Below are 72089 nucleotides of genomic sequence, written 5' to 3' on the forward strand. Positions count from 1 at the left end.
CTTTGATGTATCATGGATTGGAATAGGATGATGTACCTAATTTTTCACATATGTATATTCTTTTAAGCCTTCATACTCTGTGACATGTACAGTGGATGATTGAGCATTTGAAAATGTAATGTATGAACATTGGACTTATCATTATTATTCATGTGGATGTTGTACTAGATGGATTCATGTATGTTAGCTAGTTTAGATGTAACTCAATGTTAAGGGATTCTTAAAGAATGAAATCGGTTATGTATGTTACGTTTACTTTTATATGGACATTGCTATTGCTTCCGTTATTATGTACAAGTTATATGTGGTATTTACTTTCATGTTATATAAAAAAAAAATGTTACCAAACTTAGTGAAATTTTATGTTAATTCTTTGGATCCCTTGGCAGGGCATTACAACAATAGTTGGAGGATGTCTCTTTATCGTTTGAGGAGATAGTTGGTTCTTTGGGATATGTTCTACATTCATCCTTGCTAGATATGAACTTTTTCTTTTCAGCTATGTTAGAAGGGGAAATCATTAGTATCAACATAGGGATAGTAGAGTAGTTTTCAAAGACACCATTCATCTTTAGGATTCTTTCTACTGATTGGGGAAGCATCTCATATGTACCTATGACATTTTTTCTTCCTAAAGGGAGAAACATTATTCAGTAGTCATGGATCAGCCTCTACATTCATCTTGGAGTAACTATCACTAATCAGTATTCTACCTTTGGGGGGGGGGGGACTACTTTATCTCTTTTCTTCTTCTTCTTCTTCTTCTCTCTTATGGGGTTTTGTCCTTCTTATACTTCTCTATTGTATATACATGATGTATGTTGTAATGGGGGGGTCTTACTTACTCCATCCATCCATGCACCATGTTTTTTCATCTCTCTTTTTGGGGGAGGGTTTTTTCCATGAGGTTTTACTCTTTCTTCATTTTCAAAGAGATTGCATTGCATTTATACATGGGTACCTAACATGGCCTAGTATTTGGGATCCATCATGCATTTTCATTATAGCTCTTGTGAGCTTAGGTGCTTTCCCCAAAGTTACACGTAAGGGGGGTGTTAGTGTAAACAATTAATTATTATTACACTTTACTTAAGTTTACTTAGTTTAATGCATTATTTTATTATTTAGGTTAGACAACTAGGAGTATGCATACTCATATGAGTTGTCTTGTTGACAACACAAGAGTTACCATCTCATTTTAGCACATGATGTCTACAACACATGAGTTTGCATAATCAATTGAGTTGTCATGTAGACAACATAGTTGTTCAAACTCTTAATTAAGCACATGGTGTCTACAACATAATTTTATGTGACACACCCATGTTAAGCTTATCCTCTCATCATCGCACTAACTTCTGTGCTCAATGGAGGATAATGCACTCTTGGTGGACATGTGCTTAGTTGTGAGACTTATCACTGTGCTGACTCCTAGTCATTCTAGAGGCCTTTATATTCAGGCACTCCTAGTGTGTATGTAAATCAATTGAATTTCATATTGTTATTCTGATCATACTTTATTGGTCCATATTGTGCTAGTGCTTGAGCTTCTTGATCTTGGGTAATTTTTGCCTAAGGAAAATTCATACAATTTTTATAAAAAGGTTCTAGAAAAAATTTAGTAATGAACCCATGGTCATGAGAAAAAATCACTACAAAATTTTTGAAAAGTTTTCACATGAGTCACAAGATAATCCTTTCCATTATAAGTGTCAATATGGAGAATCCTAATGTTAGGAGGAATAATGTCTTGTATAATTTCAAAGGCCAAGGGACTAGAAATATCACATGTAGGAATGTTATACTTAATTTGTGTGAAAGATGCATGTTTTTTATAGGGAAAACACTATTTGAAAAAACATATATCATTGAATAAGGATTAGTATTACTTTGAAATTGTTCAATGGTTTAATTGGTAGAGGAAATAATAGGAAGATAATTATTAAATGTATTAGGAAAGTGTTAAGGAGGAAATGTAAATCAAGGAAAGTAAACCTAAGTTAATCACACAAGAACATTTACACAACTCAAAAAGGGAGTCAAAGAAATTGATCCTTTCAATCCCAATTCTAAATGAATAGATATAGAAAGATTAGTGCTAGCCAAGTGATAAATAATCATTAATGCAAGGCTAGGATCTAGTGAGTAGAATAAGGGAATTAGAAGACTCACCTTTGGATATGATTTTATGCTTGATGTGCAACTCAAATAGACAAATAATGCCATATTTGGACATGAAACTACCAAATCTACAAAACCTAGAATTTTTTTGATGATTTGGCAAGGTCAAATTCAACACATGATGTCAACTTTCTCCTAAAGTTCAAGAATAATATGTCCTTAATAAACTATGTTCAATCTCAAATATAGTTTCACAATTATAATAAATGATGAAAATGGTATCTGAATCTACTATTTGTTTGCCACTCCAAGATCCAAAACCTGTAGTAAAAATGGTTTTTATTTCCTACTAAGGGGTTTGCCTCAGTCAAGCCCCAATTGAGAAATAAGTGAATTGCAAAAATGTAAAACAAATTTACAAACTCACCTTACAATGGTAGGATCTCTTGAATTGGATGCAATAAGCTGTCTCCAATTGACTTGGATCAAGAATACAAATGAATGGATGTAGAAGATACAACAAAGGACCTTGAATATATTCAGGGAGATTTTGAAGATAAACTCCTTCAATTTCTTGAATGCTTGAATCCTTGATCTTCAATGAAGGAATTTTATTGAAGGATGCTTAAAGTTTTGAATGCTTGAAAAGTTGAAATCTTAGGATCCAAGAAGGGAACCCAAGATAAGGTTGAGATAGGGATGCACTATGTCCTTAATGGACTTATCAGGGACACACTATGTCTCTAATATGGAAGGGATACACTATGTCCCTGCCAAATTGGGCCCAAAACCTTAGGAACACCCTCAGAATCCCAAAAAAGGTATTAGATCTTATAAATTAGGAATAATTTGTGAGATATGACCAATATGGTGTGGAAACTAGATTTTGAGTAATTGGATGAGGAAAAGGGAGGACCTAGGTAGTTAGATGGTACATCAAGATCTATTCCCTAAAAATAGGAGAATTAAAGAGGATAAATTAGGTCTTACCTCAATTCTACCTAGGAGAAATGAGAAGGGGAAGAAAGGAAGAGAGATGCAAAGTGATGATGACATTACATTACATAAATGTTAAACCAACATTAAATTGAACTACTTCAAATTTAAGATAGTACATTTAGCCCCCATTTTAGCAAGAGTATGTACTTGATCCAAACTCTCGGTAAAGTAGAGCATAATACATAAGATAATCTTATCACAATCAAGGAGATAATGAATCCATCAATACCTCCAAGGGATTGAGTCTTTGTTAAATTAAAGATCATAAATATGAGATTTATAAAATTCTTATGCGTTACCCATATATAAGATTTAACATATTTGTCTGAATGTGTCACTCATGTATGAGACTCATTGAACTTGTACATATTACCCATATATGAGATTTACCATATGTTTGTGAAAAGGAGAGAGGTCAAACCCAATGTCAATGATTCTCACTTCCTAATTTGAAGGTTTATATGGAGGATCCTTTCTCTAGGGTTGTTCATAATGCATAATGGGATTCACAAGATGTACACAAAAAGAAGGGATGAAGTAGGAATGCATAGATTTGAGGATAATGTAGGAAGCATACAAAATGTCCCAAGCTAATGTACCCTAAGCCATACTTAGAATCCATATTCACTACACCATGATAGGAAAAAGAATGAGAAAAGTATATGCCCCCCGTTTAAAGTCATTTCTAACACTTTAATAGGAGAAATGACTTTTACAAAGTATAAATACATCTACTAATAGAAATTTCCAATGTGAAATTCCCATAAGAGAAGACAAATGAAGGGAAACAAGCAGATAACATATATAGAATACATAGGTATTTACTAACTTTGGGGTTTGTATGATCATATGATAACATGCAAATATTATATCAAGTATGAAATACCATCATTTTATAAAGTAAGTAGAACAAACATAATGAAAGAAATAAACAAAAGAATAGTGAGCAAGAGTCTTTTCAGGATATCATCACGGAGACAAAAAAAATTGATGCTACCATGTCATAAATCCAAGAAGAAAATACAAGGATATAGTTATGAATAATGACACATGTAAAACATAAGATATAACAAAATATAGAATAAGTGAGATACAAATAGATGAAATGATATGATATTTGAATTCCATTATCACCTTGTATCAACAAAGAAACAAGGGTCATCTAAAGAAATTTAAACAAGCATATAGAAAACATAATTTAGGGGAAGCACATCACAATAGGAAATCATACAAAAGATACCATGCTAGAGAACTCTCTCAAAAACATTTCTCTACTCCCCTATCTTAGTAATAGTATGCAAAGAAGGTGGAAAATTTGAAAGAGAAGAAACATCCAACATAATAGTAACAATAGTGAAGTCTAAAGAATGACCCCTTGAGAGTTGATATGCTCAAGATTAGATGTAAGTGTAAGCTCCATATAATGAATATTAGTTAAATAAACATCAAGATCAATAATATCATACTTTTCATCATCTAATGTATCATCTTCATAAATATTAATAGAAATAGAATCCATAATATAAATATCACATTTATCTATCTCATTAGTATGATTAACTTCCTCTACAAACATGAGCTGATGAGAAGCATGCATATAAGTTTAGCACAAGCCTAATGATTCCTTTGACATTTATGAGCATGTCATTTATTCTTAGTCTTACCAAATACTTTTTGAGAAGAATAAGGATCAACAACCATAGTTTTCTTACCATCCTTAGACAAGTTAACAAGAGGAAAAATAATAGGTTGAGAAATAGAAGGAAGATCCACACTAGAAATAGGAACCACACTAGAAGGATAGAGCACTCTAGAAGGAACATTATATGTAGGAGGTGGTTTATCATTATAAATATAAGAATTAGAAGAAATAGGTATATAAGTTGTAGGTAAAAGACTATAAGAAATATCCAAAGATATACTCAACTTAGAAATCTTTCAACATTTATGTTCTTGATAAGACTGAAAAAGATAATTAAGATGAGTAGGAGGTGTAGGAGGAATATAAGGGAAATAGAAATCAAGGATATCACAATGTATAATCCTAGAAGAATGATAAAGACTATGATTGATCATCTTAATAACACCATCATATATAAATTTAGTGTACTAATGAATAGGAAAAGAAATGGCCTAGTTGAAAGTCAACCAAGTGTCACTTAGAACTAATAAAAAGTAGGAATGACAAAAAGGTACTATTGACCACTTTACCACAGAGCTCAACAAGCAAGGAATTAGAACCTTGGGATGATACAAGAAACCATTACAAGTATGAACTCAAGTATAAGTTGAATCATAGAAGCCATGATCTATCTGTTTAGCATACACATGTTCTTTAATAATAACATTAACCATAGTAGTAGGATCAATAAGAAAAATATAAGAGGGACACTTAGAAATATGAATAGTAATATAAAAAGGACCATCAAGAGCCTTGAAAATATCAAAATCATTAAATAAAATAGTAAGGTCTCTAACACATTTAAGGTTAAGTTTAGGCTTAGGTTGATCATGAGATTTAGATGGAAATTTATTCTTAGGTGGAGGTAGAAGTACATGTTCCACAATGTTAATAGTACGATCATTCTCTCCCCATAAGGTATCATAATAAACATTTAGAGAAGGAGAAGAAGAAGAAGGTTGAACAATTAAATTTGTATTGTGTTTAGGTAAAGGTTTGGAATAGATTTAAATTTTTTTATTAGGAGGTGCCACATATTTGTTTCTATCATCGTGACTATCAACATATAAAGCATTAGAATCAATCAAGTCTTGAATCTAATGTCTAAGAGCATAATATGCCTTAGTATCATGCCAAGTTGATGATGATATTAAAAAAGGCTTTAGGACCATAGTATGTACTTAAAACAGTAAAAGGAAGAAGTGGTTTAATAGGAGGGAGTGTAATAATATTATCACTAACCAACCTTTTCATAAATTAATGTAAAGATTCAAAAGAGGAGTAAACTTATGATTCATCCAAAAAATAGAGGAAGAAGCAACAAAAGAGGCTATGAAGACACTACTACCTTTTCATCTATAATATTCATGGATTTTCTAATCACAACATAGTTGTTAGGTTTCTAGAATTTTTTGTGACTAGGTGTGATGTCACTCTAATAAATAGGTATAGGAGCCATTGGAGTGGTGTTCTCAAACTGAATCATTTATAAATGATAATGATGAAGCACTACAAAAATTTGTGAGAAGGAAGAAAATTTAGTAAGAATAATGTTATCTCTTATGTATTTCTATAAACTCACAATAAACATATGTTGAATATCAATATCAGGCAAAAGATAAGAAAATATGAGCATGCAAATTCTTAAATCTAGCAATAAAATTAGTCACTTTTTCCTTAGAATCTTGTTTTCAATGCATCAAATCAATCAAAGACACCAAAAGACCAATTTTATTCATAAATTATTGGATAAATGTATTGGAAAATCTGTGAAAGGAGTCAATAGAATAAGGTGGCAAAGAGAAATACCATTGCAAATATTTGTCACGAAAGGTGCAAGCAAGAAACTTAGCTAGAATCCTATGATCATGAGAATAATCACTACATATAACTTGGAAAGTTTTAAGATGAGTCATAGGTTCAACCTTACCATTATAAGTATCAAGGTGAGGCATATCATCTTTTGAGGTGCAATGGTATGGATAATGTAAAAAGACAAAGGATTACCCATATCACATGTAGGCACATTAAACTTGGACCGAGTAAGGGAATCCAATTGTTGTAGTAAGGAAGAAACAACTTGACCAAGGCTAATTATAGAAAAATAATTAGAGGTAATATGTATAAATGATACATTAAATACACTAGGAAGAGTGTATGAAGTAGTTGGAATATAAGGTGCCACAGTTGGGACACTAGGAACCATAGTAGGAGGATTAGGACAAGTATAAGGAACACTATTATATGAAGGATGTGGGGCAGGAAATAAAGTAGGTGGAGCACTCATAGGATGGGACATGATATGAATACTACCAATAGGAGGATTATAAATTTGAACAGAAGTAGTCACAATAGAAGCAACACAAGTAGGAATGCTAGAGATAGGTAAAAAAATAAACAAGGCAAATTCAATAGTTGTGATAGGTAGCACCATTCGCTTGAACCAAAGACTTAACATGAGAATGGACAAGGTGATTATGACCACACAAAAGATTAAAAACATATAATTACATATCACTTTCTTAAGAGAATCAAAAGTAGCAATATTATTAGTATTGTGATTCTCTTGGAGAAGCCAATCATACATTTTATCAATCTCAATAGAAAGCATATGAACTTGTTTAGGAGGAACCCATAAACCCTCATTCTCATCATGAGATCAGCAAGAAGAGTCATTCTCCATAGAAGGATTAGGCTAATGAGTGCATGCCTAAAATGTGAGCACACTTCTATGAGTCATTATATCCAAGATTTCTCAAGAATGAGGTCTCAAATGGTGGCTTATAGCTCTTTATTCATGGAGTGCAAGGGTTTGTGATGGAGGCACTCAATTTGACCTAGTATGTGCCCATGCAAGTACACCATAAAATAAGAGATTCAAGGATCAAAATATGCATGCAAAATGAAATGAAAGCTAATCTATATGATAACAATGCAAAACAATGTAAGATCTAATCTATCAATGCAAGATCTAATCTATGAAAGCAATATCTAATCTATGAAAGCAAGATCTACGCTAATATGAAAATATAAGGATGGAAGCCATGGATGCTTGAGAGAAGAAGAAAGAAGATAGAAGTTCTCCACAAAAAGCTTTAGTATTCAAACTCCTTCAAAATTCACTCTCAAAACCTACAACATAAAAATAACATAGAGTGTGTGTATGTAAAATGAGGAGAGGGCTCTCCCTTATAAATACGATTGGACGATCAAGATTAAGAAGAAAAAAGATTTAATCAAAGGTGGAGAAAGAATGATCTATGTGAAATAAAGATCCAACAATGAGAAAATTGGAAAATTAAATGGAATCACACATAGAAATATGTGCATTTAAGTGTAGAGGAATTTTAAATTTTTATTTATTGTATTTCCTCTTTAAGTGGGGATTTATTTAATTAAAAAGGAGCAAGTTATTTTAATTAAATAGGAAATATTTAATTAAATTAAAAAGAGGGGGTTTTCTCTTAATTAATTAAATGTGGATGAATTATTTAATTAAAAGAGAGGTTTTCTTTCAATTAAATGGGGACTTATTTTATTTAATTAAAAGGGAGATTTTATTTTAATTAAATAAGACTTAGGATAAAATGATCAACCTTATAAAATATTAAAATAATCAAATTTGATCAAGGAAATTGATTTAATAAAATATTGCAAACCATTGATTCAGGAAATTGATAAATTAAAAAATTAAAAAATGGGGTCCCATAGCTTGGGTGACCATTTTAGGGTGCATACATTTTCCCCTCTTTGACTAATGTGTGATTGATTTGGGAACACATGTAGTCAAAGAAAGAAATTGAAGTGTGAGATCAATTTGGGATCACGAAATAACCCAGATGTGTGGTCGATTTGGGAACACATCAAGACAAAGAATACAAATAAATTTTGACTTTAAAAAGTCGAGGATAAAATTGAATCAAGGATTGAAGTTTAATAAGTATTACCCCCTCGTGATAGAAATCAAAATGAGATAGAGGAGAAACAACAAATTGATAAAATTGATAAAATTGAACAAAAGAAAAGGTTCTTGATGTAAGATGAAAGATATATGAATCAAAAAACCAAGTTAGATCATCAAGCATGAAATATTATGCCCCAAAGTTGAATTAGAAGAAAAGAAGTAGGGTGTAAGCGAATGGAATATAGAAATTTTGAAGCGATGGAAAGAAATAGAAAGAAAAAAATAATTTTTTTTGTAAGAAATAGAATGCCCCAAAATCAATCAACTATTTAAGATAGAAATATCAATTCAGATCATGAAAAAAGATGAGGAAATGAAGATCAAAACATGACTAAAATTGATTAAAATTCCACAAGAAAGATGAAGGGAAAATCTTTTCAAACTCATAATACAACCTAAAAATGCAAAACTAACATGAAGCCTAACAATGCAAGCTACATGAAAATGCAAAGGTGTACTTGTAATAGAACAACTGTAAACATAGGATTTTTTGTTGATCATTCATTAGAGAATGTTGAAGAACTTATTTTCATCATTGGGCCATTATTAATGGACATCAAAAAATCACAAAATCATCACTAGTCACAAGTGCAACTATGAAGATATGAATGTTATATCAGATTGGAATGTGGAAAGATTCTAACATAAGCATCAAAGACATAAAGGTCAAGATGAATTTGATGTTAGCTTATCCAATTTAATGTAGCAAATAAAACATATGCCTCATGCCCCAAGTCCTCTAGCTATGCATCCTAGAGAGACTTAGGAACAATGACACTTAATGAAAACCAATAACAATCAACACACAAAGATAAGAACATGACATAGCTCAAACATTAAATGTTTGTGTTTTAAAATGTAAGTGTGTTAATTGATATCGAGTTCCAAGGGTAAGGATCAAATGCTTGTAAACAGGTAAGATTACATGAAAAAATTGGTTAAGACCAAACCAATAAGTGTTGAAAAATACTCAATGTCAGGGGTTGTATTGAAAAATACAATTGGGGTGGTGTTGAAAAATATTGTTTGCAAGATGTCCTAAAGACTTACGCATCCAAGAGATTGAAGCTAACACAGTTATGCCCCCTAGAAAAAGACCAATTCCAAACTAAGGCAATAAGGACAAGGCATGATGGAGAAAGGCTAGGTGTTGAGGATGGGCGCTAAGAAACAGGGGTGCAAAGGCCTCAAGTGACACCCGTTTCCAAGTTTTCACCCCTTGGATTTTTTATATTTTTATTTTTTTTAAGACTTTTAATTTTTTTTTTTTTTTTGCATCTTTGCTACCAAGGAGCTATTTCCAAGTTTTCACCAAGGCACTTTTTAAATTTTTTTTTGTATTTTTGGAATATATAATTTTTGTTGGAGATACATCAAAGAGCTTATTACTAAGATGACCATTCTTTTTTGAGGACATTTTCCAATTTTTAGAATTTTCACAATATATCATTTTTTGGATTTTTGAAATTTATCATTTAATTTAATTTTTTTTCAAGATCAATAAATATGTACAAAGATGACCCCAAATAGAATGAACATCACTTCCAAGTAAGAGAACATTGTTTAGTCCCAATGTCTAGCAAGGTAGAGGACATGATGGAGCAACAAGCTAGTGGATATGATGGATAAGCAAGGAGTGTATGAAGTAAGTGAAAGTGATCTTCAAGGAATGACTCCTCAAGAGTACCTAAGCTAGGGAAAAATTGTCATGTAAAGCACATTTAGACAAGAAATTAAAGGCCAACATAGGATAATTCATGAAAGCATAATGTAAAAGTGGGAAAGATGGAACCCAAAGGAGTAGACATGTCAAGAGGCTTCATATCATTTTATTTTACTCTTTTTTATTAGATCAAGACCAAAGGGGTAAATGAGAAAAGGATAGTGAAAGACTAGAATGAATGGAGGAAAACAGATATGAAGGCTAAACATGAAAAAATGAAAACAAGATCATCATAAGATAGCTCACAAGATAGCCAAATGTTTGCGTATAGGTCAACATTTTCAAGATCAAAGACAAAATATGCCATAAATGGATTAGGGAATGTCTACACACGATGTCTATTTACCAGGTTTTCATCATGGTACTTATCCAAGGCACTACAAGTAGTGGTTTTCACCATAGGATGAATTTATTTCTCTTTTCTTTTTTTACCAAGGCACTTGATTACCAAGTTTTAATCAAGTCACATTTTCAAATTGTTTTTCAATTTTTTTTCATTTTTGAATTTTAATTTTAATTTTTTGGAAGAAGTCAAGCTTTTTTCAATTTAAATAGTGCTCCTATAGGAAAGATGAGTTGATATAAGCCAACACCATACATAAGTATACTCAAAGATGCTAATAGGGTGATGGAAAGGAGATGGTAGATAATGTATATGGAGGACAAATTTTTATGCTTTGGAAAGATAGAAGGAATATGGATAGTAGGTATGTGTAGGATTGAAAATATTGCATAAGGGTAGGTGAGAAAGTAGGAAAGATCAACATCGACATACAACTTGAAGGGTTGCGAAATGATGGAGTAATCATGGAGGAAATAGTTTGAGGTTTAGATATATGAGGAAGTAAGAGAATTTTGGGAGGAGATGGAGTGGAAGTCATTGGAAGCTTCTTAGGAATATTTTTGGAAGAAGATGGAGTGGAAGCCTTTGGAATCTTGAATGCCAACTTTGAAGTATTTTCAATATTCAAGTCTTTCAAAAGAGACTTGGGAATCCATATAGCTTTAGATTTTTTTTTTCCCTCGCTTTGGATACTTTAGAACACATTTCTTCAATGATGTATTTAGGAACCCATATTTTCTTTGATTTAGCTCTTTTGGTAGTAGACCTTTGTGGTCTCTTGAAATTTTTTTCTTTCTTTTTATTCACATGTCGATTAGATGGGACATAGTGATATTCATTTTTCAATGGATTCTTATGTTTGTTTTTAAATTGATCATCCGAATTGCTTGCAAAAGACTTGGGATTTGTGGATGAATAAGGATTATATGACTCGTTCATATGGATTGGTGAATGAGAATTCATTAGGGATGAGTGTTTTTGTTAATCTTGAGGTATGATAGGAGAGCTAGGAGATGAGATAGGAGTGAAAGTAGGATATGGAGGAACATAAGGTCCCAATATAGATGGAAATTTTGAAGGCTTTATCTTTGATCGACAAGGATCAAGGATAGATATAGGAGAGGCAAGGAGATAGTGAATAGGGATATTAGCATCTTTAGAGTGAGCAATGTGACCAAGGCCATCAATAGACTCATGAGTATCTTTAATAGGAGAAACACCTTTAATAGGAGTATTTGAAGCTTGAGCATAGTTTTGAAGTGAATATGAAGAAGTAGAACAAGAAGGGATTCTTTGATCTTGACAAATTTCTTTGGATAAAATAGGCATAGAACTTTCTTTGAAATTTTTAGTAAGCTCAAGGGAAATAGTGGAAGTAGTGTCTTCATCATACTTATGAGGTGGATAAGACATAGGATATGGAGGGATGAAATCTTGAAGGAGATGAAGGGGTCCTTGATCTTGATCTTTCTTGACATTTTTATTTTTATTTTTTTGAGAGTCTTTTTGAAATTGATCCACTTCTAAGGGCAAGGACTATATGAGGTTTGCATGATAGGATCTTGTAGGGGTAATGAAGGACTAGTTGAAGTGGGCATAGTAGACATAGCATCACATGAAGGTTGAGGATGTTTAGTCTTAGAAGCATGAAAAGGGTTTTCAGCCAAGTGTAGATTAGCTTGGGTTTCTTTAAGAGGTAGCCCTTGAGGATAACTATAGGAATTGCATGAAAAGTATTAGGACCTTTGTTTGATGGAAGAATGATGGACAACTTTGAAGTTTTGGGAGATGCATAAGTATTGGAAGAAATGGAGGTATCAATGAAACCATGACTAGACATAGGTTCATCAACATGATCTTGCTCAAGAGAAGCATCTTTATTACATAAGTCTTTAGGAATTTCAACATCAATGATTTTGTCATCAATATGATCTTGAATTATACATTTAAATGCAATACAATCTTTAGTTTTATGACCTTGCATGTATGGTAGCCATAATAATGATCATCTCTCCATCAATAAGGTTTTACCTCAGGTTCATAAGGTGTAGAAAATTTGTATGGTAAAATAATGATCTTTTTTCAACTAAGGTCTCAAGCACCATGTCATATGAAAATATTAAAGGAGTAAAAGTTCTCTCAAAAGTATGTCTAGGACCATTTTTTCATTCTCATCTTGATCAAAGATAGGCCCATCATGAAATATTGGCATATTCTCAAAGGAGTTATTACTCACTTTCTCTCTCAAGAGGTCTTTGGATCTATTAGATGAAGACAATTTATGTCTTGGAGTAGATGATGTAGACCTTGAAAAAGAGAAACTAGTATGTAAGTATAGATATTTTTTAATGGTAGAGGAGAAGTCATAATCATCTAGACTTGATTGAGGTTTGGTAGCATAGGGTTTGAAGCACATAGTGGTTTTGAAAGCATATAAAAGGAAAGAATCCTTAAGGCTCAATTTGATGGGTGTGTCCCCTTTTGTTCAAAGTGGGGAAGGTTCTAAAAATTCAAGCACATCAAAAAAACCAACAACCTAATTAGGTTTCTATAAGGATGCACAAGTTCAACTAGGGGATGTCCTTGATATACGCAAGGTATGTGAGGCCCAAATTTGTAAATGAAAGAGAATACTACCAAATAGCCAGGAGGAAACGGTAACCCAATCTCCACCTTCTCTTCCCAAATGTATAAAGTTCTTTGGGGCTTAGCCAAGATTGACAATATTTCTACTTCCAAGAGACTTATTTTTAGATTCAAGTCACGCTATTTATACTCCGTCAGAACATGGGAGTTGAGGTTGTCCCCTAGAGTGATCACTTCTCTAGGCACGCCCCCTAAAAAAATAAAAATAAAGATCCCTTATTTAGGTTCCCCTCAATGTACTTAACAAGGATGCAAGAAGAAAACATCAATAAGAAAATCTTGAGGATTAAAAGACAAAAGGGGTTTCTTATTTTAAGTTCAAATCCAAATGCGAATGATTCATTTTAAGCCCTTTTTTCAATGTTGGGAAGACACACCAAAAAATTTGACAAAAGAAAAGAATAATTTACAATGAAAAAGAACACAATGATCACTTTTTATAATTCAAGTGAGAAGGTTTGGAATGTGTGCACCTTGATTTCACGCTTTCCAATTATTTCCAATTTTTGCTCTTTAGACCTCCAAATTACCTTCACAAACTTCAATCAAGTGCATGAAATCAAGAAGAAATAGGAAAAATTTCATATGAAAATATATTGAACTATTTGATTCCATGAAAAATGACAACTCATATCATGCATTGGAATTTGTAAAAATAAAGTGCAATTTAATCATGATTTTTAACCTAGTCAACAAGATTGAACCTATATGATATGAATTCATATCCAAAACCATAAATGAAAAAAAGTGACTCTTATCAAAAACTAAAGAGATTTCTAAAAATGTCAAAATTTTGAAAATATCTTTTCATTTATGCCCTAGAGAGTTATTTTGTCAAAATAGACCATTTTTTGCAAATCAAATTATTGAGCCTTAATATGATCTCTAAAATGAAAATCAAAAGAACCAACTCTATTTATAATTTAGAGAGCTTTCTAAAAATGCAATTTTTTTCAAAAAATGTGCTAATTTTCTCCCTAAAATTATCTTTCATTAAAAATAAAGAAAAAATTATAAAAAATTGAAAATAACTCAAAAAAATTTGAAAATTGGATTGAAGCTTGTCTAATGTGTTGCCACCTTCCAAAAGAAAATTAAAATAAAAATACATAGCCGTTTGGGAGATATGATTAAATCTTTCATATCTAGGGTTTTTTTGTCTCCAAACAAATTTGTACAAGGGGGTTAGATCTAAAATTATCCAAAACCAGCAAGTAAAGGTTGGTGGCCCCATGTTAGGTACCAAAAATGTATGCCTAAAATGTGAGCCCACTTCTACGAGTCATTATATCCAAGATTGCTTAAGAATGAGGTCTCGAGTGTCAGCTCATAGCTCTCTATTCATGGAGTGCAAGGGTTTGTGATGGAGGCCCTTAGTTTGACCTAGTTTGTGCCGATGAAAGTACACCATAAAATGAGAGATTCAAGGATCAAAATATGCATGCAAAATAAAATATAAGCTAATCTATATGATAATAATGCAAAAAAATGCAATATGTAATCTATGAAAGCAAGATCTAATCTATGAAAGCAAGATCTAAGCTAATATGAAAATTCAAGGATGGATCATGATGATGGAAGCCATGGATGCATGAGAGAAGAAGACAAGAAGATAGAAGTTCTCTACAAAAATCTTTAGCATTCAAACTCCTTCAACAATTGCTCTCCAAACTTGCAACATAAAAATAACATAGAGTGTGTGTATATAAAATGAGGAGAAGGCTCTCCCTTATAAAGAAGATTGGACGATCAAGATTAAGAGGCAAAAAGATTTAATCGAGGGTGGAGAAAAAATAATCCATGTGAAATAAATATCCACCAATGAGAAAATAGGAAAATTAAATGGAATCCCACTTAGAAATATGTGCATTTAAGTGTAGAGGAATTTTTAATTTTTAATTATTTTATTTCCTCTTTAAATGAGGATTTATTTAATTAAAAGGGAGCAAGTTCTTTTAATTAAATAGGAAATATTTAATTAAATTAAAAGAGGGGTTTTTCTCTTAATTAATTAAATGTGGATAAATTATTTAATTAAAAGAGAGGTTTTCTTTTGATTAAATGAGGAATTATTTTATTTAATTTAAAGGGAGATTTTCTTTTAATTAAATAAGACTTAGGATAAATGATCAACCTTAGAAAATATTGAAATAATCAAATTTGATCAAGGAAATTGATTTAAATTGATTTAATAAAATATTGCAAACCATTGATTCGAAAAATTGATAAATTGAAAAATTGAAAAATGGGGGCCCATAGTTTGGGTGACCATTTTAGGGTGCATACAATGAGAAACCATAAGATCACTAAAGTTCTAAAAGAGAGGAGAAGAGGAATCCAAATCAAAGTGAGCCATGAGTCTATGACTTCTCTTGATGGGAATACTAAAAGTAGGACTTAAGATAATATAGGTCAGGTACTAAACAAGGAAAGAAGACACAAAAGTAATCTAACTTCATGATTTGAACTAAATAAAATAGAAAAAAATATGATATAAGGAAAGTAAATATACAAAGCATGGAGATAAATCTAACACCACAAAAAGAAAGAGCTGACAAGTCAAGTTTACCAAAGATGTTAAGAGGGAAATGTGAATCAATGAAAGTAAACCTAAGTTCATCCCATAAGCACACTTACACAACTCAAAGAGGGAGTCCAAGAAATTGATCCTTTCAATCCTAATTCTTAATGACTAGATTTAGAAAGATTTGTGCTAGCTAAGTGATAAAGGAGCACTAATACAAAGCTAATATTTAGTGGATAGAATAATGGAAAGATGCAAAAGTCCTTGAAAACCCTACTTGAAATAAGATCTAGGACATGATATGTAGTTATAATGAAGAATTATGATGAAATGACAAAAAAATGAGAAGAATCACATTGGATTTGATTTTATGCTTATTGTGCTAGTCAAATACACAAACATCACTAGATCTAGGCCGAAAACTACCAAATCTGCAAACCCTAGAAATTATTCAGCAATCTTGCAAGGTCAAATTTTATGTCTAATGTCAATTTTATCGTAAAGAAGGGGAGAAATGCATCCCTAATAAACATTGTGTGATCTTAGATCTAATTTTGTGGTTCTAATAAATGACAAAATGGTATCTGAACTTGCAACCTATTTTCCAATACAAGATTTAAAACCTGCAATAAAAATAGTTTTTGTTTGTTGATGGGAGGTTTTCTCAGTCAAACCCTAGTTTAGGAATTAACCTTGAATTGAAATAATTAAATTGTAGAAATGTAAAGCAAATGTATGAATACACCTTACAATAGTACGATCTCTCAAATTGGCTATAATGAGCCCTCTTTACTAATTGAATTAGATTAAGAATATAGATGAATGGATGTAGATAATACATCAAAGAACCTTGAATGTATTGAGGGATATCTTGAAGATAAAAGACTTTAATTTCTTTATTTGTTGAGTCCTTGATCTTTAATGGAGGAATTTTCTTGGAGGATGCTTGAAGACTTGAATGATTGAAAACTTGAAAGGTCGAGTCCTTGATCTTATGAATGCATGATATGAAAAATGGAGCAAATGGATGGGTTTATAAAAGGGTTGGAATTGAATTTCTCTTGTAGGCCAACCTACCTTGAATTTTGCACTACGAGTAAACCTAGACTCAAAATTTGAGAAGGGGACCCCTGATAGGGCTAGAGTGTTGGAAGCATGAATGCCGATGATACTTCTATGGGATGATATGTTACATTCATGAATGTGTTTTTCATTGATATCAACATATCAATTTTCTATGGTATTTGATAGAAGAACAACAAAAAGATCAAGTTTGTATGGATAGATCATTGAGTACTTTCACTAGCAAGGTTAAAGGGGGATACTACTAAGTGTCTAGTATATGCAGCTAACCTTGAAAGCATAAGAAATTAAATTTGGAATAAATTATGCAAGTTTTGGAGATGATTATTCTGAGATAGAGTTTAGAGAAGCATGTTCTAGTAAACTTTTTATATCTCTTAATAGAATTATTATTTTGAGAAGCAAGGTTAGAGATGTGTAGAAGACATATTGGCAATGACATGGCTAAGATAGCTCATTATAATATTACATGTATGGAAAGTTATTCAAGTTACAAGGCGATTGATTATTATTATCGCTAAATGTAACGTGTTCTTAATGTAGTCCTATAATAATCAAATGAGAAGGTGTAATAACCAACTCAGGGAATTATTTTATGGATTCAATATAAAGGAAGGACATTTGTATTTGATTGGATATGATGGCACAAATGTTTGCAAGAAGCATGAAGATCAAAATGCGAAGATAAGTAGAGCTAAGAAAAGTTGGAGAGAACTTCATTGCCGAGGTTTTATTTGGTGATCCAAAGTTTGATATTTGGATCTAAGGTTTGTGACCTAGTCTACAAGTTTTGACAGTGATTGGTCTGGTTGATAGGATAGAGGAAAGAGGATAAAGCATAGTATAGGAAATTGTTCTGCAAGGAATAGTTGAGAGATCAGTTGGACAGTGAGTTTTGTAGTTTTTCTCCATAAGTTGTTTGGAAAATGGGTCCTTCTATCTTCTACAACTCCTAATAGGGTTGGCACAACTCCTAATAGAGTTGGAATCTCCTAACATGGACTCAAAGTCTCCTAACATGGAGTCTTATGAATGTGTTTATAGACTCCTAATAGGGTCCATCCTCTAACAAGGAATATATATATCAATACATCTTTGTGGGCGTCATCCCACTAGGGTTTTCCCTTTGATCAAGGGTTTCCCTAGTCAACAAATCTGGTGTAATTGTGTATGTGCATCTTTTTATGGTTGTTGTTTACTTTGATTGAATGGTTAAGATTAATTAAAGTTGATAAATTTTTTAATTGGATAATTGATTCACCCCCCCTCTCAGTTATCTTGGTGAAATATCATTTCTAACACAAAGAAGGGATGTAATATGTTCTTGATGGGCCTATAAGGGATGTACTATGTCCTTGATAGGGAAGGGAAACACTAAGTCCCTTCCAACCAAGGCCTAAAACCATAGGAACATCCATAGAGTCCCAAGATAGATCCCATATCCCTAAAATTAGATACAATTTGCAAGATATGACCATTGTAGTGCAAAAAATAGATTCTAAGTGATTGGATGAGGGAAAGGGAGAACCTAGATGGTTATATCCTACTTTGGACTTTATGCCATAGAAATAGGAGCATTAAAGAGGATCACTTAAGTATTACCCAAATTTCACCTAGGAGAAATGAGAAGAAAGGGGAAGAAAGGAAGAGAGATGCAAGGAAATAATTATATCACATTAAATATGTGCTAAATAATCATTAAATTGAAGTGATTGTAATTTAAGATAATACAGAAAGGTATGGGACACAAAAGGGATTCTAGAGAAAGTATGAATCTTAGTGGAAGTGGTTGGAGGAGGATTATAATATGTAAAATGAACAACATTTTAAGATGCATAGATGAAGATAATGAAACTCTTGGAACATGTGTAGGGAGAGAAAGGTTAGGAATGTTGAAAATATTTAGGATAAGATAGGTTACTAAGAGGGGAGGGGTGAATCAGTAACTTATAAAACTTTTAAACAATTCAGCATTTTAACCATTCATCATTCATTCATCTAATCTATTGCATAAATGAAAGATCAAACAGTCATTGCACATGTACACAAGATTTGGTGACCCATAAACCTTCCAAATAGAAAGTAAAATTGGGATGGGGATGATGCCCACAAAACTTCAATACTGCAACATAATATTGGCCTATTAAGGCTTACAATGATCACTTTTGGTGATCTGCCTTGTTAGGAGCAAGTAGGACTGCTAGATCCCCCTTGTTAGAGGATTTACAAACATACAGTGAAGTATGCACTCTATTAGGAGATTTACAAAAAGATTGTTAAGTCTACCCTATTAAAGGATTTATAAACTGATTCACCTATTAGGATGAAGTAGTGGATCTTCTTACAATTGTTTTTTGATAAGATCCTTTTTGCACTGATCACATGATGTGATAGATATAACTTTTCTGCTCCTATGTTGACCTTGTTGTATTCCTTTTACTCTGCTGCTGATTCGCTTTCACTTTTCTCAAAATATAGCAATACCTTCTTCACATGTAAACATCACTCTCTTCATATTTTCATACACCACATACTACAAATGATACCATACATTACATATATACCATTCCAATATTTACAATTACAAGGTCAGTGAAAACACAACTGAACAAAACATTACTGAGTTGTCCCAATAGTAAATAACTCGGGTTCATTGAACTGACACGGTGACCTTTTGATACTCGGCATCCACTACATTACTCAGCATCATCATGCACTCAGTAGGAGTAAAGGCTTAGTTCATACTAGCCACACAACATTTCTTGGAACTCGGTAACCATTGGTGACTCAGTAGATATAGTGTCACTCAGTAGAAACTAACTTCTTCATTTACCTTGCTTTACTCGATAAATACTGAGTCCTTCATTTACCTTTTTCACTTGGTAAACACTGAGTCCTTCATTTACCTTTTTCACTTAGTAAACATTGAGTCCTTCGTTTATCTTTTTCACTTGATAAACACTAAGTCCTTCGTTTACCTTTTTCACTTGGTAAACACTACTGAACTTCTCATTCACTCGGTATCTTCTAGAATGCTCGGTGAGAACTGTTTACCTGTTGAACTTATAAGGTAACCACTGAATGCTCAGTTTACACTATAGACTAAGTGATGAGCTAGATAAGCACTCAAAATTGAATAAGTGTTTGCACTAATGACAAATATATCATAATTCCAACAATCTCCCCCTTTGGCATTAGTGATAAAAACACTTATGAGCCAAAACTTATGTGCAACATTTGACATACTGATTTACATATATCTCCCCCATACAATATGCACAAAGTATTTATAAATATATCTATCTTTACACATGTCTTCCTTATTTACATATAACTCCCCCTTTTTGATAATAATGCCAAATTACACAATATGTATTTACACAGAGACACCAAAATGAGAGATAAACTCAGAGTGTAGCTTGAGAATAGGAGCCAAAGTCTTATCCCAATTTTCTTGCAAAATTTTGCAGGTGGAGAGAGCTATTTGAACTTCAGCTGAAAGTTCAATGATATGATCTACAATTGAAAAATTGTTGTCATGGATCAATGCTTTGGAGTAGACAATGTGTTTCTATATTGTGTCCATGATAGGAAGGATCATATTCTGAATGTCAATCAAGGTAGACCTGATCCTTACTTCCTCTCTCAACAATTTTTCCTACTTTTCTGACAAAAATTTGATTCTGAAATGATGGGATGAACTTGAATTGGGGTCAAGTTGCAACATTTGGGCACTAACCTTCATATCCTCATCAATTTTATTCAATTTTTCTTTGATCTCCTTGATGTACTCGGTAACATCACAAAGTTTGGCAAAAAGTGAAGTTACATTATTAAAGGAATTTTCAAGATTCACCAAAATTGTGGACAATTCTATCTTATTTTATTGCAATGTGCTGAGCAATGTGCTCAAGCACCTTATTATCAAATTTCCTTTCAGCCTTTTCAATCAATTTTTCTTTACCAGAGGTGTCCTTATTGAATTTATTTATAGCCTCTTCTAACTGAATCAAAATGTGTTGAGTAGAATCTACTTCAACACCTATAGCATTTGTAATTATATTCTTAGTGTTCTCAATTATTCTATATTCCTTATCCCTTTCAGACCTTAACTACTTTTGTGTAGCTTTCATCTCTATTAGTTGACTAGCAAAACTCATCTCTTCAATGGTAGCATTTTCATAGTCAATCTTTGGAATCACTATCTCTGTGTCTAAGTCAATATCTTCTGGAATTTTCTTTCTAGTGATCAAAAGTCTTAATGGATGCTTTAGTTTGACTTTTGTGATGACTGGTTTGATTTTAGGAATAGACACAATAGTGGAGATGGAAGTACTAGCAGTAAAAATTAGGATAGGACTTGAGGATTGAATGCCAATAGAAGTATTTACTAGATCAAAAATTGGAATACTTTCCAAAAATGATGATACACTCAGTATAACCGTATATGAACTAATTGGATTTGAAGTAGATGCAGATAATGCTGAAAAAATTGTAGAACAAGCTAGAACTAACAAAATTGTGGAACTTACTATTATACTAACTGATGATGATGGAGCTGAGGAGGCTGGCTCGATAGCTGAAGAAGAGGGCTGCAGCTTGGTAGATGAAGTGGTAGACACTTCCATTAATGATACCTAGAGCTGTGATGTGGCAGGTGCAGATGATAGATCTAATGTAGATGCTATCAAACCTGCTGAAGCTGACTCCAACCTTGATGATGTGATAGTTTTAGGTGGAGAGTGAGGAAGGGATGCAATAACTACTACTGTAATTTTTACTGGATCATCTTCCTCCTTATCTTCCTCTTCATCTTCTTCCTTCATTCCTTCTTCCTCCTTGTCTTCTTCCATTAGTGCATGCAACTCTCCTGGTGAGACTGTGATGGATGGAGTGCCATTAATATCATCACTGTCACTACTATCATCATCCTTGATTTCTATTGGGTCTTCATTGGGCTTACGCAAATGATAGATGTTTTTCCACATGTTTGTTGCATCATTTACAACATGCTCAATGTATTTGATTAAAATTAAACAAGTGTAAAATTTTATCATCATTTTACCTTCATGGTTTTTCCTTTCAGTCTTTATGTCTACTCCAGTGAGACTTGGTCTAAGATTCTTTATAGATTTCTCATAGATGTCTTTTATCATTTGGGTGGCTGACTCCCATCTTAGTTGCAATCTCTCCAGTAGTTCTTTGAAGATTTGAGAGGCAAACCGGTCTGAGGAGTATTTCCATTTACCCATCGTGGAGAGTACCAGTTCCTCAATCTGCATTTTCTCAGCACCTTTTCTTGTTTCAAATTTCAATGCCTTAAAATTTGTGATGCCTGCTCCTTCTTCCAATTTTTTGAGCCTTTCCTCAAATGTGGGTGGAGGCCTGACCAGTCTAGGTTCCTACTTGCCTTTTCTAGTTCTTCTGGTGAATACTGCAGTAGGCTTCTTTTTAGGTTTGGTAATGATTGCCTTACCTTTCTTCTTTGGAGGTTCTTCTTTAGATTCTTGTTCTTCTTTTTCTTCTTCTCCTCCTTCTTCATCATCTTCTTCATCCTTACCTTTTCCTTCTGTTAGCATGAGAGGACTGGTTGCAATTTTCAATTTAGCTATCTTCCTCTTGCCTTTGCTTATGGCCTGTGGTAGCTTGATTTCAAGCTCAATTTTGGCCTTTGCTTCATCATAAGTCCCAAAGGCAGGGATGTTAGGAATAGCTGGTTCATTCACCAGTGCCTCAATGATTTCTCTTGCTTCATCAATATTTAATTCATAAGGCAATGGTTTTACCCATGCAACTCGGGGTATGACTGCCTGTATGTACACTTTATCACAGTCAACCATGAAACATATATCATCTTTATAATCCTCAACAAGCTTAGGAGGAATTTTGAACCTATTATTCATCCTTTCCTTGAAGTCTTCAAAATAGTTATCCATGACTTTGTCAAAATTTTCACCCATTTCTACTATAAACTCATTAATCTGATATAGAATTGGAATGTCTTTTCTCCATACTACTATTCCTTTTGATGGAAAGAATTTTTGCACATAAAAGAACAAGCAAATTAATAATGAGCCAAATTTACAAGGGTTATTCTTTGAAGTCCTAATACTTTCCATATTCTTGTTTAACTATTTCAACAGTAAGTCTACCAAGTCATATTTCAAATTTTTCTTTACTATCTTAAATGCTAAATCCACAGCCTCACACTATACACTATTTAATATGTTGGAACTATATAGTTTATATGCAATTACATGAATGAAAAACCTGAGTTCCATGTTAGATATATTGTTAAGCTTTAGTCCTCTTATATCTCATTCTGCTAGGGGTTTTCTTCTACAACTCATCCTGACCTAGGGTTTTAGTGGCTTTGGCTTTGCTGAGCATAGGCAAACCCATGATCTTATGAATCATCTTCTTGGTTATCAATATGGGTTGCTCCAACCACAACTGACCAGTGTGTACACGGCTCAGAACATATCTCACCCATTTAACTTGGAAATTCCTTGGTAGGTGAGGAATGTGGGTCAAGCCTTTTTCTTCTAAGTGTTTATGCTCAGGTTTTAGGGCTCCATCAACACATAATTATCCTAGGGCATTGTCCATATCTAATGTACCAATTTCTTGAATAGTGCATTTGAAATGAATACGAATATCATTAATAAGAAGTACCTTAGGTGGAATTTGTGATTGAGCTCCGTGTGGGTCAAGTGATTCAGCAATTGCGAGCACTAGTTTGAATTTTGGGGCTTTCCATTCGACTCCTTTCACGAGCATTTCAGAACCCCTTTTTGCCATGATGCTTTTGGTGCTTGTGGATGCCCTTGCTGCTTGGTGGATGATAAATTCTTCAAACAAATTCTTCGCTGGAAATTTGCTTCAAATCGCTTGGAATCACTGGCGTGCAACTGGAAATCTTTTAGCTCTGAGTATTCTTAAGTCGTGGTGAAAAATGAAATTGAATTCTACCCTTTTGGTGGAAATATTGTCATTAATGCTCAATACAAAGGTAGCTAAGATGACATAGTGCTTGCCAGTCTGTCATTGACTTATTTGGTAAAACCTTGCAACTTGGTGGTCGAACAAAATCTTTGATACTCCTGACCTAGCTCGGTAAGGTCTTTAGCCAACCTTGCTCAATAGATGCAACATGATGAACGATAAATTTTATTTTATCCTTGTATCTAAAATACTAATTTTATCATTTTCACTCTTTCACTCTGGAACTGCTTAAGATATGGCTAGAAGATGCAGTTCTTGATTCTTCTTAAATCTAATTAGAAATGGTGAAGTCACCCATTTCTTGAGTGACATGACCATCATTTGAACAGTCTTGCTCGGTAGATTTAGGAATCCACTTTTGTCTCATCTGCTTTCGAATGTTATCAGCTTTAGCTTTCTTTTCATCTTCAATTCTTCCAATATTCATGCAATTCTTGGCTATATGACCAAGTTCAGTACATGTGTAACATCTTATGGTTGTATCCTTCTTTCTTAGGTGATGTCTTGCATAGTTGATCCCAATGTGTCCATATTCTCCACAATAGTGACACCTACACCAAGTATTGTAGTCCCAACCAAATATTGCTTTGATAATTTGTTCTACTGGATTGAATGTTTTTGATTTGCATTTAGATGCCTTGTGACCTTGTTTCTTGCATTTGTGACATTTGCCTTCAAATTTTGATTTTTCTTTGCATTCATTAGCTTTGTGACCATGCTGATTGCAGTTGAAGCATTTACCATTGAATTTTGCCTTTCCATTACTCCAACATTTGTTTGATGTATGACCTATCTTTCCACAGTGATTGCAAGTGGGTCTTTGATTCCTTTGTGCACCTTTTTTGGAGGTTTCACCTTCTTCCTGATATCCAAGACCAACTTTACCCTTTTGTTTATGAAGATTTTGCTCATTTTGTTGATTCAATTGATTCATGTCTACTTGAGATTTCATCATCCTTTCATTGACTTTCTTTTCAACATTTAGGTCATTTTCCAAACTTTCATTGATTTTTCTTTTAGATCTCAGATCACTTTGTAAGCTTGCATTGATTTTTCTTTCAGTGATTAAATCATTTCTCAAACTCTCATTCTCAGATCTTAGATTCATGATTTCTTCATTTGCATTAGATAGTTGACCTACAAGATCTTCATGTTGAAGGGATTGATTATTTCTTGCCTCTAAGTCTTCATTTTCCTTGTTTCTCTATTTGAAAACTTCACATAGCTTGATTGATTGGATTTATTGTTCTCTTTTAAGCTTTCTTACTTCTTCCTGCAGAGAACCATTCTTTGCTAGGAGTTCCTTGATTGCTTCATTAGCTTCATTTGAACTACTTGATGTTAAAAGGTCTTCAATCTTTTCTTCAACATACTGATGATCATTCATTTGTCTTGCAAGTTCCTTTCTTCTTTTTAGAGATTGAGAAAGATGCTCCTTTGCTTCTTTGAGTTAAGCCATGGCCATTTCTAGATTTAGCTTTTCATTTTCAATAGATTTGTCAAGTTTGAATATCTTCATAGTCCTTGATCTTTGCTCAAGCTGTCAAACTTTATCCTAAGAACCACAAAGCTCTGATACCAATTGTTGAAAATATTCAGGATAAGATAGGTTACTGAGAGGGGAGGGGTGAATCAATAACTTATAAAACTTTTAAACAATTCAGCATTTTAACCATTCATCATTCATTGATCTAATCTACTACATAAATGAAAGATCAAACATTCATTGCACATATACACAGAGATTTGGTGACCCAAAAACCTTCCAAATAGAAAGTAAACCTGGGGTGGGGATGATACCCACAAAACTTCAATACTGTAGCATAAAGTTGGCCTGTTAAGGCTTACAATGATCACTTTTGATGATCTACCCTATTAGGAGCAAGTAGGACTGCTAGATCCACCTTGTTAGAGGATTTACAAACATACAGTGAAGTATGCACTCTGTTAGGAGATTTACAAAAAGACTGTTAAGTCTACCTTGTTAAAATATTTATAAACTGATTCACCTGTTAGGATGAAGCAGTGGATCTACTTACAACTATTTTCTGATAAGATCCTTTTTGTATTGATCACCTGATGTGATAGATATAACTTTTTTGCTCCTATGTTGACCTTGTTGTATTCCTTTTACTCTGCTGCTGATTCACTTTCACTTTTCTCAAAATATAGCAATACCTTCTTCACATGCGAACATCACTCTCTTCATATTTTCATACACCACATACTGTAAATGATACCATACATTACATATATACCATTCCAATATTTATAATTGCAAGGTCGGCCAAAACACAAGTGAAAAAAACATTACTGAGTCGGCCCAATAGTAAATAACTCAGGTTCACTGAACTAACTCGGTGACCTTTTGATACTTGACATCCACTATAATACTCGGCATCATCATGCACTCGGTAGGAGTAGAGGCTTAGTTCATACTAGCCACACAACATTGCTTGGAACTTGGTAACCATTGGTGACACAGTAGATATAGTGTCACTTGGTAGAAACTAACTTCTTCATTTACCTTGCTTTACTCGATAAATATTGAGTCCTTCGTTTACCTTTTTCACTCGATAAATATTGAGTCCTTCATTTACCTTTTTCACTCGATAAAAACTAAGTCCTTAGTTTACCTTTTTCACTCGGTAAACACTAAGTCCTTCGTTTACCTTTATCACTCAGTAAACACTACTGAACTTCTCATTCACTCGGTATCCTCTGGAATGCTCGGTGAGAACTGTTTACCTGTTGAACTTATAAGGTAACCACTGAATGCTTAGTATACACTATAGACTAAGTGATGAGCTAGATAAGCATTCAAAATTGAATAAGTGTTTGCACTAATGACAAATATATCATAATTCCAACAAGGAATACTCGTAAAAGTTTTATTAGAATGCTAAATAGCGGTAATGACAAGAGGTGCCTTATAACTAAAGACACTAGGAATTTAATTGGAAATGGGTAGCAAAGGATTAGACTCTAGAAGGAAGAAAACATCCTATCTCTTAACAACCATGCATAAAAAAATAACTTTGGAATTGACAAGGTTTGAAATTGATAAGTAGGAGATAATTTCCACAACAAGTCAAATTGTGATATTGCTATTAGGATTTAATAGTGTAATTTTGAGTCAAACTCATTGACCCATGTTTCATGAGTAGTGATTCAACATGAATCCATATCTAATAAGAATAAATGTAACACTTAGCACTCATTGGATCTAGGTGATGCTCATAGGAGTGAAGCATTGTGACTTCTCGGGAGGTCACCCATCCAGTACTACTATAGCCTAAACGCACTTAACTACAGAGTATCCTCCATGGTTAAACCCAAAGCTTTCAACCCCATTTGAAAAACCTTCACCAAGTGTTGTTCCTTATCAACCAATCATTAGAAAGGCCCTTGAGCTCATTAATTGAGTCAAACATGGGTCAATGAGTTTGACTCAAAACTATACATTTAAATCCTGATAGCAATATCACAATTTGACTTGCTATGGAAATTATCTCCTCTTTATCAATTGATGAGCTTAAGGGGCTTTCTAATGAATGCATCATAAGGAACAAAACTTGGTGAAGGTTTTTCAAATGGGGTTGCAAGCTTTGGGTTTAACCATGGAGGAAAATTTTTAGTTAAGTGCACTTAAGATAAAGTAGTACTGGGATGGGTGACCTCCCAGGAAGTCCCAATGCTTCACCCCTGTGAGCATCACCTAGATCCAATGAGTGCTAAGTGTTCCATTTATTCTCATGAAAGATGGATTCATGTTGAATCACTACTCATGAAACATGGGTCAATGAGTTTGACTCAAAATCACACAGTTAAATCCTGATAGCAATATCACAAGGTTTGAAATACTATAAAAAATACTAATTTTATGGTCATAATTTTAAATAAGATTCCTTAATGATTCAATAGTAGATATAAACTTGAGATTGTGATTATCTAGAGCTAGCTAGTTTTCCATTTTTTCCAATTGATTAGTAAGCTTTTGGACTTGAGTAGAAGGAGGATGTACTCTCTCATCATTGTCATGGGATGAATGATGCAAATTATTCTCCACAATATGACGAAGATCATGGGAATCATGGTCATCTCATCAATATTCCTAGAAAAGGAAGATTTGGGATCAAAGGAATTCATAAGGCTATGAATTATTCTAACCAAAATAGTAAAGGTGAGACTCAAAGTAATAAATATCTTGCATAATGAAAAAGATCATAATGCATACACGCAATGAAAATGAAAAGAAATGCTACAACTAATTGCTAAATGAATGAATGCAATATCTAGAAGGATATTCTAACTACACAATTAAAAGGGTGCATACAATGATGTAATGTAAAATAAAACTAAGTAAACATATTCTAAGACAAAAAATCAAAATGGAGGGTAAGATGTTGGGTTCACGAAAAATGTAACATAGAAATTTGTGTTTTCAGTATGTGTGGTATGATTTGTTAAGTGTAAAATCTTATGCTATAGTAGGAAAGTGAATTGACCTCAAAGTAAAATCCTTCAAAGTGGATCAAACTAGGTTAACACAACCCAAGGGAGATACAAGGGGTGTCAATACAAAATCTTAGTCCCTGATCAAGATATATACTCAAAGGATAAATTTCTAACAATGTACTTTCACATAATTGTAGTGATGTGACTTAAGATATTATAAAATGAAATTATATTAATTAAGTAAGATGCAAATTAATCTAAGTGATCATGAAGTATACGTAAACTGATTAATTGAGATGCAAACAAAAGACATGAAATGATTAGATTAGAACCATTAAGATAGAGTTCATGAAATAAAAAATGAAGTACAAAAAAAAACCTTGGAATTCAAAGATGAGGATCCACTTAGATATGAATTTTTTTGTCTAAAATTTTGAAATTTTGAAACTGTTTAGGATCCAAAATGTGTAGATTGATATTTTTAGATTCTACAAATCTAGGTGCTAGATTATAGGGATTACTTCCTAGGTCCAGGTTGAGATGTGTCTAGGAATAATTGGTTCAAGGTTGAGGCAAACCTTGATTTTATCTACACATAAACCCTAAATACTATAAATTTATTTGCAACCTAAAACCCTAATCAGTAAATCTAAATCTTGTAGCTCCAAAACCTATAGATTTGCACCTGCAAACAAGAAAATGTGTTTTTATTTTGTGGTTTTCAATTTTTTTAGGGATGGGGGGTGGGGATTTCCTCAATAAAGCCCTCATTTAGTAATCAGCCTTAAATGATAAAGAATGTAAAAAGAAAGATAAATGTAAATGTTGACCTCTCTTGTTAAACCTGCATGGATGAATATGGATATGTTATTCACAAAGATGTAGTATTGTGTATATGTAGATAAGGATGATGTAAGTAATATCTATAAATACAAATAGATCCAATAATACCAAATAATATATGCATAAATGAAGATATTCTCTTGTAATGCTCCTTAATGTCTTGCTTGGATAGATGATGTATTGGAATGCGAACCAAAGGATTTCTCTTGAATATGATAAATATTAGGGGATGCCCTATATGTATATGATATATTTATCTTGAATGAAATTTATTAACAAATGGATTGAAAAATCCTCTCTTTATACCAATTGGATAAAATTAAAAATTCCATGGATAAAAATTGATTAATAAAACTAGGCTATTACACCATGTGAATAGAATTTAGAAGATTTGACTAGACAAGAAGTCTTAAAGGCCCTTATTTATGTAAAAAGTAAGAATAATTGTAGAACTAAGAAATGTTAAAATTATGAGAGAATATCTAATGAAATTGGGAGATGAAAAATCTTGTGAATTCAAGGTTAAAAGGAATTGAGGTAGAAATCTTGGTTTCACTAACAATAAGCAAGGCAAGAAAATTAAGAATGATACATTTTTAATTTTTTATAAAATATTTAAGGCCCCCATGGATGAAACCCCATAGATATGATTTAATTAAAGTTGACTTATTGGAATGTGAAAGGTATAAATTCCCTAGATAGAAAGTATATCATTAAGAGATTCCCTGATATGAATAAAAATATTGGAAGTCTTATGTAATAAGAGGTTTAAAAAAATCATTTATTTTTGGAAATCAATGAAGAGGGGATGATTTCTTTATCACTAAACATTGCAAAGAGAAAGATGAAGCTAATATCTTAGTAGGAGGATATTAGAAGGAGGTTATCTCTTTGTGCATGTTCTTTCCATGTAATAAGTTGGTTTGGGTTATCTTCAACTTTGAATGGAAAGAGACACGAGTGCACCCAATTTATGATACCAATTATTACAAATATGGGTTATAACTATGGATATAGTTGTTTCATATTGATAATGCACCTTGGATTTCAAGAAGGAAACTCAACATGGTTGAAAAATTGCAGGACAATCTAGGTGGTTATTAGTTTTAAATAAGAGGTGAAGGTAATTTCTTCTATTATGAGATAATTAAAACACCAAATATTTTTTAACCTATTGTTAGGGGAAAATGAGGCAACTCAGGCATCTAGTTTACTTGGTGTAACTTAAAAAAAAATAGTAGAAGGTTCCATAAAAAGATTTGATATATTTTATGACAACAAAAGGTTCTTTAAGTTTAAAAATGATAAAGGTGTATCTCTCATTATAATTACTCCTTAACATTTATCTAATCACCATCCCATTATTATAGTGATTAGTGTAAAATATTATATGGAATATAATAGGTGTAGAAAAATCTTCTATGAATTAAATATTTCTTTTCTAGAGTATGAGGAAACTAGGAATGCTGATCCACTTTGTCAATCAATTCAATACTTGGTCTCACAAATATAAAAGTTCTATTAACAAGTGGAACTAAATTTTACCTTTTGGAGAAATTTATTTCAAGTTGTAGGAAAAAAGAGAGCCAAGGAAACAAGGGACAAAGGGACTAATCTTCACAATAGACTAGTGGTATTAGAAGATGTCACTCAAAAGGATCCCCACAATAAAATTATTTTAGAAGTCACTAAATTACCCAATGATTAACTAAAAAGACTTCAAAACTTTAAGATCCAAGGGGAGAATTTAGAGAAAGGGAAAATTGGATGAGGCATGGAAAAAAGGGTTCAAATTTATCTTCCAACTCCTAAAAAGTAATAAGCTAAAGAGAATATTGATATTATCTAGAAAGGAGTTGTCAACCTCCCTAATTAAGATGAGATCCTCCAAGAATATTTCCAATTATATACAAAATTATTATCTTCATAGGAAAGGAGTGTTCATATGGTTAGTTCTAGAAGGAATATTATTATGGGAAAAACTAGTGAGGATCCATCCCTTCTATAATGCCTTATTAATGCCTTCTATAATGCACCACTCGGGAATCCTTGGAATAAAAGGATAAAACATGCACTATTTTTCTTCTTCTTCTAAATCATAAGTTACCTGGATGCACGATAACCAAGTACATTAATAAAAAAAATAAAATAGATAATAAAACATGGAACATGACATAACTCACATGTTCTCCTACGAAGTTTAAGTCTTTCTAACACTTCCAAAGATTTTCATGCACTAAACCATACCCTTAGAATAAGAAAAAAATTCATAAGGTGATGTAAGAGCATCCTAGGGTAGTTAGAAATCCTACATGTTGGAGGTATTTTGGCTTTTGGAGTTGAGGACTTGATCATCAAAGGAGTGGTGCTTGGTCATTACTAGGTGTAGTGTTGGTTGAGGAGCTCGGTCACTGAAGGGGGCTTGGTCATTGAAGGAGCTTCTCATATACTATTGCTTGAAATATATTGGTTTTTGACTTATACTATTACTCGACATGTATTATGGAAATTGATAATTCTTGTGGGAGCTTGGTGATGCTTGTGGTTTTTGCTGACACTTGACAATGTGGCTTTCAAGATGGATTTCTCATGGATTTTATTGGCTCACTTAGTGCATTTATTTTATGAGGATTGGGATCATGATGTGGAGCAATTGTTAGAATTTGTGTGAACCTATTTGGGTCTTGTTTATTTGTCCTAGGTGTTGGAATTACAATAGGAAAGGTAAACTTCTAAGGGGGGGTGGGAGGTGAATCAGTCATTTAAATTGTGACCCATAAAAACTTTCACCACACATCCATCTCATACATTCAATAAGTAAATTGAAATACCATGTAAAACATGTACATATAAATTATGTATACATATAAACATTCACACACATATGACACTAGATATGATTACCTAGAAACCCTCCAATGAGAAGGTAAAATTGGGGTGGGGATGACATAGACAAATCTTCACTACTATAGTAATAAAGTGTATTCAATGAAGGTTACAATGTTTTGATCATGAGACATGATCTACCATGTGAAAGGTATGCCCTATTAAAGGCTTACAAAGACTATTAGGTCTCACCTTGTTAGAAGTGTGCCTTGCTAAAGGACTTTAACTCACAATTAAGTAAGCACCTTGTTAGAGGATTTTAATATAGCCTATTAGGACTACTCTATTAAGAGATTTGATTGATTCACCTACTAGAATGATTCAACAATGATCCTGTGGTTAGCACTTGATTGATTGATGATAGACCACCTCTAAATTGATGTATTCTTGATCCTTCTTGATCACTTGTCTCTTTGCTATATGCTCTTCTCTTCCTCTATTCTCCTTTAACTAATTCTACAATACAATCTCAGATTGTAACTCCTTAGCCACCATGAATGTTCTATTTTTACATGCAAACTTCTCTCTTTTCTGCTTCATACACCTTCTCACATGCTTGAGAGTTTAGGGTTTGTCCTCTTTAAGAAGACTTAGGTGACTTAGGGTTAGTTATGAATCAATGACTGTGATTCATCCATTTTGTCACTTAATCCTTCCCTTTTTCTGATTGGTTTCATGTAATTACATTGGGAATCCAACTTAAGATTCATCTTTATCTCCAAAATTTTGCAATTCATCTTTAAGTCAACTTAAAAATGGTTTACATAGTAGTTTGTGCCTTTACAAAAAACTATGTCAAAACTATCTCACTCAACATCTGAAGTCTCTAATGCTTGGCATATACTTATTTCTATATTGAGACTTGACATCTATATCACTCAGCATACACTACTTGCTTGGCTCCAAAATCATTATTTTTCTACTTAGCACTTGAGTGACTCAACAGATGAGTGGCCTGGCACTTACTGTGGACTTGGAATGATCTATAATATACATGTTGTGCTCGACATATACTACTTATTTGACATGAACTAAGTAAATGACTTAAGTGCGTAGACACTCACTTGTCAAAACCAATTTGAGATCAACAATCTCCCCCTTTGACATGAGTGTCAAGAATACTTGGTCATGCATTAATATCCTTAACCTTACAAGCGTAACATATCTCTTATGTCTCTTATTTGGCTTATGTAGAAAACTTCAAAATTTCAAAATTTTGTAACAAATTAGATACCTCAAAATTTGATAATCCCCCTGACTTGATAGGTCTATTCTGTATTCAAACTTCTATACTCCTACTGAGTATATATGTCTGTACTAATACTCTTTGACTTTATGCTATTTGTACTTGCTCCCCCTTAGCTTATTCTATCTTTTTCTCTATCCCTTTTCTTACTCTCTCCCATTCTTCTTTATTTCTTCTTTATTACATTCCCAAAAATCTATATCTCTCCCTTTTTCTCTCATCTTTATTTCTCCCCCTTTTTGACACTTATGTCAATGGGCTATACACTAATAGTGTGTTTGTCCATAAAAGATTTATGGACATCTAGTATAATCTTGAGAGAATTTTCACATGCTACATCCAAAGACTTTATTTGGATAGCAAACTTGACAGCAAGGTGGACTAAGCCATCTAATGTTGAAAGATTTGGGTCTTTGTTCATAAGTGTTTTAACGTAGCCTAATTCCTTGTGCAAAATTTTCATGTGTGGGGTGAGTGTTGTTTGGATGCTAATCAATTTTTCCCTTATATTGGCTTCTTCTGCTAACAATGTAGCTAACTAACTCTAGGTTTGTAGCAAAGTTCTGAAGTGCTTTTCACTTTGAGCTAGATTCATAGGTAGTTTAGCACCTGATGCATTAATTTGGCTTTTCAGATACAAAATGTGACTTCTAGTCTCTTGTGTGAAGAGTGTTGGATTACACAATTTAGTGTACAATGAGAAAATGTTCTCAAATACCTTCTTCACACTTTCTACCTTTCTTTTCCAATGTAACTTGTGTGAGTGATATGTCACCTAATATTTTCTCATTTATTTTATTCTGAAGTTTCTTTCCTAACCATTCTAACAATTTTTCATTTGTGTCAAGGTCTACATCACTAACCTTTTGCACTATAGTTTTAAGTTGTTCAATGAGTGGCTTGGTCTCTTCTGAAGGAGGTAGACTAAATGCATCTAAAAAGATGTCTTTAATGTCCAGCAATGCCTGCTTCTTCTTGTGCTCCCTTCTAAGCAATTCTTGATGCTTCTTTCTTGTTAGGGCTTGTTGTAGTATGCCCATCTATTGAATTGTCATTGTGTCAAATTCATATTTTGGTAACACAATCTCTTCATCAAGGCTAACATTTCCATATTGCATTACTTCTTCTACCTTTGATGAACTTAGACTTGACACTAAGATCTACAAAGATGTTGCATCGGTGCTCGACTTTTGAAGAGTATGACTTGGAGGAGTGCTATATACTAGTAAGGTTACCAGGGCTTGAATTGCCACTTGTTCCTTCACCTTTGGTGTCAACTCTACCTCTTTAGGCTTTTCTTTTTCTACAACAATGCCTAGAGTTGCACCTTGATCTTGTATTATAGGTGCAGATGAGTCTATCTGACCTATTTTACTTTGTACATCAGTAGTGGCTTGGGTTTCCACTATATTCTTCACAACCATATCAACCTTGTAAATTATATCAACCTTTTCTAATATATTTTTAGGTGTTTTACCCAAAGGTTGTAAATTAGTGACTTGAGGGGTGATGGTAGGTGGTTCTTTTATATTCACCCCTTCCCTTGTTGTTTTAGTCAGTTATTTCTGAAATTCATCTACACTCATCAATACAAGATTATCACATAGTTTTTCTTGTAGTGTAGACTGATCTAGTATCTTCTTGAGATCTTCCTCTATAAGGGGATTTATGTTCTAAGTTGTGATATCAAAAAAATCCTTAAATTTTACTATTTTAGTATTCTCACTTGTTACATGTGGAGGGCTAACATAAGGCAATTGTGTGTCTTGTACACTTTGTTCTTCTTGCTACTCTACCTCAGCTATTGCCTTGTTATCTTCTTTAATTTCTATCCCTCCTTCAACAATACCTTCATTTTTATCATCTTATTCAACATCCTTGACCTCTATGGGTTCCTATTCTCCTTCCTTTACTATTTCAAGTCCATAAGTTACCTTCCACATTTGTGTCAACTTCTTAACTATATCTTCAATATTGTTTTGCAAAATGCTAAAGGCTCTATACTTAGGTACAAATCTAGCTACATATTTTTTTATAGCCTTAGCAATTTGTGCCTTACTTAGTTCAAGCATCACTTGTTTAAGTGAAGATTACTTATTTGTCTTTCCAAGTTTGAGCAATAGTGCCATTTATGCTCAACTCTCTCATATAAGGTTTTAGGCATTGAGTTGGCAATCTCTAGTGGGGCTTTCTTAAAGTTTTCCATCATGGCATATATAAATTCCTCCACTTGATTCTTTTCTACTTTACTGAGGTTATCAAAATCAACATGAGAGAATCCTAACAAGTCTACATTATTCTTAACATTTTCACATTTATTTTCTAAATCAAATAATGGGTTGTGATTCACCACCTTGAATTGGGCATTGTCATCTAATTTAGCTTTTGCAATGTACTTCCTCCTTGGCCTTTTATGCACTTCACCTCCCTACTCTGTAGATTTAGTCTTCTCTTTTACCTTTTGTGTAGTCACACATGCTCTAGCCCTTGTAGTAGGTGTAGTTGGTTTGGCTTGGCTTGGTTTGATAGTCTTCTTAGCCCCTGTCATAGGTTGTGCCTTGGCCTTCCTCTTCTTTTGATTAGTGGGAGTAGGTGCTTCCTCAAATTCTTCTCCCTTAACACCTTCATAAACTTCTATTTCCTCCTCTTCTTGATCTTCACCCATTCCTTATGTAAGTGCAAGTGGTGCTTGTGCCTATATGTCTTATTCCTCTTCATCCTCTTCTTCTTCATCTTCTTCCTACTAGACACCTTCGCCAAATTTGGATTTCAACTTCTTCACCAACTTATCTTTCTTCTTAATGATAGAGGTAGTCTTGAGTTCCATAGTGATTTTAGACTTAGCCAATTCATAGTTTCCAAATGCCTTAGATTTTTTGTCTACCTCTTTTTCTAGTAAAGTTGTGATAGCTATAGAGGCTTCATCCACATTTATTTTATATCCCAAGGGTCTCAACCATCTTACCCTTGGTGTAGCAATTTGAATAGAAGTATAGTCAACATCCATTAGGAAACAAATGTCATCATAATAATTTTCCACTAGTGATACTGGGATTCTCAATCTTTTCTTAATTGATTTCTTGAAGTCCTCAAAGTATCTAGTCATCACAAACTCAATATTGTCACATAATTATTTAATGAACTCACCAATCTGTACTGCTACTAACTTGTTTGTTTTCCAACCAACTATGCCAAATGTAGGAAAAGTGTTTTGAACATAAAAGAAAATGCATATCAATATAGAACCAAATTTACATTGAGCACTCTTTGACTTTTTAATTTCTCCTAGGTTCTCAATTAATTGATATAATTATAACTCTATAAGATCACATGTGCGATCTTTCTCAACAATTTTATAACCCACATCCACTGCAATATGGGGCACACTATTTAACCGACTAGATTTGTAGAACTTGTGTGAAATAACCCTGACTATAAAGTCTAACAAAGAATCTATAATAGTGTAAATTTTCATGCCTTTCTTGTTCCACACAACTTCTGTATTCTTCTCAATAACCTCTTTTGAATCACTCCCCAATGTCTTAGGCTGATCTAGGGTTGGATATCTAGTAACCCTATGGATTATTCTCTTAGTTATCTTGATAGGTCCATTATCTAGCCATAATGAACTATCATGAATTCTACTCAATGCTATCCTAATCCATTCTATTTTGAGTACATTCAAAAATTCTAGGGCTCATGTTAACCCTTTATTTTCTACAATTTTGAATTCTTCCTCCAATACATCATTATCATACAATATGTCATATGATTGCCTAATCTCCATATCACCTATACTACCAATTTTGCAGTTATAACATTTCCTAACATCTTGTACCATTAAAACATTTAGTGGTATCATGGATAATGCACTAGAGGGGTCTTGTTTGTAGGCAATGTTAGTAATGGCTTTGAATATTGGTTTCTTGACCTCATTACTAACTAGTTGAACATTCAAAACCTCTTACCCTCTATATTCTTTGAACTAGATGCCATTCTACAAAACTAGGGTTTAGAAAAATATAAACAATGTAACTCAACACTTGATAAATACCTTGCAATATCTAACAAAATGGTGTTGAATAACTACACAAATCTTTTGTAATCACTTTGGATGTATTTCTAGATTTCTTCTTGCTCTCCTTTCTCTTTCTCAACTTCAAAATAATGAAAAATGAGTTGAAATTGATCAAATATCCTTTTGAGACATTACAATAAATATTGAGTGCTTACATAGCTATAAGCTTGACATAAACCAATTTCAAGATCACTCAGCATCCATTAACACTTCATTTGCTCCACATCCATTATGAGCTTGACATCAACTAGCTAGTCTGTCAACTCAACATCCTCTTGCATTTCACTTGACACATACAAGAAACTTTTCACACTCGACAACAACATGAAAAACTTAAAGATTTTTCTTTGATTCCTAATAACATCTTTCATCTTTGTTCATGCTAATGTAATCATTTCAGTACTAAATCCTTTGTAATTGATGTGTGATATGGCCTTTTAATATCAGTCCCACATATGTCTTGATTACTTAGTTTCATGAGGTGTGATCACTTGACCCATTGGGTGAAGTGATCCCTTCTCCAGTTGATCTACTACAATCATCTTTCTTCTTCCATGTCTTGTTCATTTCATTTCTAACATTTTCAACATCTACCTTGCCTTTGCTTTTATCAAATTCACAACTAGGTGCCTTTGACCTTGTTGGACGATATTGATTGATGTGATCAGTCTTCAAATAGCTAAAACATGTAGTTTGACTCAACCACATTTTGTAGTCACTGCTAAAGTTTGTCCTAATACAATTCTCGAGAAAATGTCCATATTCTTGACAATAATGACAACTATACCTTGTATTATAGTCCTAGTTATAAGAGTTTCCATTGTTCCTTACCTTTGTTTGCCTATTTGATGACCACATGGGTTTGGATTTGCACTCAAATGCTCTATGTGCATACTTCTAATAGTTGTAGCAATATCCTTTAAATCTTTGAGTGTGCATGGTCTTGGTTTAGTATTCATGTGCTTGACGACCTTGTTTGTTGCACTTATGATAGTGAACCATGCCTTTGTGCTTGACATTCTTAATTGCAGTCTTGCTCATACACATATTAATAGTATGTCCTTTCTTACAACAATTATGACAAGTAGGTTTGGAATTCTTACCTTTGTTGCTCCTTTCTTCAACACTTTTGGATGACTCTCCTTCTTCAGTACTTGTGTTTCCCAATCCAGAAGTATTATTATTGGATCTAAGGGATCTTAATAATTTCTCAAATTATTTGATGGATTCACTTGGTTTATTGAAACTTTCAACAAATTTATTTTCCCTTTTAGGTAATTTTGTAGTTGTTCATTTTGCAACTTCAATGTTGTTATCTCAATGTCCTTGACATTTAGCTCATAGTTGGAATTCATCATTTAACTTAGAGTATCCAATTGTATGTTGGAAATCTTGGTTAGTTCTGATGATTTCTTTTCCATTCTTTTGCTCAAAGCTCTTTTATCTTCTTCAATTATGGTTTTGTCTTCCATAGCTTTCTTCTTCTATTCAATCACCTCACATAGTAGTATGGCTTGTGATTCTTTCTCTAACTTGAGATTTTTGATTTCTTTAGCTTGGGCTCTATTCTTTTCCATTAGATCTATAACTACTACATCAAATTCAATTTGAGTCTCCATTTGTAAATAGGTTAGTAATGTCCATCTCTCTGTATTGTGTGTCATTCTCTCTAATAAAAATTTCCTTCCTTCTCTTCAAAGATTTCTTTAATTCTTCTCTTGATTAATTTAGTTTATGTAGAATGAGTTGTATTTTAGTACCCTAATTCTCAATAATCTTTTCCAACTTGTAAACTTCCATTTTCGAGATCTTTCCTCAAAGTTGCAAAAGATCTCTTTCATAGAACTAGGCTCTGATACCAATTATTAGAATTAAAATAAGAAAGGTAAACTTTGGGGGGGGGGGGGGAGTGAATCAGTAGTTTAAACTATGACCCATAAAAACTTTCACCACCATCCATCTCATACATTCAATAAGTAAACTAAAATACCATTTAAAGCATGTACATCTAAATCATGTAAACATATAAAAATTCACACACATATGAAACCATATATGATTACCTAGAAACCCTCCCATGAGAAGGTAAAACTAGGGTGGGGATGACACCCACAAATATTCACTATTGTAGTAATAAAGTGTATCTAATGCAGGTTACAATGTTTTGATCATGAGACATGATCTACCCTATGAAAGGTCTACCCTGTTAAAGGCTTACAAAGACTGTTAGGTCTCACCCTATTAAAGCATTTCAACAATCTGTTAGAAGTGTGCCTTGCTAAAGGACTGCAATTCACAATTAAGTAAGCACCTTATTAGAGGATTTAAATACAATATGTTAGGACTACTCTTTTAAGAGATTTGATTGATTCACCTACTAGAATGATTCAACAATGATCTTTCAGTTAGCACTTGATCTCTTGATGACAAATCACCTCTAAACTAATGTATTCTTGATCCTTCTTGATTAGATGTCTCTTTGTTTTATTCTTTTCTCTTCCTCTATTTTCCTTTAACTACTTCTATAATACAATCTCAGATCATAACTTCTTAACCACCATGAATGCTCTATTTGCACATGCAATCTTCTCTCTTTTCTCCTTCATACACCTTCTTGCACTCTTGAGAGTTTAGGGTTTATCCTCCTTAAGAAGACTTAGATGACTTAGGATTAGGTATGAATTAATGACTGTGATTCATCCATTTTCACACTTAAATCCTTTCCTTTTTATAATTGGCTATGTGTAATTGCATTGGGAATCCAACATAAGATTAATATTTTTCTCAAAAATATCATAATTCATCTATAAGTTAGCTGAAAAATGATTTACATAGTAGTTTGTGCCTTTACAAACAATTATGTCAAAACTGTCTCACTTGACATTTGAAGTCTTTGATTCTCAACATATATTGATTTCTATACTAAGGCTCATCATCTTTATCGGTTGGCATGCACTACTTGCTTGACTCCTAAATCACTTGGCATACACTCTTTGCTCAACACATGAGTGGCTCGACACTCACTATGGACTTGACATGGTCTATAATATACATGTTATGCTTGACATATACTACTTAATCAACATGACTAAGTAAATGAATTAAGTGCGTAGAAACTCACTTGTCAAAACCAATGTGAGATCAACACTAGGTGTATTTAATGAATGTTATAAGCCTTCTAAGGAATTTGGTATTTAATATCTATTGTAGGCTGACTTATGGCTCAACATGTATTTAATGTAAGGATTTATTTAATTTGTAATTGTATGGTTCCATAATAGATGAAGATACTCACATGTCATGCCCACATTTTCTTACCCCAAAAAAAATAGATTCTTTTAAAGGCAGACATGATTTAGATAACTATTTTCTGATACAAATTTTTAGATCTACACTATAAGGAAATAAAACTTTGATTAACTAATTTATTTCAACCTCAGAGAACATTAGATTTAGATTTCCATTTCGAAGTCTTTCAAATATAAATCTTAATAAGACATAGAATTACTATTTTTGTTTTTGTTTTTCCTTGTATTCAAATAGGAAACCTTTCATACATCACAAATGTAAGATCAAAAACTTCTCTTTGCATAGAGACATATACAAAATCTTGAATCAAATAACAAGAATTAGCTTTTATAAGTTTCATTTACATTTCTTTGCAAGATACAATAAAGAAAACTATAAATACTCAAACAATGCTCGCTTTCCACCCTACCAATTAATGGCATCATGAAGCCTCTTGTGCACTAGCCACACCCCCGAGCAAGAACTCACTGCATCTAAGGATCATAGATGTTATCATATGAGTGAGTTCCTAATACAAGAACAATATTTTAAACTATACTTGTTACACATTTCAGACTTACATGAATCCAACTCAAAGATAAATACTACAAAATAAAAAGGATAGAAAGGATAGAAAAAAAATACAAAGGCAAGAAGGATTTCAAGAACTTCAAGGACGACAAAGACAAAGGTAAGAATTTTTTTTTTATGGCTAAAGATTTAGATAGTAGTTGTATGCCTAAAATGTGAGCACACTTCTATGAGTTATTATATCCAAGATTTCTCAAGAATGAGCTCTCGAATGGTAGTTCATAGCTCTCTATCCATGGAGTGTAAGGGTTTGTAATGGAGGCCCTCAGTTTGACCTAATTTGTGCCCATGCAAGTACACCATAAAATGAGAGATTCAAGGATCAAAATATGAATAAAAATGAAGATGCAAGCTAATCTAAATGATAACAATGCAAAGCAATGCAAGAATGGAAATCTAAGCTATGAAAGGAAATAACATTGCAAGATTAATATATGAAATAAAATATGGATCTAAACTAATATGAAAATGCAAGATTGGATCACGATGATGGAAGCCATGGATGCATGAGAGAAGAAGACAAGAAGATAGAAGTTCTCCATAAAAAATTTTAATGCTCAAAACTCCTCCAAAAATCACTCTCCAAACTTGCAGCATAACAACAACATAATCATGGATGTCAAAAATGAGGAGAGGGATCTCCCTTATAAAGAAGAATGGATGATTAAGATTAAGAGGCAATAAGATTTAATCAAGGGGGGAGAAAGAATGATATGTGTGAGACAAAATTCCACCAATGAGAAAAGAGGAGGAAAACTAAATGGAATCCCACTTAGAAATATGTGCATTTAAGTGTAGGGGAAAAAAGAATTTATATAATTTTTATTTATTTTATTCCCCTTTTCAAGTGGGATTTTATTTAATTAAAAAGGAGCAATTTCTTTTAATTAAATAGGAAATATTTAATAAAATTAAAAGAGGGGTTTTTCTCTTAATTAATTAAACATGGATTAATTATTTAATTAGAAGAGAGGTTTTCTTTTAATTAAATAAGAATTGAGATAAAATGATCAAACCTTAGGAAATGTTGAAATAATTGAATTAATTACAATTTGATCAAAGAAATTGATTTAATAAAATATTGCAAACCATTGATTCTGGAAATTTGATAAATTGAATAATGGGGGCCCATAGTCTAGGTGACAATTTTAGGGTGCATGCAGTAGTGAAGATGATGAAATGATATATATATTTCTATAAAAGATAATCTAATGATGAAGGAGATAAAATGGCATTTATCTCTCATGTTAGCAAAAAGGATACATGGATTATTGATAGTGGTTGCTCATATCATATGACTAGTGAGAAAACAAAGGTTGAACAAATGGAGCATTATCATGGTGGAAGTGTGAGATTTGGAAACAATGAACCATGTTGCATAAAGGGAAAATGTTGTATCTCACTAGCCACTAAACTTAGATGTGACAATGCTTATTAGGTTGAAGGACTAAAGCATAATCTACAAGTGTGGAATAGTTGAATAACATTGGATTCAATGTAGAATTCATGAATGGAAAGGCTAAGCTACTGGATGAAAAAGGAAACTTGGTTAGGTCTAGTAAACAAACCAAAGGTAATCTAGTCTACCTAGATCTCAATGCAAGTCCATGTTTCATTGCTCAAGTAGAAGAAAGCAAGTTATGGCATAAAAGGTTATGTCACATGAACTTTGAAAATCTGATAAAGATAAGAAAAAAAGAAGAAGAGTGAGAGGCATTCCTAGCTTGAGGAAACTTGATATGGGCCTATGCAAAAATTATCAAATTGGCAAGATGGGAACAAAAAGTTTCAAAAGAAAAAACTATCATTCTGAAGAAGTATTGGAGCCATATATAATTATGTGGACCTATTGGAATAGAAAGCTGCATTAATGATAAGTATTTTATTCTTTTTGTTGATGATTATTCTAGAATGATGACTATAATGTAACTAAAAGAAAATTTTGAAGCATTTCAAAAGCTTAAGTGGTATCTGGCAAGAGTAGAGAAAGAAATTGGAAAGAAGCTAAAGTGTTTGAGGTCAGATAGAGGTGGTGAATTCATCTCCAATGAATTCAACTAATTCTACATTGAAAAAGGAATTAAAAGACAAGTATTAGCCTGTGGTATGCCTTAGTAGAATGGTATAACTGAAAGAAGGAACAAATCCATCCTAGGTTGTGTAAGAACTTTGATGATAGAAAAGAGTGTTGCAATAAAATACTAGAAGGAAGCAATAAGTACTACAGTGCATACCTTGAACATAGTACAACTAAAGAAAGACTCAAATCATACTCCTTATGAACTATGGTATGGCTACAAACTTAATGTAAGTTACTTGAAAGGATTTGGAAGAAAATGTTATATCTTGAAAGAGTCTAGGAAAGAAAAATTCGATGTCAAAGGTTATGAAGGCTTATTCCTTAGATACTCCAGTAGAAGTGAATTATATAAATGTTTGAACTTATCAACTCATAAGATCATAGAAAGTGCACATGTAAGAATTGATGAGTTTGTAGAAAAGAGTGAAGAAGAGTGTAACAAAGAACCTTTGGATTACCCAAGGTTTATTTACCACGAACTTGATACATTGCCAAATCTAATTGGAAGTCAATAGAATTCACCTCCAAAATCTCCAAAGGCTACCAAGTTGCAACCAGTGTAGCTCGAGTCACAATTTGAAGGACTTGAGTCGTAGTCAAAAGCTACTAGGTTGTTACCAGAGCAAAACAAGTTTGATGGACCTGAGTCATAGACAAAGGGACTCAAACTTGATATAGAAGATCATGGAGAGGATAAAATTACCTATGTTAGCAAGATATGTCAAAAGGCACCATGCACTTGATCAGATAATTCGAGACAAGTCATATGAAATAATGATAAGAAATAAATTAAAAGGTACATGTTTGCTTGCTAATTTTGAACCTAGATCAGTGAAAGATGCTTTGGATAATGAAAGTTTGATTGAAGATATGAATGAAGAGATAGAACAAATAGAGAGAAATAAAACTTGGATTCTTGTTCCTATACCCAAGGATAAAATGTAATAGACACAAAGTGGGTTTTCAAAAATAAGCTAAATGAAGTTGGAGAAGTTTCAAGAAACAAAGCAAGGTTAGTATATAAAGGTTATTATCAAGAATAAGGTATTTATTATGGTGAAAATTTTTCTCCTGTTGCAAGATTAGAAGGTGTTATAACTTTACTTTCTTATGTTATACATAAAGGATTTAAAGTTTATCAAATGGATGTAAAATCTACATCCTTGAAGAGGAAGTTTACATAGAACAACTTGAAGGTTTTGTAGATCTTAGAAAAAAGGATATGGTCTATGATTTACACAAATAATTGCATGGTCAAAAGCAAGCTCCTAGAGCTTGGTATGAAATACTTCATAACTACTTGACAAAGATTAGTTTTCAAAGAACAAATGATAACAATAGCCTGCATATCAAAGAAGGACTAGACAAGAAGATTGTGTTGGTAGAAATATTTTTGAATGACACATTATTTACTAGAAATGATGACTTATGAAAATCTTTTTTTAGAAGAGATAAGCAAAGAATTTGAGATTTCCATGTTTGGAGAGATAAAATTATTTGTTGGATTGTAGATTCAATAGAACAAAGATGGTATCTACATTACTCAATCCAAATATATCAAGGAGATACTAAAGAAGTTTGGAATGGAAGATTCAAGAATAGTTGGAATACCCATCTCTACTGGACACAAGCTTTCTGAAAATAACAATTCCAAGGAGGTAGATCAGACCACATACAAATCAATGATAGGTAAACTACAAGATGTAGCTCATACAAGGCCTGATATTGCATTAGCAGTTGGTATGGTGGAAAGATTCTCAATATCCTAAAGAAAATTGCATGATGGCAATCAAGAGAATCATGAGGTATCTAAAAGGTATTGAAGTCTATGGATTATGGTACAAAAAGGAGGCAATTTGGATTTGAAAGCATTCATAGATGTTGATTGGGTATGAAGTGTAGATGATAGGAAGAGCACCAGTGGTGGACCATTCTTTCTTTGTAAAAGACTAGAGTCTTAGAAAAGAAAGAAGCATAATTGCATTTCTCAGTCTACAATAGAAGCATAGTATGTGGTAGTAATAGTTAATTGCTCTAATGTTGTTTGGTTCAAGAAACTGTTGGTAGATATAAAGGTAGAGATCAAGGATCTAGTAGTAATCTTCTATGATAACACTAGTGCAATTAATACATCAAAGAATCCTATAATGCATACCAAGACCAAGAAAATTGCAATAAAATATCATTTTATGAGACAATTGGTGCAAGATAAAGAGGTAAAACTAGAATATGTGAATACTAAAGAACAAATTGTAGACATATTCACAAAGCCATTATCTAAGGATGCATTTTTGTATTTAAAAGGTAAATTAGGGCTTATTACCCTATCCAAAGCTCACTAATATGAAGTTTAGTGATGCATCAACTAGAGCATGTTGAAGATTAGTTAGTTGATGCAGTATTAAAAAGGGCATATTGCATATGAATTAGTACATTAAGTACATTGATATTCACTAAATATTGTCTTTGGCATGAGATGTCAAAGAGGGAGAGTTTGCTATCATATCTCACATAAATTTTATAAAGGGATAATTATTTGTAGAGATGTCAAAGAGGAAGAATTTGGTTTGATATCAAAGAGGCAGATTTTTGTATCAAAAGAAGATGTTGAAGATAAAGTTTACTGACAGAGGGAGAAAATGAAGGCAGAGGGAGTTCACATTAATAGAGGAAGTTCTCAAGGATGAGAATTGAAATGAAACTAAGGATATTTTCCTTAATTTATTTTGCTCTAAAAATTTCATTGTATTATGACATGCTGTGTTGCCGTCAATGCCAAAGAGGGAGATTGTTGAAAATAACTGGTTAATTGTGTATTGTCTTTGATGTTACACAAAATGTCATATCTTTTCCAAAAACTGTATGTTGAGCTCAATCAGGTGATAAGGATAGTTTCCTATGTTTGTGAAGCATTCTAGAGTTTTCCAAGTTCAAAAGACAGTGTCAACTGAGTTCACTCGGGTGTCAAAGAGAAGTTTGAAGAAGATGACTGTTAATTGAGCTCACTCAGTTACTAAAGAAAGATTAAAAAGATGTAGTGTTAACTAAGTTCACTTGGTTAATACATGGAAATTATTTCAAAGTTAGTCTCTACTGAGTAGGGTCGGCTAACAAAGGATTTTCTTGTTTTGGCATATTGAGTTCAATAGATTTATTTGTTGGTTCTAGCCGAATGAGGAGAGGAATATTAATTATTCTAAGTTGTATTCAACCCAACTTGAAAATGTGTAAGGCATAAATAAAAAGTCAAGTTGATGATTGAATGAGAGGAAGTGAATTGAAATATAGAAGATGCTAAGAGGAAGAAAATTAGAAGGATAAGTAAAACATCCTTGTGGAGCTACAAAGATACATTCAATCAGAAAGGATCAAGTATAAAAACTAGAATTAAGATCTATAATCAAGAATTTAGTTGCATTAGAAATCAAGTCATCTTGTTGTTACTCTCTAACCATTGTAGCAGTGATCAAAATATCTTAATAGAGTTGGCTTAACAACTACTTGTAAATCCTCTAACAAGGTGGAATTTCTAGATTGAAGTGTCTAAATACTTCTAACAAGGCCACTCCTAACAGGGTGATTAAATCCTCTAACAAGGTTACACCTAACACCATGTTTTGTAACCTTTAATAGGTTGAATCCTAATAGGGCTCACTTCAGAAGAGTCAACAATAGTAACTAGTTGCAATTGGTGGTTTTTCCCAAATTGGGTTTCCACATTAAATCTTGGTATCTCTTGTGTTCATGCGATTTCTTTTATGTGTATGAAACTAAGTTAAGTAAGGTTAATCATAGAAAATATCTTAAGATTTACATGTTAAGCATTTGTTGAGTTACAAAAGATTTTCAATATTAACTGAGTGCTTGTGTGTTTACTAAGCATCGATATTTTCAATGAGTTTATGTTATGTACTGACATCTAAGGGATTTGGGATTAATTTTATTGGTAATTTATTCACTCCTCCCCTCTTAGTTACTCCTCTTATATTTTTAACTCCTCTTGAGCATGGCTTGGAGTTGTTTTTTTAACTTGGAGTTTTCAATTTCTTCTTCTTGTGTGACAATTGTTTCAATTGAAGTGTTTAGGTAGTGTTTATCTTTCTTGAGTGAGTTTGAGGAAATATTTCTCTTTCTCATCATAGAGTAAGATTTCCATAATTTTTTAGAATTTTTTATCATTACAAAATTTCTCTATATCTTCTAGGGGTATCTCTTCAGCATCCCCATAATCATTCATATAGGTGTAAGGATCCTTCATCCTTTCATTTATTTGGAAGTCTTCTCTATATATTCTCCTACTATTTTCACCTATTTCTTGATCTTGATCTACAATTCTAGGGGTCTATAAGCTTTAAATTTGTTTAGGTTGTATAGCTATTTCAAATAGAAGTTCAACTATTTTGTTTAAAGACATAGGTATCTTGCCAATGTCTAGATGTTCTTGGACTAAAGGATTCCTAACTCGTTGCAAGTTTATGGAAAAGAATCTTTGAGCACTAGGTGGATCAATAGGTGAAAGAGATCATGAGGACTCTTTAATATACTTAGATAGTATGTAGACCTAGGAATGACCTCTACCATGATTTCTACCTCTATCTCTACCTCATTTTTACCTATGGGGAGGAAACATGTTTTCACTCTTAGTTGTAACAATCATTGACAATGACTTATGACAAAATTTGAAAAAGGATCACACTAGAGCATTGTCTCAAAGTAAGTATTTAGTAAGTATGTTTTATACCTAGGCATGAGTAGTCAAAGAAATGACTAGAACAATTAAGAGTTTTGACTATCGTGACACAAGGTATGACAAACACAAGAGATTAATGGACAACAAAGTAACAAGACTAGCTTGTGTGTAGATAAAAAATGATCAACTAAGTAAGATGTCTGAGTTTTAGATTACTATAGATAGAGGAATGACTTATTGTTTTTAGACAGAGACCAGATTTGGATCAAGTTTTGACAAGGGAGCTCAGAATAGCTCACTATTTTTGGACAATTCTCAATAGACGTGCATGAGGAAATGACTCTGATATGAGTAAATATTGTGAAATAAGTGAGAAAATACCTTTGATAGACCAAATTTGAACAAAGTTTAATTGTTTAATGACCAAAGCTTGCACAAAGATTTTGGAAGAACCACAAAGGGAGTACAAAGACCTATGTGAGGAAACAAAACAACAATTTTCCAAATGTTTTCTCGCATGAAGTTGTGTATTGAACCACACAAGGAAATGATAGTTTATCATTTTAAACAATGTTTTGACCAATTTTATACTAGTTGGTAGTGTTTGAATATATGCTTACACGAGGAAACTCAACCTTGCATTCAAGTAAGTACATAGTACCATGCAAGGAAACACAGATTGACAGACCTATAGGTCCTAACTCACACAAATTTTTGAAAAAGTGAAAGTGAGTAAAGGACAGACTGAGAGGTTTTGACTAAATTTAAAGAGAGATTTTGATAAGTTCTGGTAGTTTTTGGATAGAGTACCGACAATATTTGTAGTTTTTAAATCAAATGTGGACATTGTTTTCAGAATTGGACACCATTTTGGATTGTAAGTAGACAATTGATTTTCAGATGAGGGAATACAAGTAGTAGTCATAAATAGTCCAACAAAGGAAAAAGTAACTTGAAGGGATGGGGGAGTCTTGACCTTTTTGTTTGGATAGTTTGGACAATTTATAAACTCAAAAAGACACTCTTTTATCCCTATAGCAAAAACATTGTCTCACAACTTATGTGTATGTGTTCACCTCACATAGCCATGTCACCCCACTAGAGGGCACTCAGGTTATTTGTGTATTCCAAGGACTCAATAACATATATGCTCAATGATCACCCTTGTGGTAGGGGTCAAGGGTGTATACCACCTTCTAGTGTCTAGGTACATGCCTATGGTCAGGATCTACATGAGAGATTTTTCCCCCTCCTTGCACAAATATTATGCCCACTTTCAGAGGTGAATCGGGTAGCAAATGACTACAAATTTTTTAATAGGCTTCCATTCACATTAATCCTTGGTGACCTCACAACTAAGGTTAAGGACATCAACCCACACCAATGCCTAAAATTGCACACACTTGACTAGCAAGACTGACAACACTACCATCCAGTGCAACAGATAGAGCCTCGTCTTGATATGTGATATTGGAATCAAGAAGAAGAAATTAACATGTATTTGGAGTTTTTGACTCTAAAAAGCTTCTTTTTTATAGTGAGGTGGAATCATTGAAATTAGGTGTGTGCTCACTTGGGTCATTCTTGAGGTTGGATCACTCTAGAAGACCCTCTAAAGGTTGACTCAGATTGTATCTTGGATTCAAGGGTCAAAGTTTTTGATTTTCCCAAAGGGAAAAGAGCAATCTCCTCTACCTCATCACCTTTCCCAAACATGCATATTGTATTCATCACCAAGCTATCTTATCAATCATAACTTGTCTTTTTCCAAGATTTTGATTTTCCTAAAAGGAAAAGAGCATCATCTGTTCATAAAAAAATTTTCTTGGGAGAACCACTACCTTTCTTGCTTCCCTCAGGTACCATCTTCCAAAGGCATCTAGGTCTTTGATATACTCTTACGCATCACTTCCAAGTAGCAAAGAGAATACTCTCCCATTCCTTTGTCTAGAGACCTACAAAGTTCACAAGACCTATTAAACCATGCATATTGAAAAGAATTAAAATAGACACATTGATTGAGTAGGTTTGAATTTTTTTTTGACAAGAAAATCATAACAAATGTCATGCAATCAAACCATTAGTACTATTTGTATGTTTATTTCAAGGTATCTTCAACAATCATCTTGCAAACCATTGTTAAGCTGCTTCAAAAATTAAAAATCACAAAATATATGTTTTAGAAATAGAGGTTAGATAAAAAATGAGGATTGACAGACTTAAAAATGTAAAGTTTCCATATCCTAATGTCAAGTCTCATGCGAGACTCTAGAGCTTACCACTCAAGGATTTTCTTTGTTCTTTACGAGAAATTGCTTTCTTTGCTCAAGCATATGCTTTCCCATGTGAGGAAGTACAGAGACTAGTGCAAACTTCTAGTTTTCTCATGTGAGAAAAATTCTTGGCATGTGAGGATTTTCTATTTTGTACAGCAAAAAATTAGAATGTCAAAAATGAATAATAGATGAGGCCAACAAATTGATATTTCTGCCCCATAGTGAGTGCCATAAATGTGACTGTTAAATATGGGCCTCTAATTCCAGACACACTTCAACATGATCATTATTTATTAGTAACATCTTGAAATGAATATGTGATTATTCATTTGGTATGTCTACACAAGGCGGTCTATTTCCTTCTAACTAGATGAGGTGTTATTATATGCTCTCATATTTGAGAGTTTAGTAACTAGACCAAACTCATACAAAGGATTTGAATGAATGAAAATGCAATCTAGTCTATATTTTTTATGCTTTTGAATGCAAATATTTTTTTATGGATTAATCTAGATGATTTTCAAATTAATCTAATAACAATGAAAAGAAAGTTAAGACAAATGAGTGCATTGTAATCTCTATGATAAGAATGTAAAACAAAGAAGATTCAAATGAAAAAAAATTGAGTGATTAATCCAACAATAATTTGATACTTTTCATGTCCATCCTCCCAAATGAGAGGCTGGGGGTCTCTTTTTATAGAATCTTTGACTTGATCAATGATCAAGATTATTTCAAGTGTACGGTTCAGATCGAATGTAAGATTGAGTCTTCCTTTTTTGATGGAGTTGAATGATATGAAATAGGAGATAACATTGATCCATTAATAATTATTTTTCTAATTAATTAAGTAATTAGTTTATACAATTATAATGAGCATATTTGATTAAATCAATATATTTAATTCCTTTTCATATGAGATAAATTAGCAAAAGAATATTGATCCATTCATACATGACATCATAATAGAATATTCTAATTAATTAAATAATTAGTTTCAACACTTATGATATGTATTTTAATTTCCTTTTTATGTGTATTAGCTAAGGAGGTTGGATTAAATTAAATTAAAGTACTTATGACTTATAATTAAATTAATTAAATTAAGAGATTAATTTAGCTAATTTCAATCAATATTTAGGAATTAAATAAAGTATGCAATTAGTACACACGAGGGATTTTTTGCATTTGACACTTAGGTCAACTAGAGATGATCAGAATTAGAAATGCCTAGTACGATAGGACTTAACTTGATCAAAAAATAGATGTTGTTAGATAGATGCACTGAAATTGGTTTAGAATGCCAATGTGCCAATTTAGAGGTATTATAAGACTGAGTGGTGAAACCCCTTCATCCACACTGACCCTAGATGTTCTGAGTAGAAACATTCCTAGGAAGGGAAAATGGAAGAGGAAGAAGGTTAGTCCTCTAGGTATAGCTATTATCTTGGATGAAACTATTGAATTACTTAATTGGGATTTGATGAATCTCACATTTGAAAAAACTATGATCTTGAAAGATATTTTGGCAAGAAAGAAGAGACACGAGGAAATGAGAAGAGAGCAACAACAAAGATAAGTGTTACATGATATCAAAGATATATTTATTGATGCATTTGATATTCAAAACATTGATGAAAAAGCCCCTATTATCTCTTAGTTAGTGTAAATTTTTGAGAAAGTCAACAGTGAGGATATATAAGAAAATGAGAAACTCATGGCCTAGTCAGAGAAAAAGTTTGAAAAAAAGGTATTAGAAAACATTTCTAAGGAAGGTTGAACTATCATCGCTTGTATAGAATCTCAAATATTATGTAAAGAAAATACAAGGTCCAAACAATATTCTTTGTGACGTCCAAATTCACTAATGAATTTCAAGCAAGCATTTACAAGATTCAGGCCAATTTGAAAACATCAGGAAGCTCTATCTCACAATCAGCTAGTTCAAGTTTAATGCATTATAATAGATTATTATTTGCACAAGGGAGGTTGGTTGAGCTACACATAATAGATAGAAGAATGAGGGCCAAGCTTATCTCCATACAATCGATGTTGATACTGTTATAAATAGGGAATACTGAGGGGAGGGGGGTTGTGAATCAATATTCTACAAAATTTTTTCACCAACTGGATATTATTAATTACTTTGAACCATGCATAAGAAAGTAAAAAAGTAATTCTGAACAATACTATTAACCATGCATAAACATAATTCATAACACCATATTTTGTTAACTAGGTAAAACCTAGCCAAGGGAAAACCCAGGTGGGAATGATACCCACTAGATAATATATTGATATATATGTTTCTTGTTAGAGGATGGACCCTGTTAGGATTCAATGAGAAAATTTAGTATAGAGAGTCCCTATTAGGAGACTTTGAATCCCTGTTAGGAGATTCCAACCCTATTAGGAGTTGTAGTACAATAGATGCAAGAAGAGCTCACTGCCAAACATGCACTTCCAATTATAAGAAGAACTCACTTCCCAAACAAGTAGTATTTAGCCATATAGGTGTTTCATCTTCTTTCTTAATTGATCTCTAACCTTAGCTCAATCTCAGATCACAAAATTAGGTTCTCAAAACTTTGCATATATCGCTTCACAAAATGTTTGCATATCACTTATTACAATACAATTGCACATTTTTTTTTCACAAGATGTCCTTCACATAAATAGCATGTCTTTTCACAAATTTATGCTAGATTGGCTAACACCATAATAAAATTTTCCAACTTAGAGTAAACATCTAGGATGTTGGCCCTAATTGGTCAAGTAATTATTTTGTAAACAAAATAATTCCTTTCCTTTAATTTTGTTGTTCTATTTCACTGGTAAAATGTGAATATCTCTTTTCCATACTATTTGTACTGATGTATAAGGTTATACACATAATCTTAAACATGTATACTATCTCCATCTAACTTTTCTAGTCAGAACATGACGTCAGAAACATTTTACATATAAAACAATGTACTACTGTAAACCAATTTCATACTTAGACAATTTTCTATGTACCAAAAGCTAAGTATCTTTATTACCAAGATTTACAACAATTATGTACATCATGTATTTCCATTAATGAAAATAATTACATCACTACATATATCCAATCATTGAAAATCTCCCCCTTTGGCATTGATGGAAACAAAGTAAGGAAAATTGGCTACGTGACATAACCTTTACAAAAAACTTACAATATTTATCATCTCATACATTACATATAATTCATATTACAAATGATCAATTTCCCTTATGATATGATTGCGACATCTTTAACTTACTATATAATTTTCTTTAGCAAGTTCTCCACCTTTGACATCAATGGCAAAGGTCAAAAAGTTCAAAAACTGTCAAAAAAGACTGTCTGACTACTGTCAAAACATTGTCTTGCTGCCTTAAGATATTAAAATCTTCATACAATCATCAAAATTTACCTTCAAATTGTTCATACCTTTCTCCCATGTGTCCTTTTCTACTTTGGCAGTAGTGAGCATTGCACATAAGGCATATGATGCAATCTCAACTACATTAAGGTCAGAGTAGGTGAAGTTTGCATAAGTTCCTTTAGCTTTGTCACAATCTTCCAAATTTATTTCAATGCTAATATCCTCAGAGCAATAGACTCTCTAAATTCTGGTAGTCTTTTCAAAATTAGGTCTTTTTCAAATTCTAGTTTCCTAGCGTTTGAATGAATACTAGGAACTTGTCCTTCCAACTCATCAACTCTGCAAGAGGGTTTTTGTATCTGACTGGTTAGAGCTTCAAGCTCACTTAGCTTCCCTTGAATATTTTTATCCACATATTTGGTAAACATATGAGATAAAGTACATTTGATGTACAATACCTTGCCAACTTTTTGACATCTTTAGAGTTCCTTGATACAAGTATCAAGAGTTAGCAAATCATTTTGAATATTCTGACAAATGGTGCAAAAAAGATTAGCATTATGTGAAATTTGAGCCTTAGACTCAACAATATTTAACAAATTTGTAAATCCATCATCAAGTGATTTCACACTTTCTTGTGCTCTTTGTTTAGGATTTACTTTAGTGTGTTTTGCTACATACGGGTATTGTGCAATCTATTAGTCACCTCCATTAGTGCTCTCCATAGAATTTTCACCATTTTGTTTTTCTCAAATAATTTTGTCAAGGATGAGATCAAATTAGATTGATTGTCATCATCACTTGTGATTTTTGCAAGAGATATAAGAGAGGATGAGCTAGATTCTTTCACCTCATCTTCCTTTTGTTTCTCCTCTACAACCTTCTTTGATCTTCTCTCTTCTTCTTCCTTCTCTTCTCTTTCTTCCAACATTTTCTCTTTTTCTTCTTCTCTCCTCTTTTCTTCTTCTTTCTACTTCTTTTCTTCTTCAAGCAATTCTAGCTTGGCTTCTTCAATATTTTTCTTTTCTTCATCTATCTATCTTTTTTTCTTCTTCTATTAGTCTCAACCAATCCTGACTATCTTTAGAATGGGATTCAAGTTGATTGACTGAGTCTTCATCAATGTTAACTGTAATATTTGTCTAATCAATCTGCATAGTATCACCATTTATTGATACTTCCAAGGTTTTCTCTATAGTAGTAGGTTCTGTCTTTGACTCACTCATCATTTTATTGATGGCTACTACACTTTCACTTCTTATAACATTCTTCTCTCCTCCCATGAACAAAAATGGCCTCATCTTACTTCACAAGTAAGGTGCTAGTTTCTTCATCGATTTCTTGATTTTATCTTCATCATCTATCTTACACATAGTTCTTAGCATTGAATTCCAAAGTTCCATGTCTTCTTCATGAATTGGTGTTTTCTTTTCTATAAGTTTGTCATAGATATTTTGATTTACAAAGCCTTTAATACTCTTAAGTTTCAAGTTATTTAGAATCATATAACTCATAGTGGAGATGTCAATCTGTTCCTTCTCAATATCATTGTACAAATCATAGAACTTGTTCATCTATACAAAGTTTCCTTCATTGAAAATGGCTATGTTAATCTTCTCTATCTTAGGTTTCCATCATTACCTTACTTTACTTGTTGGCTGCATAGAAACAATAACTTTCTCTGGTTGTTTTTCTTTTGGTTCCTCTTCTTCTTCTTCTTCTTCATCACTAGTTTCCTCAATTGTCAGCAATGCTTTCTTTCTCTTTTATGGTCCAGTAGCTTGTTTCTTGACTCTCTTTGACTATCTTTTGGATCCCCTTCACTGTTTGACTGATATAACAACATATGGAATGCTCTATCTTGTAGGAGTTTTTGCACTAGATACATCAAATTCTTGGCCAACTAACAAAGGTGTCACATACATTACACCTTGTTCACTAGTTTATTTCATTCCAGAGATAATTTGTCTAATTGCTTGCAATTCTTCTTCTAACATACTAGCCACCAATAGTTCTTTCTTCATTATAGATTCAATATTCTTATGAGATGCCTTTTCTAATGATGTCTAGTAGGTGTCATGTCCCCTTTTCAAATAAATAAAAATAATAAACTTTGCTAAGGCATGCAGGCTCCAAAAAGGTGAAGTTTCAAAAAAAGGGGCTAATATTTGGAAACCAATGGACTAATAAATAAAAATTATAATTAAATTATATTTTATTAACCCCTCTTGGATGTGATTTAGGGTTATGCCCTCTTTTAAGGGGTTTGGAGGCATTTTGGGCTCATTCGAGAACTTGATTTTGCTCATTTCTTTGTTATTCTTCAGAGGCTGCCAAACCTGTGGAGAAGGAGACCCAAGAATGGGAGTTTTTAGGTTTTAAAGAAGGCTAAGGATGGGATTTGGAAGACATTCCATGTACATGCTCATAAAAAGTTTTCCTTTGTGCTAAACAGTGCAGATTTGTGGGTTTTCGGGTGTGTTTTTTGTATGAGTTTGGTGTTTTCAGTTGAGTATTTCATATCAGTTTGGGTCGCTGCTGTATTTCAGACTTTAAGATGTTAAAATAGAGCTGAATATATGTATTGGGATGTGATTAAATTTCTGAGATAGATTATTAGTGTTTTTGTAGTGTTTTCGGGCATTTTTGTGTTAATTTCGAGAGCCCGATGAGCATAGTTTTTGTCCTACATTTGTGAACTGTTGTGTAAAGGCTATAAAAATTTGAAAATGTGATTTTGTAGGCCATTATGTTGCTAAAATTTCTGTAAAAATTTCTATTTTCAAATTTATTAATAATTTGTGAAGTTGTGAAGTTTTTTGACACTATTTCGGACATACCCGATTTAGGTTTTATTGAGAAATTGGTGGATCTTTGTAATATTGGTTTTTTGATTTTAAAGATCTGATTTGAGGCTTTAAATATCATACAAAATCATTAAAGGGAAATTTCAATGGTATTAGAGCTATGATCTTGCTAGCCTGAGGGTTTGTAGAAGTTTGCATGTCAGTTTTGACAACTACCCAGATCTTGCATGTCATAATTTATGGTTGCATGTTGCTTCTAATCAGTTGCATGTCAAAATTTATGGTCGCATGCAACTAAGTGAAAGAGAAAAAAGATATTTGCAGCAAGAAAAGAATAAAGAAATTTCGATCAAACCTCTAGTTGAAAGTAAAAGTACAAAATCCAAGGAAGGGAAAAGTATGGCTGATCCAGATGAGATGGAAAAGAAATTCTTCCAAGACATCCAAAATACTCAGAAGAAAACAGTGGATAGTTTGGCAGAAACTAGAGAGGCTTTGTGAATATTGACAAAAAAACTACAAGGAGTTGCATCTATTAATGAGAAAGGGAGCACTACAGAGGAACCAAGAAATCTAAAATCCACACCATCTAAATCAACCAAAACTATTTTCTTGCCTGCAGATGAGCCACCAGTACCAAATCTAGCCATTAGTCCCGTGGAAGAGGTTACAGGTAACTTGATTGCATTAAGAGCTACTTACAATGGCCTAGATGATGACTTTCATAGTTCAGTTCCTTTTAGAGAATATGTGGATATGATGAACACTTTGATGCCCAAGAAAGAGAATAGGAGGGAGCATGACATAGGTGGAAGATAGCTCAAAAATAAAATAAGCAAGTTTATAGCACCTACTTTTGATGGAACAAATAAAATTTCAGCTAGAGCATGGCTACAAAAATTACAAACTTTCTTCACACTTAACTCCATGAAGGAGAGTGATGCTGTTCAATTTGCAAGTCTACACTTGGAAGATGCAACCTATGATTGGTGGTATCATAGAATGACTACTCAAGGTCCTGATCAAGTAACTACATTTGATGATTTTAGTCAAAGAGTGATAGATAGATTTGACCTCAAGGATGATGAAGAGTACTTTAAAGAATTGTCAAAGTTGAAGCAAACCAAATCAGTTAATGAGTATATAGAAGAGTTTCAAAAAGTGGTTGTTATGGTACCTGATATGAGTGAAAAGAGGATTGTTTATCTTTTTCTTGATGGTTTAGAAGATTCTGTTAAGGGTTTGGTTAAGGCTTTCTCACCTTCAACCTTATAGGAAGCTATCAAAAGAAGCTTGCAACTTGAAACTTGCGTGCCTATGAAATCAGTCACTAATCAAAAACCCCCAAATCTTTGGCAACATAAGGGAAATTTTTAGAAAAATACTTTCCCAACACTACCACCAAAAGATGTGATAAATGTGGCAAAAAAGAAGGTAGATGAAGAGACTAGGAGTGAATTATGAAGGAAAAAGCTTTGTTTTACTTGTAGAGAACCATGGGTTCTAGGACACAGATGTTTGGGGAAAGGTCAAGTGCACTATATTGAAGTTGCTTCAGAATCTGATTTAGATGAGCATGAGGAATTTCATGATACTAAGGAGGAGGTAGAAGAAGAGAAAGAAAAAGAAATCAGCAAGGATGACACTTTAGCAGCATTATCAGGAGTCCCAAGATACCATCCCTTTCAAATTTGAGGGGTACTAGCAGGGCAAAGGTTGATAGTTCTTCTTGATAGTGGGGCAACTCACAATTTTATTGATGAGGGATTTGTCATGAAAAGAGGGTTTAAAGTAGAAGATTTTGAGAGATTCAATGTTACTGTAGCTGATGGATTCACTATGCCTTGCACATGGGTGGTGAAACAACTCAAGATGACCTTAGGAGATTATGAGTTATGTGATGACTTCTATGTGGTTGGTATTGGGGAGATAGATCTTGTATTGGGTGTTCAATGGTTGCACTCTATTGGAGGTTATTACATGAACCATCAAACTATGGAGTTTAAATTTCATTCCAATGGGAAATAAGTCATATTGAGAGGCTTGTCGAATGGAGCACCTAAGGCGATCTCTACAAAGAGGATGGAGAGGACTTTTCGAAGAGGACAAGTAGCATGGGTAGCAGGAGTCATAATCCATCCAACAAGCTCTCCAAAGAATCAAGGTAATTTCCATTTTGAAATTCAAAATATTCTTGAGAAGCATAGTATAGTTTTCAATGACTTGCCTCCAGGATTACCACTAGATAGAGGTTTTGAGCATGTTATAGAGTTAGAATAGGGTGCCAAGCTAGTTATAACAACCCCATACTGCCATCCAAGAGGTTATAAGGAAGAAATTGAAAAAACTATTAAAGAACTCCTGGACATGGGATTCATAAGGCCCACTTTGTGTTCCTTAACATCTATCTCTGCTGATTGGAAAGTTTCCATAATTTTAGAGTATGCTAAAGATTCCTTTGCCACCAAGATTTTGGATAAGTTAGTGGATGATAACAAGTACAAGGTTGTTGATGAATTGATTTATTACAAGAACAAGATCTTCTTAGTGCCAGGATCAAAAACTAAGGAGAGGATATTGAGGGCCTTTCATGACACACCTTTGGATGGTCATCAGGGATACTTCAAGACATACAGGAAAATTTGAGAGCAGTTTTCATGGAAGGGTATGAAGGAGGATGTCCTTAAACACATTAAGGAATATATGGTATGCCAACAAAGCAAGAGTGAGCAAAATTTTCCTGCAGGGTTGTTGCAGCCACTTCCTATTCCTGAACAAAAAAGGGAAAGTATTTCCATGGACTTCATCATTGGGTTGCCCAAGGTTCAAGGTAAGGATTGCATATATGTGGTGGTAGATAGACTAACTAAGTATGCACATTTCTTTCCTATCACATCTGATTTCAAGGCATCACAAGTGGCCGAATTGTTCTTCAAGGAAATTTTTAGATTACATGGCTTGCCTAGAAACATTGTTAGTGACTGGGACAATAGATTCCTCAGCTCTTTTTGGAAGGAGCTCTTTCATTTGGTAGGAACTGAACTCACTCCCATTACTAGCTATCACCCTCAAATAGATGGACAAAAAGAGATAGTTAATAAATGGATAGAGGGATATTTGAGGAACTATGTTTCAAATCAACAACATGCTTGGGTGAAATGGTTACGCCTAGGGGAGTATTGCTACAATACATCTCATCACATGTCTATTGGTATGCCTCCTTTTCATGCTCTTTATGGTTATGATGCCCTTTCCTTTGTTGATCTAATACTTTCTGATAGCAGAGTACCTACAACAAGTGATTTTGTCAAGCAAAGCCAAGACATAATAAGGTCCCTCAAGGATAATCTACAACATTCACAGAACCAACAAAAGTTATATGCTGATAGGAAAAGGATTGAAAGATATTTTGAGGTGGGAGATTTGGTATTTTTTAGGTTGCAGCCATATAAGCAAAGCACCTTGAAGAGGAGTGGGGCAGAGAAACTCAAGCCAAGGTTCTATGGGCCTTATAAGATCATCAAGAAGGTAGGAGAGGTAGCTTATGAATTGGAGCTCCTACCAAACAACAAAATACATAATATTTTCTATGTATCTTGCCTGAATAAGGTTCTAGGCCAGCAAACCATAGTATCTATAGAATTACCACCTCTTGATGATGAAGGAAAATTAGTTTTGATACCAGAAGAGATTTTGGATACAAGAGAGAAAAGATTGAGAAACAGGAGCGTCATAGAGCATTTGGTCAAATGGAAAGGATTACCACTAGAGGATGCAACTTGGGAAGGAGCACATATTCTTGAGAATTCCAACCTTCATTTCTTTAGGACAAGCAATATTTTGGAGGGGAGGACTTGTCATGTCCCCTTTTCAAATAAATAAAAATAATAAACTTTGCTAAGGCAGGCAGGCTCCAAAAAGGTGAAGTTTCGGCAAAAGGGGCTAATCTTTGGAAACCAATAGACTAATAAATAAAAATTATAATTAAATTATATTTTATTAACCCGTCTTGGATGTGAGTTAGGGTTATGCCCTCTTTTAAGGGGTTTGGAGGCATTTTGAGCTCATTCCAGAACTTGATTTTGCTCATTTCTTTGTTATTCCTCAGAGGTTGCCAAACCTGTGGAGAAGGAGACCCAAGAATAGGATTTTGTAGGTTTCTAAGAAGTCTAAGGATGGGAGTTTGAAGCCATTCCATGTGCATGCTCATACAGAGTTTTCCTTTGTGCTGAACAGTGCAGATTTGTGGGTTTTCGGGTGTGTTTTTTGCATGAGTTTGGTGTTTTCAGTTGAGTATTTCATATCAGTTTGGGTTGCTACTATATTTCAGACTTTAAGATGTTAAAATAGAGCTGAATATATGTACTGGGATGTGATTAAACTTCTGAGATAGATTATTAGTGTTTTTGTGGTGTTTTGGGGCATTTTTGTGTTAATTTTGGGAGCCCGATGAGCATAGTTTTTGTCCTACATTTGTGAAATATTGTGTAAAGGCTATATAGATCTAGAAATTTCATTTTGTAGGCCATTATGCTGCTGAAATTTCTTTAAAAATTTTCATTTTCAGATTTATTAATAATTTGTGAAGTTGTGAAGTTTTTTGGCACTATTTCGGACATACCTGATTTGGGTTTTATTGAGAAATTGGTGGATCTTTTTAATATTGGTTGTTTGATTTTAAAGATCTGATTTGAGGCTTGAAATATCATACAAAATTAGTAAAGGAAAATTTTAGTAGGCTAACTGGGTTATCTCCTCATACGTTCCAAATTTGTATGATGCTTGATCTATATCAAATTTCAACAATAAATAAATATAATTGATAGCTATATCATCACTCAATTAATAACCTAGGGGCTTAAGAAATGTTTCCCAAGGTTATACTACTTCAATGTAGGTTAAGTCAATATCCACCATAAAACATATATCATTCTTAAATCTATCAATAATTGTAGGGGACATTTTGTATCTTTGTTTCATCTCATTCTAAAATGTTCTCATGATCAAATTTCTACTACCCAAGATTTTCTCTGCTAGATGCCTTTTGCATACATCAATTATCTTATCCATAGTGCATTTTCACTACTCATAATATTATTAGTTGACAAAAATGGAAATCTCTTAAGTACATGAAAGAAAATATTATTAATCAAAGATTGAAATTTGAATACACCATTCTTAGTTCTCTTAATCTTCTCTAAGTTTTCAATAAGTTGTACTCTCCAAATCTCACTTAAATTCACTTATTCTTTCTCAACACGTGTTTTATAAGATGCATAAATAAATCCTATTGACAACTCATCATTCTTAGAACTTGTACAAATATAATATACAATAATTCCACTCAAGAATCTTACATCATGTTGTCTGATGGTGCTGATCACCATTACTACACAGATAGCTTCCTACATCTTCCAATAATACTATGTTGTTTAGAGTAATTGATAAGGTGAATTAGGGTTTTCCTCTAGGGGTTTCATAGGAATAGATTTTAATTTGTGTCTCTCAATATTATCAACATTTTGAACAACTGACGTATCCATGATTACACTGAAAATAAATTTATCAAAGGATTTCTGTGTAGAGAATGATAAAATACTATTTTTAGAGTAGGTATTAGCTCAAAATCACTTTTTCTAAATTTATTTTGGGTGCTCTTAGCTTTTTATATAATCGTAATATAAAAATAATCAAGTTTGTACTCCTTTTATTCATCTGAAACTTGCATTAATTGCCTACACTACTCAATCAAAAAAACTATTTATTTCACTATGAAATTAGATATCTGCTCAAGATCAACTTTCTAATCTTCTAATGCTATCGGATGTTCACCATAGCTTCCTTTCATTAGGACAATGCTCCACAAAGCTTTTCTTCATGAAATTTTCTATAGAAACATAGATTTCATCTTCTGTCGCTTTCTATAGAAACATAGATTTCATCTTCTGTCGCAAAGTAAACTTTTTCTATTATAACAGTAATACTTGTTTCCTTTGTAACTTGTTCTAGTAAGCTCTAAATTACAATCAAGCTTAACTATAGTCCAAACTCATCAAGATACATCTTCTCTTAACCTCTCTATGAGTAGCTCAATCTCTAAATGAAGTTTCTAATTTTGGTGTTTTGAACAAGCTTAATTCAACTTGGTTGAATCAAACTCGATTGTTGAATTCAATTTTCCCATCTCAGTATCATCTAAATTTTATTCTAAAATATCTAGTCCCTTTACAAATGTCTCATTGAGTTCTTCTCAAAGTTCACTGACTATATTTGTTTGTTCTTCATTATTTTTCTTAGTTCCAAAGTTACTCTCATGATTCCTTTTGTCATTTCCGAAGTTCCTCCTATTGTTGTTTCTATTTCTAAAGTTTCTTCTATGATTCCTTCTTTCATTTCAGAAGTTCCTTCCATTATTTCTTTTGTCCATTTTGTAGTATTTTTCTATATGTCTAAAGTTGTTGCATAACTCACATATTGGGGTTCTACTTCTAGAATTTTGTTGTTCAATAGGTACTTGAAAATTATGGGATATGTGTCCAAAGTTGTTACACTTATAACATATGATCTGATTCCTTTCTTCATATGTCCTATCATTAGATCTTCTTCTATCTATAGGGTTAGTGTTTCCATACATTCTACTATTTCTTCTATCATTACCATATTTAGGTTTCCTACAATCAATTGCATTATGACCAATACCATGATAATTATGATAGTAAAATTTTGTAACATGATTAATGATTTATTTGTACAATCTCTTTTCATATGACCTATTTCATTACATGAAAAACATTAACCTCTAAATTTATACCTAGTTTCCTTAGGAGATTCCACTTTCTTAGGTTCATCCAATTTCACAATTTCCTTCTCTTGTCCAACTTCTTTGGATTTATTAGAAGATTCACTAGATTCAATCTTATCATCAGATTTATCTTTCTCTTTTGGATTCTGATTTACTTTCAAGTTTCTTTCCAGACATGTTAAATAGATAACCAAGACCAATTTTATCATAGGTAGGTCTTTGTATTGACATAGAGTCATTAGTCTTTTCTCTTCTAGTATAAAGTTTTTCAAGTTGCTGCTTGTACTAAGTTAGTTCACCTTTCACAATGGTGTTGTAATTATAAAGTTCTTCATGATCTTCTTTTAGTGTTTCAAATTCAAATATCTTCTTGCCATACTTGCTCTAAGATTTGAATCTTCAGTTTTCAAATTAGATTCAATTTTGCTAGGATCATTCCTTAGGCTCAACTTTAAAATGGTAATCTTCAATTCATGCTTCAAGATCTTGTATGTTGGAATTATGAGTGAAGTAACTAAGAGGCGAGGGGGTGGGGGGTGTGAATCAGTTACCACAAAAATAATTCTTGATCCTTTAGATGTCTTAAATAACTAGTTACTACTGTCACTCAATAAAGACATCACAAAAATGCTGTAACTCGGTTGACTAATTTGTTACTAAATTTTAGCATTCATAATTATTAGCATGCATGCCAAAATAAATAACATGAGCACAAGAGACACTAGATTTAATGTGGAAACCCAATATGAAAAAAACCACCAAGTAACTAGCTACCAATTTGCACTCTTTTGAAGTGAGCCCTATTAGGAGCCAACCCTGTTAAAGGTTACAATACACACTGTTAGGTGTGACCTTGTTAGAGGATTTAATCACCCTGTTAGGAGTGGCCTTGCTAGAGGTCTTTAGAACAATTCAACTAAACTGTTACCTTGTTAGAGGATTTATAAAATGGTTGTTAAACCAATTCTGTTAAGAGATTTGAAATCATTGCCACAATGATTAGAAAGTAACAACAAATTGACCTGAATAAGATGCAATTGAATTTGTTAAATATAGATCTCTATTCTGCACCATTAGATCCTCCTCGATCTCCTCAATGATCTCTGATCATTCTTCAAAATTCACTTTCATAATAATCAGTCCTCCTTCACATTCATATCACATCAAATTCATTTCCACACTTGGAATTTGCAACTTGACCTCTTATATATATCATTCAAATTACCAAGTCAGCTCATTCACATGTTACATATACCAGTAAACCATACATTAGTTGGCTACAAATATTACTTTAAACAAATAAACTTTATTTCACAAAACAATGAAATCCTTCACTAGCTGACCCTGCTCGGTAAATACTACTTCTAGAGATAATTTCTTGAGTTAACCACCTTAACTTAGTTAACACTACAAAATCTACAAAATCCTTTGGCTGCTGAGTTAACTCGGTAAGAACTAAATTTCCTTCACTATCCATAAAAGCTTGGTTAGAACTATTTCCTGTACTATTTTCTCTTGATGACTGAGTGAGCTTGGTAACAAATAAATTTCCTTTGCTAGCCTTGAAAGCTCAATAACAACTGTTGCACACGGTAAAGCCTGAGAATGCTCAATAGACACTGTAAACCTTCTTCGCTAACCTTAACTTGGTAGACTCTATCTTTTATCTTGGGGACCAACTAAGCTATGTAGACTCTGTCTTTTGTCTTGCTGACCAACTGAGCTTAGTAGACTCCATCTTTTGTCTGATATGACATTTGTGTAACATCAAAGACAACACTCAATTGAAAATTTTTATCCAACAATATTCCTCTTTGGCATTGATGGCAACACAACATGTCATAGAAGAATAAAGTTTGAAAACAAGTCTTTTCTGATAGAATACTTCACCCTCTTATACAAAACTCCTCAAATACAGTTGTAATACCCCAAAATTGGCTTATTGCCACAATTTTGATTTTGCTCCTGAGGGGGTAGGATGATTACATCATTAAACTAAATGTAACTTAATCTCAATCTTATTGCTTGGGGCATTTGGTTCCCATCTTATGTCCTTATCACTTGGGGCATCTCATCACTCGGGGCATCTTGCTCCCTCTTATCTGGAACCTTTGCCATCTATCTTATCTTTTCATCAAATTGATCAACCTTATAACAACTCTTCTCAGAGTTTGATGGATAGGTATTTGGACAGTCTAAACCCCAACTCTTGAGGATCAAGCCTTGTTCTAGGGATGATTCTACAACTCATGATTGGACCTTGTTATCTTTTATTAATCTTTGGTATCTAGGTGTTCTATCTGGATCCTTGAAGGTTAAGCTCCGTTTTGGAGATAATCTTCTAAATGCTACCAATCTCGGGTATCTAAGTGTTCTATCTAGATTCTTGAAGGTTAAGCTCCATTCTGGAGATAATCTTCTAAATGCTGTCAATCTTAGGTATCTAGGTGTTCTATCTAGATCCTTGAAGATTAAGCTCCATTCTGGAGATAATCTTCTAAATGTTATCAATCTCGAGTATCTAGATGTTCTATCTGGATCCTTGAAGGTTAAGCTCTGTTCTAGAGATAATATTCTAAATGCTATCAATCTTGGGTATCTAGGTGTTTTATCTAGATCCTTGAAGGTTAAGCTCCATTCTGGAGATAATCTTCTAAATGCTTATCAATCTCAGGTATCTAGGTGTTCTGTCTAGATCCTTAAAAGTCAAACTTTGTTCTAAAGAAACCTTTTAAATGCTTATCAATTTTAGATATCTAGGCATTCTACTTGGATTCCTTGGGCTTAAGCTCTGTTCTAGAGATAGTCCTTAAAAGCTTATCAGTTGGTCTTCGTATCATCAACTTTAGAATTGTAAGAATTTTCCTAAGGGCAAAATTCACTCAGGAACTAAGAACTCAAACATAAGCACATAGTAGACCAAAGAGAGAGAGAGTATGATCAGAATGACAATGTAATCAATATGCCATAATATATGCAATGTGTAATGTAATGTAAAAGTACACTAGGAGTGCTTGTATATAAAGGCTTCTGAGATACATCTAAAATGCCTTGTAATCAGAATCATGATGTGTCATACAACCAAGCACATGTCCACCAGATATGGGTTATCCTCCATTAAGCACAGAAGTAAGTGCGGTGATGAGAGGATAAGCCTACAAGGGTGTGACACACAAAACAATGTTGTAGATGCCATGTGCTAAAATAGAGTTGTGTACTCCTGTGTTGTCTACATGAAAACTCAAAAGGGTGTGCAAACTCCTAAGTGTCTCACAAATAAAAATAATACAAAATAATTAAATAATGCATTAACCTACGTAAACTTAAGTAAGTGTAATAAGTAAAGACTTATTTACACCAACAACTCCCCCTTAAGTGCAACTTAAGGGAATGCCCTTAAGCATAAAAACTAGGATGAAGATGCATAATGGGTCCTGACTACTAGGCAATTTTAGGTACCCATGTATATAATGAAGATGCAATCTCTCATAAAGTGGGGAAAGAGGGAAAACCTCATGGGAAAAACCCTCTCCCAAAAAGAGAGATAAAGAAGGATGCATTGATGGATGGAGTAATCAAGACCCCCGCATTACGACATAAATCTAGTATATACATAAGAGAATAAGAGAAGGAAGAGAGACAGAATAGCCCCCCCCCCCCAAAAGAAGAATTTCAACAAGTGAAAACTGCTCCGATGAAGAAGCTGGTCCATGAATGTAGAATGGTGTTCCTCCCCTTAGGAAGAAACAATTCCAAAGGTACAACTTTGAAGATGTGTGCTAGCCCTAAAACTTACTCAAGTATCCCTGTACTGATGCTAAAGCTCACCCTTTCCAACTGTGCTGAAAAGAATGAATGCATATCTATCAAGGATGTCTGTTGAACCTATTCCACTAAACCATCTATCTCCTCAACTGACAAAGAGACCTCCACTAATTTCTGTTCATAAGGATCCACAATCATGCCAACCTGTGAAGATTGATCATGTAGAGAATGGACATGAGGGTTAGAGTGAGCCGTCGCAACAACTGTAAAAGAATCATCATCAATGAGAAGATGTAAGTCCTCAAGTTTGTCTCCCAAGTCAACTAAAGCTAGAGTTGGAAGACGAGATGTACCATGATGTGATGGACCTTTCACTGTGGCAATGTAAGCATGTGAACTAGACTGGTGTGACCTCTCACTGCAACTATCGATAGAACCCCACGTGTCTGAACCTGTTGAAGCACTATCGCTGGTGTTAGTACCAGTTTCCACTATGTATGATGTGCAGAGAGGAGTTGAGGATAAGCTAGGAGAAATTTCCTCAAAGTGAACATCCTTCTCCACAAAAATCTCATGTGTCTCTAGATCCATCAATCTGTAAGCCTTCACATTGTCTTCATAACCAATAAAGGTACAAGGCCTAGGTGTTGGTGCCTTGCAACTCCTGCAAGATAGGTTAGCCCATACTGGACAACCGAAGACTCTTAGGTGACTCACAACTGGTTTTCTGCCACACCATGCCTCAAAAGGAGTCTTGCCATCTGAGGCTGGATGAGGAGACCTGTTAAGTATGTTAGTAGCACTGCTAATGGCCTCAACTTCTAATATAGGATCGAGAGACTTGGCCTTAATCATGAAACTTGCCATGGTCTTGAGAGTCCTAATCCTCATAGCTGCAATATTTGTCTTGTGCAGACTGAATGCTGGTGAGTTCTAAAGATCAATCCCCTCAATTCTACAAAAGTTCTTAAGTCTTCTGTCTACATATCTGTTCTCATTGCCACTCTTAATACTTTGATGGCTTTCCTTGACTTGTGTTCAACATGAGCCTTGAAGTCTTGAAGCTTATGAACCACTTCATTCTTATGATGAAGGAAGAAGACCCAAGTGAATCTCAAAAAGTCATCAACAAATGTGAGTATGTAGCAACCTTGGTTGACTGAAGTCACTGCAAAGGGTCCTGCAAATACCATGTGAACTAGTTGAAGAACAATTGGAGCTTGATAAGACTTCCCTTTATCATACTTCTCCTTGAGATTTATATCCACTAAACAAGATGAACACTCTCCCTTAGAAAAGATGATATTAGGTAGACCTTTGACCATGCATTTTGAGCAAAGTTTCTGAAGAGAGCGGAAGTGAAGGTGACCAAACCGCTCATGCCATAAGTTGATTTGTGAAATAGAGTGAGTTAACAAGGCTTGAGAAGGACTCTTAGGAACAAAGTGGGAGAAGGAATAAATCCTCTTGTCATCATTTACTTTCCCCACTGCTACCAATGAATCATCTTTAAGACTTCACACCATCACTAAATCTGGAAGGAACTCAACCTTATGACCATCTCCAAGGTGAGTGATTTGGTAAACTGATAGGAGATTGGAGCTTAGATTTGGAACATAGAGAACATCTTTGAATTCCCCATCTTCCATTTCAACATGTCCTTTACCTTCAACTTCCATCTTAGTCTCATCTCCCACGAAGATGTGTGGTACCTTTGACTGCTTCAAGGAAGAAAAGTCTTCCTTTGAAGAACCCATTTGGTAAGAGGCACCTGAGTCAAGTATCCATTTTGAAGAAGAATTTGTGTTTGCCATAAGTGCTTGACCTTTACCCTTTGAAGAGGTAGGAGTAGAATCCTTGGAGGTACCTGGTACTTGAATCTTGTTCTCCTTGAGTAGATTTTCTAACTCATCGATTCTTTTTATCTTGCAATGATGCTCATCATGATTTGGCTTTTTGCAATATGCACAAAAGAGTTTGTCCTTCTTGTCATTACTTACCTTCTTGTTTGAAGAAGAACTACCTTGTTGAGAGGAGGATTGTTGTGTCTCAGATTGTGTTTTTTGCTTCCACTGCTTGTTGTTGTTGTTGTTTTTCCCCCCTTGACTTGATTTGTGATCATCACAAGCCACCAAGGCTTTGGTCTTGGATGACATGAGAAGTCCAAAATCCACCAAGTGAGATTGTTCAACAATCAACATGTCAAAAAATCCATCAAAGGAAGGCTTTTGGTAAGCAGATCCCATAGTTAACCTGTGAGTATTAAAACTTGAAAAAAAGTTGGCGTACTTAGAAGGTAGCTTCTTCAGGATGTGATGAATCAACCTATCATCCTTCATGGGATTTCCACAATCTTTGAGAAGTACCCTATACTCATTCACTTTGATGATATAATCCTGAATTGTGTCATAATTCTTAGGATCTAAGAGAAGTAGATCATCCTCAATTTGAAATCCCTTTTCTTCATCCACTTTACCATACAACTGTTCAAGTTTATCCCAAGCTTCTTTGGATTCTGAATAATTTTTAATGTGAAAGAGAAGATCCCCATGTACACAACTCTTGATAACACCTAAAGCTTGTCAGTCTTGTCTTTGCCAATCAATGAGTTCTTTAGCATCAATAGGTTTGGTAATTGTACCATCAACATAAAGACTATATCCTTTCTCCATTAATCTACTCCATGCAATATCTTTCCATGTAGAATAGTTGCGTGAAGTTAGAGGAGGGCATTTAAAACCCATGATGCATAAATGAAAAGAGCATAAAATAGAGACACAAGAAACACAATACACCCCCCCCTTTTCACTCAATCAAAAGACCCCCCCAAAAAAGATGCTGTTGGCACTTTATAAGTAGTGCATTTACAATGGGCCACTTGTCAAAATGAACAAAGTGGACTTTCTAATTTTTCTTTTACAACTACCTTATGAGGTTGAAATCTATCACTTAAGCATTGTAGCTTAGTTTTACAACAATTTTGAAAAAGAATCAAAGCTTTACAATGCCAAAGAAGGCCTAGTTCTAAAAGTGAGAAATTGGTCCATACAACCCTAGAATTTCACTTTAGATCTAGAAATTAGACAAAAAAAATACACACTTTCAAAAAAAATAGAACCTAAAAAGGTGATCAGATGTGCTCGTATGGAGCTTCTAAAGTTGCAAAATGCAAGATTATGCAAGTATAGTCACCAAGAAATGAAATCTCTACAAAATATGTGCACCAAGACTAGAAATTAACACCACCACCAAAAAATTTAGGAAATTTTACCTAATTTCAAAAAAAATTGCAACTGAATCGGAGTTCAGATGTTTAAGATATGGGCTCGCAAAGTCAGGTTGCCAAATTGAAAAGCAATTTGTAGAGGGGTCTGGAAGGAAAACTATGAGTCTAAATTTGATGATCAAATGGGTGTCACTACAGTTGTAAAATGCCTAGGAATGATGTTCAAACGACTATCAATTTTTACATAGCGCTCTGCTGACATCAAGAAAAATTTTGGCGACCTGGGGTGACATGGTGATCACATGTTTGCTGACTCAGATTTTTGTACTATACGAAAATGTACACGTCAAATTTCCATGCACCTGACATGGAAAAACATTGGCTATCCATTTGGTTGACGTAGCAATGCTAGCTATCTATACACACGTGGAAGGCTGGGATTGCGTGGCAATGTGTTGACATCAGAAGCCAACGTGGTTGTCCTATCTACATGTTTGGCCCATTCAACACTGCCGTGTGGCAAAGGTTTAAAATAAAAATCGCTGGAGAGTTAGTCCCATGCCAAAAAATTGAATAGATGCTAGGAACTAAAAAAATGTTGAGAACGGAACAGACGTCGAGTTTTAAAAATGCGAGGAAGTTTTAAACTTTGCTAGATTGTGGCCGTGCTGGAGATGCAATGTGCGGCTGCCAAAATTCCACATCGCCGGAGAACTTCAACCGATGAATAGAAAAATTTGTCTCCAGCTAAAAAATTGCTAATGTGTGGCCGAGATTATTACATCAGGCAAAAAGTATAGGATGTTGGAGATCCAAGCTCATGTAGGCCAGGAAATAGGTTTAACATGCCGCTGGAAGGTATATGTTTTTAAATGATAAATCTGACATTCGATAGGCGTATGTGCTGTGAGCACTGTAAAACCAATAAGCCTCAAATGATAAGCAAAGTTGAGGTTGTCAGCTTCTGAAGGGCTCATTCGGTCTGGTGATTGAAGTGGTCACTGGGGTATTCAGTTTGTGAACTACCCTTTGCATCTACGGTATGGTCATGGATTTCAACTGAATTTACCCTACGAGAAATAAAGAACTTCCACAAATGGCAGATCCGGGGTTTCACTACCCAGGTCTGCTAAATTTTTTTCTCTGCCAGGTGCCTGAAAGGGCAAAAAAAATTCCAAAAAATATGATAGAAATTATAGAGAAATAAATGATAGATCTGAAAAATGAATTAATTAGATCTGAAAAAGATCATACCCATACTACAAATCGGGGTCTTCGAGTTTCAATTTGCAAATTTTTTTTGCCTCATGATCAACTTTAGGCCAAAATAGCCAAGTTTATAGTTTATTTTCATTGGTTCAGCATTGCGGATGCAATGGCGAGGTCAGATCTGATGCTGGACACTCCTAATTTTTGCAACACTTCAGATTCGGGTTGAGGTGATGAAGCAAGCGGTCTCGAACAGCTATGTGACGAGAAAATCTCCAAGTTGCTTTGATACCATGTAAGAATTATCCTAAGGGAAAAATTCATCTAGGAACTAAGAACTCAAACACAAGCACATAGTAGACCAAA

This window comes from Cupressus sempervirens, chromosome 11 (genome assembly GCF_028749045.1).
Source record: "Cupressus sempervirens isolate cs-2001-9-10 chromosome 11, ASM2874904v1, whole genome shotgun sequence".
NCBI classification, from domain to species: domain Eukaryota; kingdom Viridiplantae; phylum Streptophyta; class Pinopsida; order Cupressales; family Cupressaceae; genus Cupressus; species Cupressus sempervirens.